This window comes from Tachypleus tridentatus, chromosome 9 (assembly GCF_004210375.1).
Source record: "Tachypleus tridentatus isolate NWPU-2018 chromosome 9, ASM421037v1, whole genome shotgun sequence".
Lineage (NCBI taxonomy): Eukaryota > Metazoa > Arthropoda > Merostomata > Xiphosura > Limulidae > Tachypleus > Tachypleus tridentatus.
Genome location: NC_134833.1, coordinates 76,899,689 through 76,971,777, shown reverse-complemented (window position 1 = coordinate 76,971,777; position 72,089 = coordinate 76,899,689). Strand labels below are relative to the sequence as shown.

Below are 72,089 nucleotides of genomic sequence, written 5' to 3'. Positions count from 1 at the left end.
TACTTCAGCTGAATAACAACACCAATCAAGGCATACTTCAGCTGAATAACAACACCAATCAAGGCATACTTCAGCTGAATAACAACACCAATCAAGGCATACTTCAGCTGAATAACAACACCAATCAAGGCATACTTCAGCTGAATAACAACACCAATCAAGGCATACTTCAGCTGAATAACAACACCAATCAAGGCAACACCAATCAAGGCATACTTCAGCTGAATAACAACACCAATCAAGGCATACTTCAGCTGAATAACAACACCAATCAAGGCATACTTCAGCTGAATAACAACACCAATCAAGGCATACTTCAGCTGAATAACAACACCAATCAAGGCATACTTCAGCTGAATAACAACACCAATCAAGGCATACTTCAGCTGAATAACAACACCAATCAAGGCATACTTCAGCTGAATAACAACACCAATCAAGGCATACTTCAGCTGAATAACAACACCAATCAAGGCATACTTCAGCTGAATAACAACACCAATCAAGGCATACTTCAGCTGAATAACAACACCAATCAAGGCATACTTCAGCTGAATAACAACACCAATCAAGGCATACTTCAGCTGAATAACAACACCAATCAAGGCATACTTCAGCTGAATAACAACACCAATCAAGGCATACTTCAGCTGAATAACAACACCAATCAAGGCATACTTCAGCTGAATAACAACACCAATCAAGGCATACTTCAGCTGAATAACAACACCAATCAAGGCATACTTCAGCTGAATAACAACACCAATCAAGGCATACTTCAGCTGAATAACAACACCAATCAAGGCATACTTCAGCTGAATAACAACACCAATCAAGGCATACTTCAGCTGAATAACAACACCAATCAAGGCATACTTCAGCTGAATAACAACAATCAAGGCATACTTCAGCTGAATAACAACACCAATCAAGGCATACTTCAAATAACAACACCAATCAAGGCATACTTCAGCTGAATAACAACACCAATCAAGGCATACTTCAGCTGAATAACAACACCAATCAAGGCATACTTCAGCTGAATAACAACACCAATCAAGGCATACTTCAGCTGAATAACAACACCAATCAAGGCATACTTCAGCTGAATAACAACACCAATCAAGGCATACTTCAGCTGAATAACAACACCAATCAAGGCATACTTCAGCTGAATAACAACACCAATCAAGGCATACTTCAGCTGAATAACAACACCAATCAAGGCATACTTCAGCTGAATAACAACACCAATCAAGGCATACTTCAGCTGAATAACAACACCAATCAAGGCATACTTCAGCTGAATAACAACACCAATCAAGGCATACTTCAGCTGAATAACAACACCAATCAAGGCATACTTCAGCTGAATAACAACACCAATCAAGGCATACTTCAGCTGAATAACAACACCAATCAAGGCATACTTCAGCTGAATAACAACACCAATCAAGGCATACTTCAGCTGAATAACAACACCAATCAAGGCATACTTCAGCTGAATAACAACACCAATCAAGGCATACTTCAGCTGAATAACAACACCAATCAAGGCATACTTCAGCTGAATAACAACACCAATCAAGGCATACTTCAGCTGAATAACAACACCAATCAAGGCATACTTCAGCTGAATAACAACACCAATCAAGGCATACTTCAGCTGAATAACAACACCAATCAAGGCATACTTCAGCTGAATAACAACACCAATCAAGGCATACTTCAGCTGAATAACAACACCAATCAAGGCATACTTCAGCTGAATAACAACACCAATCAAGGCATACTTCAGCTGAATAACAACACCAATCAAGGCATACTTCAGCTGAATAACAACACCAATCAAGGCATACTTCAGCTGAATAACAACACCAATCAAGGCATACTTCAGCTGAATAACAACACCAATCAAGGCATACTTCAGCTGAATAACAACACCAATCAAGGCATACTTCAGCTGAATAACAACACCAATCAAGGCATACTTCAGCTGAATAACAACACCAATCAAGGCATACTTCAGCTGAATAACAACACCAATCAAGGCATACTTCAGCTGAATAACAACACCAATCAAGGCATACTTCAGCTGAATAACAACACCAATCAAGGCATACTTCAGCTGAATAACAACACCAATCAAGGCATACTTCAGCTGAATAACAACACCAATCAAGGCATACTTCAGCTGAATAACAACACCAATCAAGGCATACTTCAGCTGAATAACAACACCAATCAAGGCATACTTCAGCTGAATAACAACACCAATCAAGGCATACTTCAGCTGAATAACAACACCAATCAAGGCATACTTCAGCTGAATAACAACACCAATCAAGGCATACTTCAGCTGAATAACAACACCAATCAAGGCATACTTCAGCTGAATAACAACACCAATCAAGGCATACTTCAGCTGAATAACAACACCAATCAAGGCATACTTCAGCTGAATAACAACACCAATCAAGGCATACTTCAGCTGAATAACAACACCAATCAAGGCATACTTCAGCTGAATAACAACACCAATCAAGGCATACTTCAGCTGAATAACAACACCAATCAAGGCATACTTCAGCTGAATAACAACACCAATCAAGGCATACTTCAGCTGAATAACAACACCAATCAAGGCATACTTCAGCTGAATAACAACACCAATCAAGGCATACTTCAGCTGAATAACAACACCAATCAAGGCATACTTCAGCTGAATAACAACACCAATCAAGGCATACTTCAGCTGAATAACAACACCAATCAAGGCATACTTCAGCTGAATAACAACACCAATCAAGGCATACTTCAGCTGAATAACAACACCAATCAAGGCATACTTCAGCTGAATAACAACACCAATCAAGGCATACTTCAGCTGAATAACAACACCAATCAAGGCATACTTCAGCTGAATAACAACACCAATCAAGGCATACTTCAGCTGAATAACAACACCAATCAAGGCATACTTCAGCTGAATAACAACACCAATCAAGGCATACTTCAGCTGAATAACAACACCAATCAAGGCATACTTCAGCTGAATAACAACACCAATCAAGGCATACTTCAGCTGAATAACAACACCAATCAAGGCATACTTCAGCTGAATAACAACACCAATCAAGGCATACTTCAGCTGAATAACAACACCAATCAAGGCATACTTCAGCTGAATAACAACACCAATCAAGGCATACTTCAGCTGAATAACAACACCAATCAAGGCATACTTCAGCTGAATAACAACACCAATCAAGGCATACTTCAGCTGAATAACAACACCAATCAAGGCATACTTCAGCTGAATAACAACACCAATCAAGGCATACTTCAGCTGAATAACAACACCAATCAAGGCATACTTCAGCTGAATAACAACACCAATCAAGGCATACTTCAGCTGAATAACAACACCAATCAAGGCATACTTCAGCTGAATAACAACACCAATCAAGGCATACTTCAGCTGAATAACAACACCAATCAAGGCATACTTCAGCTGAATAACAACACCAATCAAGGCATACTTCAGCTGAATAACAACACCAATCAAGGCATACTTCAGCTGAATAACAACACCAATCAAGGCATACTTCAGCTGAATAACAACACCAATCAAGGCATACTTCAGCTGAATAACAACACCAATCAAGGCATACTTCAGCTGAATAACAACACCAATCAAGGCATACTTCAGCTGAATAACAACACCAATCAAGGCATACTTCAGCTGAATAACAACACCAATCAAGGCATACTTCAGCTGAATAACAACACCAATCAAGGCATACTTCAGCTGAATAACAACACCAATCAAGGCATACTTCAGCTGAATAACAACACCAATCAAGGCATACTTCAGCTGAATAACAACACCAATCAAGGCATACTTCAGCTGAATAACAACACCAATCAAGGCATACTTCAGCTGAATAACAACACCAATCAAGGCATACTTCAGCTGAATAACAACACCAATCAAGGCATACTTCAGCTGAATAACAACACCAATCAAGGCATACTTCAGCTGAATAACAACACCAATCAAGGCATACTTCAGCTGAATAACAACACCAATCAAGGCATACTTCAGCTGAATAACAACACCAATCAAGGCATACTTCAGCTGAATAACAACACCAATCAAGGCATACTTCAGCTGAATAACAACACCAATCAAGGCATACTTCAGCTGAATAACAACACCAATCAAGGCATACTTCAGCTGAATAACAACACCAATCAAGGCATACTTCAGCTGAATAACAACACCAATCAAGGCATACTTCAGCTGAATAACAACACCAATCAAGGCATACTTCAGCTGAATAACAACACCAATCAAGGCATACTTCAGCTGAATAACAACACCAATCAAGGCATACTTCAGCTGAATAACAACACCAATCAAGGCATACTTCAGCTGAATAACAACACCAATCAAGGCATACTTCAGCTGAATAACAACACCAATCAAGGCATACTTCAGCTGAATAACAACACCAATCAAGGCATACTTCAGCTGAATAACAACACCAATCAAGGCATACTTCAGCTGAATAACAACACCAATCAAGGCATACTTCAGCTGAATAACAACACCAATCAAGGCATACTTCAGCTGAATAACAACACCAATCAAGGCATACTTCAGCTGAATAACAACACCAATCAAGGCATACTTCAGCTGAATAACAACACCAATCAAGGCATACTTCAGCTGAATAACAACACCAATCAAGGCATACTTCAGCTGAATAACAACACCAATCAAGGCATACTTCAGCTGAATAACAACACCAATCAAGGCATACTTCAGCTGAATAACAACACCAATCAAGGCATACTTCAGCTGAATAACAACACAATCAAGGCATACTTCAGCTGAATAACAACACCAATCAAGGCATACTTCAGCTGAATAACAACACCAATCAAGGCATACTTCAGCTGAATAACAACACCAATCAAGGCATACTTCAGCTGAATAACAACACCAATCAAGGCATACTTCAGCTGAATAACAACACCAATCAAGGCATACTTCAGCTGAATAACAACACCAATCAAGGCATACTTCAGCTGAATAACAACACCAATCAAGGCATAATAACAACACCAATCAGGCTGAAATAACAACACCAATCAAGGCATACTTCAGCTGAATAACAACACCAATCAAGGCATACTTCAGCTGAATAACAACACCAATCAAGGCATACTTCAGCTGAATAACAACACCAATCAAGGCATACTTCAGCTGAATAACAACACCAATCAAGGCATACTTCAGCTGAATAACAACACCAATCAAGGCATACTTCAGCTGAATAACAACACCAATCAAGGCATACTTCAGCTGAATAACAACACCAATCAAGGCATACTTCAGCTGAATAACAACACCAATCAAGGCATACTTCAGCTGAATAACAACACCAATCAAGGCATACTTCAGCTGAATAACAACACCAATCAAGGCATACTTCAGCTGAATAACAACACCAATCAAGGCATACTTCAGCTGAATAACAACACCAATCAAGGCATACTTCAGCTGAATAACAACACCAATCAAGGCATACTTCAGCTGAATAACAACACCAATCAAGGCATACTTCAGCTGATAACTTCAGCTGAATAACAACACCAATCAAGGCATACTTCAGCTGAATAACAACACCAATCAAGGCATACTTCAGCATACTTCAGCTGAATAACAACACCAATCAAGGCATACTTCAGCTGAATAACAACACCAATCAAGGCATACTTCAGCTGAATAACAACACCAATCAAGGCATACTTCAGCTGAATAACAACACCAATCAAGGCATACTTCAGCTGAATAACAACACCAATCAAGGCATACTTCAGCTGAATAACAACACCAATCAAGGCATACTTCAGCTGAATAACAACACCAATCAAGGCATACATCAGCTGAATAACAACACAATCAAGGCATACTTCAGCTGAATAACAACACCAATCAAGGCATACTTCAGCTGAATAACAACACCAATCAAGGCATACTTCAGCTGAATAACAACACCAATCAAGGCATACTTCAGCTGAATAACAACACCAATCAAGGCATACTTCAGCTGAATAACAACACCAATCAAGGCATACTTCAGCTGAATAACAACACCAATCAAGGCATACTTCAGCTGAATAACAACACCAATCAAGGCATACTTCAGCTGAATAACAACACCAATCAAGGCATACTTCAGCTGAATAACAACACCAATCAAGGCATACTTCAGCTGAATAACAACACCAATCAAGGCATACTTCAGCTGAATAACAACACCAATCAAGGCATACTTCAGCTGAATAACAACACCAATCAAGGCATACTTCAGCTGAATAACAACACCAATCAAGGCATACTTCAGCTGAATAACAACACCAATCAAGGCATACTTCAGCTGAATAACAACACCAATCAAGGCATACTTCAGCTGAATAACAACACCAATCAAGGCATACTTCAGCTGAATAACAACACCAATCAAGGCATACTTCAGCTGAATAACAACACCAATCAAGGCATACTTCAGCTGAATAACAACACCAATCAAGGCATACTTCAGCTGAATAACAACACCAATCAAGGCATACTTCAGCTGAATAACAACACCAATCAAGGCATACTTCAGCTGAATAACAACACCAATCAAGGCATACTTCAGCTGAATAACAACACCAATCAAGGCATACTTCAGCTGAATAACAACACCAATCAAGGCATACTTCAGCTGAATAACAACACCAATCAAGGCATACTTCAGCTGAATAACAACACCAATCAAGGCATACTTCAGCTGAATAACAACACCAATCAAGGCATACTTCAGCTGAATAACAACACCAATCAAGGCATACTTCAGCTGAATAACAACACCAATCAAGGCATACTTCAGCTGAATAACAACACCAATCAAGGCATACTTCAGCTGAATAACAACACCAATCAAGGCATACTTCAGCTGAATAACAACACCAATCAAGGCATACTTCAGCTGAATAACAACACCAATCAAGGCATACTTCAGCTGAATAACAACACCAATCAAGGCATACTTCAGCTGAATAACAACACCAATCAAGGCATACTTCAGCTGAATAACAACACCAATCAAGGCATACTTCAGCTGAATAACAACACCAATCAAGGCATACTTCAGCTGAATAACAACACCAATCAAGGCATACTTCAGCTGAATAACAACACCAATCAAGGCATACTTCAGCTGAATAACAACACCAATCAAGGCATACTTCAGCTGAATAACAACACCAATCAAGGCATACTTCAGCTGAATAACAACACCAATCAAGGCATACTTCAGCTGAATAACAACACCAATCAAGGCATACTTCAGCTGAATAACAACACCAATCAAGGCAACTTCAGCATACTTCAGCTGAATAACAACACCAATCAAGGCATCAAGGCATACTTCAGCTGAATAACAACACCAATCAAGGCATACTTCAGCTGAATAACAACACCAATCAAGGCATACTTCAGCTGAATAACAACACCAATCAAGGCATACTTCAGCTGAATAACAACACCAATCAAGGCATACTTCAGCTGAATAACAACACCAATCAAGGCATACTTCAGCTGAATAACAACACCAATCAAGGCATACTTCAGCTGAATAACAACACCAATCAAGGCATACTTCAGCTGAATAACAACACCAATCAAGGCATACTTCAGCTGAATAACAACACCAATCAAGGCATACTTCAGCTGAATAACAACACCAATCAAGGCATACTTCAGCTGAATAACAACACCAATCAAGGCATACTTCAGCTGAATAACAACACCAATCAAGGCATACTTCAGCTGAATAACAACACCAATCAAGGCATACTTCAGCTGAATAACAACACCAATCAAGGCATACTTCAGCTGAATAACAACACCAATCAAGGCATACTTCAGCTGAATAACAACACCAATCAAGGCATACTTCAGCTGAATAACAACACCAATCAAGGCATACTTCAGCTGAATAACAACACCAATCAAGGCATACTTCAGCTGAATAACAACACCAATCAAGGCATACTTCAGCTGAATAACAACACCAATCAAGGCATACTTCAGCTGAATAACAACACCAATCAAGGCATACTTCAGCTGAATAACAACACCAATCAAGGCATACTTCAGCTGAATAACAACACCAATCAAGGCATACTTCAGCTGAATAACAACACCAATCAAGGCATACTTCAGCTGAATAACAACACCAATCAAGGCATACTTCAGCTGAATAACAACACCAATCAAGGCATACTTCAGCTGAATAACAACACCAATCAAGGCATACTTCAGCTGAATAACAACACCAATCAAGGCATACTTCAGCTGAATAACAACACCAATCAAGGCATACTTCAGCTGAATAACAACACCAATCAAGGCATACTTCAGCTGAATAACAACACCAATCAAGGCATACTTCAGCTGAATAACAACACCAATCAAGGCATACTTCAGCTGAATAACAACACCAATCAAGGCATACTTCAGCTGAATAACAACACCAATCAAGGCATACTTCAGCTGAATAACAACACCAATCAAGGCATACTTCAGCTGAATAACAACACCAATCAAGGCATACTTCAGCTGAATAACAACACCAATCAAGGCATACTTCAGCTGAATAACAACACCAATCAAGGCATACTTCAGCTGAATAACAACACCAATCAAGGCATACTTCAGCTGAATAACAACACCAATCAAGGCATACTTCAGCTGAATAACAACACCAATCAAGGCATACTTCAGCTGAATAACAACACCAATCAAGGCATACTTCAGCTGAATAACAACACCAATCAAGGCATACTTCAGCTGAATAACAACACCAATCAAGGCATACTTCAGCTGAATAACAACACCAATCAAGGCATACTTCAGCTGAATAACAACACCAATCAAGGCATACTTCAGCTGAATAACAACACCAATCAAGGCATACTTCAGCTGAATAACAACACCAATCAAGGCATACTTCAGCTGAATAACAACACCAATCAAGGCATACTTCAGCTGAATAACAACACCAATCAAGGCATACTTCAGCTGAATAACAACACCAATCAAGGCATACTTCAGCTGAATAACAACACCAATCAAGGCATACTTCAGCTGAATAACAACACCAATCAAGGCATACTTCAGCTGAATAACAACACCAATCAAGGCATACTTCAGCTGAATAACAACACCAATCAAGGCATACTTCAGCTGAATAACAACACCAATCAAGGCATACTTCAGCTGAATAACAACACCAATCAAGGCATACTTCAGCTGAATAACAACACCAATCAAGGCATACTTCAGCTGAATAACAACACCAATCAAGGCATACTTCAGCTGAATAACAACACCAATCAAGGCATACTTCAGCTGAATAACAACACCAATCAAGGCATACTTCAGCTGAATAACAACACCAATCAAGGCATACTTCAGCTGAATAACAACACCAATCAAGGCATACTTCAGCTGAATAACAACACCAATCAAGGCATACTTCAGCTGAATAACAACACCAATCAAGGCATACTTCAGCTGAATAACAACACCAATCAAGGCATACTTCAGCTGAATAACAACACCAATCAAGGCATACTTCAGCTGAATAACAACACCAATCAAGGCATACTTCAGCTGAATAACAACACCAATCAAGGCATACTTCAGCTGAATAACAACACCAATCAAGGCATACTTCAGCTGAATAACAACACCAATCAAGGCATACTTCAGCTGAATAACAACACCAATCAAGGCATACTTCAGCTGAATAACAACACCAATCAAGGCATACTTCAGCTGAATAACAACACCAATCAAGGCATACTTCAGCTGAATAACAACACCAATCAAGGCATACTTCAGCTGAATAACAACACCAATCAAGGCATACTTCAGCTGAATAACAACACCAATCAAGGCATACTTCAGCTGAATAACAACACCAATCAAGGCATACTTCAGCTGAATAACAACACCAATCAAGGCATACTTCAGCTGAATAACAACACCAATCAAGGCATACTTCAGCTGAATAACAACACCAATCAAGGCATACTTCAGCTGAATAACAACACCAATCAAGGCATACTTCAGCTGAATAACAACACCAATCAAGGCATACTTCAGCTGAATAACAACACCAATCAAGGCATACTTCAGCTGAATAACAACACCAATCAAGGCATACTTCAGCTGAATAACAACACCAATCAAGGCATACTTCAGCTGAATAACAACACCAATCAAGGCATACTTCAGCTGAATAACAACACCAATCAAGGCATACTTCAGCTGAATAACAACACCAATCAAGGCATACTTCAGCTGAATAACAACACCAATCAAGGCATACTTCAGCTGAATAACAACACCAATCAAGGCATACTTCAGCTGAATAACAACACCAATCAAGGCATACTTCAGCTGAATAACAACACCAATCAAGGCATACTTCAGCTGAATAACAACACCAATCAAGGCATACTTCAGCTGAATAACAACACCAATCAAGGCATACTTCAGCTGAATAACAACACCAATCAAGGCATACTTCAGCTGAATAACAACACCAATCAAGGCATACTTCAGCTGAATAACAACACCAATCAAGGCATACTTCAGCTGAATAACAACACCAATCAAGGCATACTTCAGCTGAATAACAACACCAATCAAGGCATACTTCAGCTGAATAACAACACCAATCAAGGCATACTTCAGCTGAATAACAACACCAATCAAGGCATACTTCAGCTGAATAACAACACCAATCAAGGCATACTTCAGCTGAATAACAACACCAATCAAGGCATACTTCAGCTGAATAACAACACCAATCAAGGCATACTTCAGCTGAATAACAACACCAATCAAGGCATACTTCAGCTGAATAACAACACCAATCAAGGCATACTTCAGCTGAATAACAACACCAATCAAGGCATACTTCAGCTGAATAACAACACCAATCAAGGCATACTTCAGCTGAATAACAACACCAATCAAGGCATACTTCAGCTGAATAACAACACCAATCAAGGCATACTTCAGCTGAATAACAACACCAATCAAGGCATACTTCAGCTGAATAACAACACCAATCAAGGCATACTTCAGCTGAATAACAACACCAATCAAGGCATACTTCAGCTGAATAACAACACCAATCAAGGCATACTTCAGCTGAATAACAACACCAATCAAGGCATACTTCAGCTGAATAACAACACCAATCAAGGCATACTTCAGCTGAATAACAACACCAATCAAGGCATACTTCAGCTGAATAACAACACCAATCAAGGCATACTTCAGCTGAATAACAACACCAATCAAGGCATACTTCAGCTGAATAACAACACCAATCAAGGCATACTTCAGCTGAATAACAACACCAATCAAGGCATACTTCAGCTGAATAACAACACAATCAATCAAGGCATACTTCAGCTGAATAACAACACCAATCAAGGCATACTTCAGCTGAATAACAACACCAATCAAGGCATACTTCAGCTGAATAACAACACCAATCAAGGCATACTTCAGCTGAATAACAACACCAATCAAGGCATACTTCAGCTGAATAACAACACCAATCAAGGCATACTTCAGCTGAATAACAACACCAATCAAGGCATACTTCAGCTGAATAACAACACCAATCAAGGCATACTTCAGCTGAATAACAACACCAATCAAGGCATACTTCAGCTGAATAACAACACCAATCAAGGCATACTTCAGCTGAATAACAACACCAATCAAGGCATACTTCAGCTGAATAACAACACCAAACAAGGCATACTTCAGCTGAATAACAACACCAATCAAGGCATACTTCAGCTGAATAACAACACCAATCAAGGCATACTTCAGCTGAATAACAACACCAATCAAGGCATACTTCAGCTGAATAACAACACCAATCAAGGCATACTTCAGCTGAATAACAACACCAATCAAGGCATACTTCAGCTGAATAACAACACCAATCAAGGCATACTTCAGCTGAATAACAACACCAATCAAGGCATACTTCAGCTGAATAACAACACCAATCAAGGCATACTTCAGCTGAATAACAACACCAATCAAGGCATACTTCAGCTGAATAACAACACCAATCAAGGCATACTTCAGCTGAATAACAACACCAATCAAGGCATACTTCAGCTGAATAACAACACCAATCAAGGCATACTTCAGCTGAATAACAACACCAATCAAGGCATACTTCAGCTGAATAACAACACCAATCAAGGCATACTTCAGCTGAATAACAACACCAATCAAGGCATACTTCAGCTGAATAACAACACCAATCAAGGCATACTTCAGCTGAATAACAACACCAATCAAGGCATACTTCAGCTGAATAACAACACCAATCAAGGCATACTTCAGCTGAATAACAACACCAATCAAGGCATACTTCAGCTGAATAACAACACCAATCAAGGCATACTTCAGCTGAATAACAACACCAATCAAGGCATACTTCAGCTGAATAACAACACCAATCAAGGCATACTTCAGCTGAATAACAACACCAATCAAGGCATACTTCAGCTGAATAACAACACCAATCAAGGCATACTTCAGCTGAATAACAACACCAATCAAGGCATACTTCAGCTGAATAACAACACCAATCAAGGCATACTTCAGCTGAATAACAACACCAATCAAGGCATACTTCAGCTGAATAACAACACCAATCAAGGCATACTTCAGCTGAATAACAACACCAATCAAGGCATACTTCAGCTGAATAGTAGTTAGTTACAGTAATAACTATTTAAAAGCAATGTTAATTAAGCCAGGTGATCCTGATGCATAGTAATATATTACATAGTGTTTTGAAAAGGTTGTCTACTCAAACGTAATATTAACTGTAAAACGTACGAAATTTTAATGTTAGAAAAAAACATCCTGTATATATTTAGTAGAAATTTAGAATGTATGTATAGAAATGTTGCTCTTTATAAAGGTTACTGATAAGGCCTGATTTGTAGTGTTGCATATAAGTTTGGTATCTTTAGTTAGAAAAGGATATTCACAGTTTGGAAAGAAATGTAAGGGTTGTCTTACAATATTAGGTTAAAATCTTTTACCTTATTTTCTCTTGTGGAAAGAACGATTAGTGATAATCTTATTGAGGTGTACAAGATGACCAGAGTATTGAGAGGATAAAGGCATCTGATTTCTTTGTACTGTCAGAAGTACCAGAGATTTTATGTTTAATATTTGGAAAACAAAGCTAGATTCTAGTTAAGACAGTATTAGTTTTCTAAGAAAGTGGTTAACATATTGAATGGATTTCTTTGATATTAACGAGGCTGGCACCTTATGGAAGTTCAGGAGAATAATCCACTGATTTCTGAAAAGTAGATGGTGTGTTTGAATAACTACTTTGCACTTTTCTTTTTATCAGGAGTAAAGTTCACAAGGACAGCCTTGAAGGACCAAATTGTCCCTTGTCCGTATGTTATGTTATCGCAGAAACCTGTGAGATAAAGCATTTCAGTGCAATAAATTTCCTCAGTACAGATAACTTGGACCTGCACCACCACTAGAAACATTTCAAGATAGTTTTCTGTAACAGTTGTTACCAAGTCAGCCCATATAAATACTTATTTCTTTATTATAAGAAATTATAAGAGGTCGATCACATTAATAAGATTCAACTGACTTGTTTGCAGACTTGTTTTAGATACTTACTTGGCTTTGCAACTAGAAGCCTCCTATACATAATAATAGCTTATCAAGTTACTGAACAGCAATTGACCATCTCTTTGAAAAACAAATGTTGATACTGAGCTTTGAAATAAGATACCATTTGACGTTATGTATGGTATGCAACTAAACGTATATGTTCCATAGAGTTTCTAAAAATATGGGAAATCATTATCGTACTCTATGGTCAATACAGTTTTATTTTAGGGTGTCAGTTGAAGAAAATTGTTTTATTACAGAAGAAAGGAGTTAAAAATTAAGGTTTCGAGAACTTCATTTGGACTATGGAAATTGGATGTCATATTGTAATCGTTCACTTTTGGGTGAATCTAGTTATTGAAAAACTGAACGTATTCAGTTACAGCTCAAATGGGTCTACAATGGGTGAGCGAGTATTGAACCAAGGAAATGCTGAAACCATAAAATTATGAAGAGCTTTCAATATTTTGCCTGAAAATGTGGAAGTAAAATATGAACATGAGTAACAATTATAAAAGAAGGCAGCATCTATGTTTACCTGTTGAGAACAATAAGTTAAATATTTGTAATAAACCAGATGAACACGGCCAGTAAAAGTTAGCTTAACAAAGAAAGCGCTTACTAATTTAAGCTGGGAATACAACGTACTTTAAAACACCAGCTTGGGTTACCACATTAGATACAGTAAAACCACAGGTGATTTGTGACCCTCTATTTAAGAAAGTCACAGAAACAGTATTCATCTTAGTGAATAAAGACACCCGTGTCTTAGTAAATAGAAACATATGTGTAGTGCTCCACATCATGCTCAAACTATAATATTTTTCTAAGTTTGAACATGAAATATTTTTATTTGAAACGATAACAAGATTTCATTAGTAAAGTGATGCATTTTTAATTCTTAATGTTTTAGGTTTACGTATTGTTATTTCAGCAATTGTCATAATCTACAAGAAAGTGTTTACCTTGATTTCTTTTGTAATTAATTTTACTTTTAAGCTATGATTTATGCTTTGAACCAATGAATAAAAATAACAAAATATGTCTACCGCATCTTTTTCTTATCTGTGAATAATGTGATTTAAAATGTTCTATTTTTCATGAATTCCACTGCTGTCCAGAAATGTTTGGAAAATATTAATAATATTCTTATACATATTATCACCTGCATTATTTTTATCTTTATTCTTTAGTATGATAATAATTTACTATCTCCCTCTATCTAGTCTAGTCTATAAAGGTATTGATCACACACTGATTTCATGCTGTATTGTTACTTTTCTTTCACGTATAAATGTTTTTGTTACCCATAGTTATATTGCAAAACCAAAGTAGTAGCGTTTCTGCTAATTACAGCTATATTTCATTCCATGTCAACTTGTTTGATGGAAGAACCTCGTAGTCACAAACAAGTTAATCGTACTGCTAGAGAAACAAAGGGAAGCTTACATACGTAGAGGAACCTTTAGAATCAAGAAAGAAATAAGGGTAACAGGTTTAAGTTGTTAATGTATCCAGTGCATAATATTAAAATGGTTTTTACTGCCCTTTTTCTTCAACAACCCACAGGTCGATGCTTGACACCACTTAACTTGTAAAGGGTTTGTACAGCTAACTTGAGCTTTTACGAGTCTGAATGAACTGTGCAACGTGCGCAACCATTAACTAGCGTGTTAATGGTAGCTCTGTCTTAAGAGATTGGCATAAAGTTAAGCTTCATTCGGTGCCATCCTGGTCGATTATTGTCCATAGCAGAAAGGAGACTACGCTGTGCAGTTTGGTACTTCGTAGGAGACTGGCTATTAAAATATATTTAGTTTTCAGTGACATCGCTTCTGTACTGATGAATGTCAGTAATTTTACCTTTGCTTATAGCTAGACATTTGGCCAAATAAGGTTGGCAGTGTTCACAAAATGATCCTTATGAACTGATATAACAGCCTCATCTTTCTTTGCTCCAACATTCATACCTTCAATCGGTTAAAAGAAAATTAAAAGAAAAAAAACTTATATCCCTAAACAGTATAATATACCCTCACTCTGAGCAACTAGTTGGACATTGAAAGAATCATTAAACTCTCATAGTATTCCAGTTTGAGTAGCCTAATCTACCAAAAGAAACGCATATGGAGAAGGTAAAGCTGGTCTGTCATCAATGTCTTCTAAATTGAATCCAGACATCATAATATCATTAACAGAGCCAGCAATACCTGAAAAGATACTATTATCTATAATTTTACCCACATTAGATGAATATGACAATTCTTTGCAACGTCTCGAGAAAGCACCAGATGACACCTTAAAGAATATGTGGTGGTTGTATTGGAAAAACAAAAGTGGTCACATTTTCAACTCGATCACAATATGCGATGTTTCAAAAACACATTCCATGATCTTATCTTTAATCAATTCTCTGAGTTCCTTCAAAGCTGTAGATCATATGTTTGGAGAAAACTCCACTTGCTGGACCATAACTCAAAGAGATATCAAAAACAAAACCCAAGAATATGCGGATGGGCCTAACTTCCCGGTATATGAATAGTTAGTACCATTAATTCCAAGTTTAGATTGCATGCTTTAGCCCAGTTGGTCATATATTACGTGGAAAGAGATGAATAGGAAAGTTATGTACCTGAATACCGCATTGAAAATCTTTTTGTGTGTTTGTTTTCTTGTAACAATATCACAAGAGCACTTGCGTTATCCACTGAGGGGAATCGGATTCTTGATTTTAGCGTTCTAAGTCTGAAGACTTACTGCTGTCCTACCGGTAGGCGTAAAACTTTGTCAAAACAAGAAAGTTCAAGATGCTAGTGAGTTTTTTACCTGTGCTTTTAAGACGGAATAAAACTGGCATTGTTTTAAGAAGGTTATTTTACACTTCTAGACCAGTGAATTGCTAACTATCTCGGAATTCTGTTATAGTTGAGTTCTAATATCTTATAAATTATTTATTTGAAGTTATTTTGGTTATTATACTTTTACAATTGCTAAAACATTTGAATTTCTATTGTATTTTTAGCCTTTGGTTTAAATTTACTTAAGTTCCACAGCGACTACTTCAATGGCTTATCTGAATGTATGTAATTTAGTTTATTTTAAAGTCACTCGGGAAGAGCAGAAGATAAACATTGAATGTTTTCTAATATTCTTAATATTAAACTTAATAAATTTAGGAATATAGAAGTTTATAAGTTAAACTTCTGTAAATTTAGTTCCGAACTATCAAAATTCTGATATATAGTTCTTGACTTCAGTTTCATCTAAAAATTCACTATTGACAACTTAAGGTCAGCAACTTAGGAGCCTTCTAGTTGATGTCAGCCTGAGTTTTAAACCTAGAACTTTAGGTTAAGGTTAACTCACAATGAAAAATGAGCCAAGAGAAGAAAGGATCTGTATTTTAATATAACCTTTCAATATTACTGTTATTCTATATTAAAATATATATATCATATTCCAGGATTCATTATTCAAAGATTATTAAAATTATTAGTTTCACGTCACCTGAAATAGTTTAGGGAAAACTTTCTGCTTTTGACTTTAAACTACTGAATAAATTTATTGACAAGGATATGTGATACGTAGGATTTGTTTTTAGCTTAATTTAATAGTCCTGTACATTTACGCCGGAGTAATGGGTCTGACTGAAACCGAGAATTCTATTTCCAGAACCCTCTCATGTTACAAGTAGATGGCTGAGCTTTAACAAGCGTACCTTATGTTAGGTCATGATAACTGAATTATTACTGAAATAATTTCGCAAATATTTCAAACCAGTTTTCAACTCGATCACAGAGTTTTAAGAAATTCATTCTATGCCCCTATGGCCTTTCTCGGAGATATGTGAACATATTCCAGCCGTAGCCCAAAAGTTGGCGGTGGGTGGTGATGACTAGCTGCCTTTCTTCTATTCTATCACTGCTAAATTAGAGACGGCTAACGAAGATAGCCATCTTGAAACTTTGCACGAAATTCAAACAACGACAACCAAATTTTAGAATTAGAAATTCATGAACTTTCAGCTAAAACGCCGGGAAACTCAAGAATAATGTTGAAAAATAAACAAATTAGAAGATGAGTTGTATCTACTTTTAAACACACGAAAGATGTTTTTACTAGAACTACCTCAGTGAGGTTACAAAATAAAGACGTTTTCGCGGAGAAAGACAACATGGTTGTCTGCGTTCTTAAATCAGAACTTGTAAACCACGTGCATGATGCACGTTTCTATCGCTCTGATAATTAATTGAATATAAATAGCCGCAGCAGTGACGGAAGTGAAACGAACCAAGAACTCGCACGTGCAGTGCACATCTCATCCCTCTACCCTCGTGGTTCTCGCTCGCTGCTCCATTTGACGTCGCTTGAGATATGTTGAGTTGATTTGTACACATTTACGCCCGTACAGCTTCATTTCAATCATTTACAAAGAGGATCAAAATTACGAATAATTATTGGCTTCATGAAGAAGTCATTCTGAGAGATATCTCAGTTCGAACAAACATTTTTGTAGCTCCATATACACTAAATGCAGCTAAGAGACAAAACAGATACTTGACACTTTGCTTTTTTTCTTGCTGGATCTAAATAATAACAAGATTATTTCGTAAAATAGACTTCAACGTGTAAAGTCGATTCATATAAAATAATAAAAATAAATAAATAATCAGTATTAAAAATAAAGTTAATAAGGTTGTGTCATTAATTCTCACTCTAAAAATCTGATTTGTAAATGACTTAAATAAAAATAATAACAATTACAATTCACATTCCTGTTCATATCATTACAGCTGCTCGTGAAAACTGATGATATATATCGTCGCCTCCCGCTAGTACAGCGGTATGTCTTCGGATTTACAACGCTAAAATCAGGGGTTCGATTCCCCTCGGTGGACTGAGCGGATAGCCCGATGTGGCTTTGCTATAAGAAAAACACACAAAACACACACATATGTATCGTCTACACTTGTACTATGGCATGGTCAAGCGTGTTAAGGCGTGCGACTCGTAATCTGAGGGTAGCGGGTTCGCATCCCCTTCGCGCCAAACATGTTCGCCCTTTCAGCCGTGGGGGCGTTGTAATGTGACGGTCAATCCAACTATTCGTTGGTAAAAGAGTAGCCCAAAAGTTGGCGGTGGGTGGTGATGACTAGCTGCCTTCCCTCTAGTCTTACACTGCTAAATTAGGGACGACTAGCACAGATAGCCCTCGAGTAGCTTTGTGTGAAATTCAAAGACAAACAAACAAACTGTCGTATTCTAGCTAATCTGATAAGTCCTGAGCGTGGGCGAAAGGCCTCGTCGGAACAAAATATGACAGAAAGTGTGGTAGGGATATTACAACACATTTTACTAGCTTTAATTTGTGTGTTTTTTTTAGAATCTTCTCATAAATTTATGATATTTAAATTTTTAATAGTAACGATCACATCATTTTACTGGCGTAAAACTTATAGGGTAATTATCCTTGTGATCACAAAATGATTTACAAATGTGTCATATATAAAAGACTTTTTAGTGTGAGTCGTATTACTTAATTTATTTTATAAGGTAATATTTCAGAATCGTTTAATTTTTTTTTTTTTCATAATAAGAAAGCTAAAACAGACAATTATTGGAAATTTTATTTGTACGTAATTGATATCGGGGCTACAGAAACTTCTAGAACATCTCAGTGAAACATCTAAAAAAGCGATGACCAGACAAGAGAGCCGAAGTTAAAACCAAGTGAAAGAAAGTGCAGTCATAGAAAGATTAGAAAATGTGAATTTAACCGTTGTAGAAGTGAATAGCCTAACGATTGGTAGATTAAAGTGAGGTAAACATGTTTCTGACATTTTAGGAGAATATTTTTTTCTCGAAAAAGGACGTTTGTTCAAAAGCAACTGAACCTGCCTGTATGAACAATGACAAAAAGCAGACGATTATTTGGAAGTAGGTTGATATGCGAAAAGCAGACGAGTATTTCAAGTTGAGGATATAACTGTGGTAACTCACAAGGCAACGTAAGTGAATACACCCATACTGTTGTGACAAGAATAAGAATAAGAAGAAACGGGAATAAGTGAGTTATATACACAGAGAGTGTTTAAGATATAAATCGAGAAAAATAGTTCGGATTGTCAACTGGATCCTAAAGCATTTGATTTGTTCTAAGATAATTTTTGACAACAAGAAGAGAACTTTACAGTGCTTAAGATACAACTATGATATACATAGTGTAAATAATTTCTTTACATACTTTTAACTTGTTTTGAATATATTATTTGAAAAACAAGTTTATTGTTTGCTGTTAGTTTATTTATTTTTTAAGTTAACGCCTACAACTCGCCAACACCTACTGTAAAAGAATCATTACCTTAACGCAACACATACCTAGATATATTTTATTACTTCTCCAAAGGAAAGTTCCTGACAAAATATAAGATCTGTTTATTTCAAACAATTATTTCACAATAATTTGTAGATTTATTTACATAAAGTGTAGACAATAATTCGTTGTTGTCGTAGTTACAGTACAAAATTATAATTTTTCTTTGTGATACAGTATTTATTAGGACTACTCAATAAAGAAACATCAGGTGAGGTGTGTATGTAAGAAAGGGTGAATTGAAAAAACAAACACGATTTTACAATTTACTCTTTTTTCTCTTCAGTTTTCAATTGTTTTCTTACATCTTGATGTAAAGTAAAAAATTAAAACACAATTTATTAATTTATCAAGGTGAGTGGGTGTTTTTCTTATACCTAAACCACATCGGGCAGTCTGCTAAGCCCACCGAGTGGAATCGGGTTGGAAATCCGTAGACATACCGCTGTACTATCAAGGTAAGAGGTATTGCTTTTATTAATTTATGACCAATAAATCCAAATTTACATTTATAACACCATGATATTTTAAGGTCAATAATTAATTTAAAATAAATAGCTAAACATACGTAAGTGAAATTTACTATGATAATTTATTAAATATTTTGACTTTATTTTAAAGGTATCGTGTTTAATATAGTTTCATTTCAGCTTGTCAGTTTATGAAAGATTAAGATTGAGGAATAAATCTCAACTTGGAGTTAAAGAAATACTTGCTAAATGATTTCGTAGTTTGCCCTCCTTGATCTCTGATTAAAGGTAAATCAACCTGCTTTCCAAATTGTAAAACACGCATGCCTATTCTTTTCTGAGAACTAAGAATCAAAAGCTTATGGTTAAGAACTGACAAGAGACACATGGGACATGGATTTAGAGATCGTTTGCTTCCCTACTGGCTGGTTAATCCCAGATAAATCTCTCAGCCAATATGAAACCACCAATCCTTGGTCAAACAAACCTAGACCCTTTAATCTCTCACATCCCATGATGACAGATGACAGTAATAAACTACCAGCACATGTGCAAGGGGCAAGGCATCTTAACATCCTTTACAAACGTTTCTCACAGAAACAGATTTAACAACAACAATAAAAAAAACTGTTGCAAAGAAATGTAGAAACCTACGAAGCTTTAGAACATCTATATACCATACTACTCACTCGTACCACCACTAGTTTAACCTGAGAAGCAGAAAAGTGAATAAAATGACATTTTTACACAAAAGGGTAATAAAAAAAATGTATTTGTGTGAAATCAAATTTTCATTGGCGTGTGAAATATGATTAGAAAATGTCGTTTATAATCAGTTGGAAATATCTAAGTTTCAAATTTAACCATAAAATATCTTTAATATGAAATTAATCCTATTTATTTTTCTGAAAAAGACACAAGAAAAACTGTATAAACTCCTAAAATTATTAGATTAAAACCACTTCAATTTATTATTTTATTTATTTTTATAAAAATCACATATTATGAAACGACATGAGTGTAATTTGAAATAGGAATATTCGAGACACTCATCTGGTTGTTCATGCATTTAAAAAAATTAAATAATATGAAAGTGATAAAGCGCAAACATCAGTGTGAGTACAATAATTTAAAATAATACCATGATACTACCACAGTTTGATATGTATTAAAATTATCATGTATTTCTTACATGAAACAAAAAATAATACCTATTGTGCACAAAACAAAATTTCGTGTACCACTTCTGGGTTTTAATTTTGATATTATTAATATCTTTCTTTTAATTAACTTACTGGTTGTGTGTCTTTTCAGTGTTTCAATGAACACAGTACATACCCCAAAATGGAAAAACTAAAAGGAATATGGAACAAAAACAATTCTGTAACGTACGTGATTAATATCACAAATGTTAAGCCCATTGGTTAATAGTTACTACATTCAATACATCGATAACAATGAAACAAAAATTACAACAAAATTTACGTCTCGCGCTGGGACAGTGTCAAATCTTCGGAGATACGACACTAAAATCAGGTTTTCGATTCCCTTCGGTGAACAGAATAGGTATCCCGATGTAACTGTACTGTAAAATATACACACGTATACAAAATTCATTATTTTTTGTACAGTTATTTTAATTTTTTATCACTAAACTAATATTCGTATGTACAAAGAATTCAACTGTGCAAAGCCTTTAACGAAACATTTCAGAATAATAATAATCAATGCAATAATATTAATAACAATTTAAAATTCTTTTTATACAGTTTTCATATAAGGCCGGAAACTTGCGTCCATTTGGTTTGAAAGATAATACAAAAAAAAAGACAATTATGTATACTATACTGCGTTTATTTTTGAAGACAATGTATTTCGTATCTTAACATTCAGATCAAACTTTGTTTGACCTTACCATTCTTTTTCTTATTAATTGAGACTTGTTTTACAGCTTCACTTTTCCAGAAGAATACTATACAACGTATTTTTTCGTGTATTTACAGAGATATACTAAAGCGATTTTAAATATGCAAAGCCAATTTAAAATTGCAGTGAAATGAAATGTATCAGAGCAGCATTTTCACACTGTTTGGCGTTTCGTAGGTAGTATGATGGTTCCTGAAACTAGTCGCTTTAGGAAGGACATGTAACAGTCCTTTCGGAAACAAAATGTTCATACACTAGGATCATAAACACGTTTTCATATCAGGCTTTTTAACATTCTAAGACGGCGATAACCTTTGTACTTAACGACATTTGAAAAAACAAACAGAATTTGGATCGAATCAGGCACCAAGAATCATTTATAAAGAGATTGCAGCTAACCATGCCTAAGCCGTCGAAACGAGATTAACAGGATATGGATTCACCAAGACAGGGTTTCTAGTTATACTTCCCGTTTGACCGTCCTAACTGAAATGGCATGAAACGGCTATTCATGCTATCCAATTGAAGACAAACCGGCCAGGTCACTTACCACAGCGTCTATGAGTTTCTGTGTGATCAGACGATGGAAGCCGTCGTTCTTGTACACTAGATTGATTATAGAGAACAGTAGAAAGGATGATGTGCTTTGGACATGAAAGCTTTACATCAGAGACTTTTGCAATAAAAAATATGCTGAAGAAGTATTTTCAATATGCATGATCGTCAGATATCATGACCGAACGCGGTGACATGGACTGTAACTATATGATGAGGCTCCAAGATTAATTTTAATCTATGATCACGAGTGAGGACAAAGTGCACATATCTATGATCTTTTACAGGGTTTCACTCAACATAGTAATATGTATTTAATGTTAGGATCATCAATTATTCATTTTACCCTTATATTACTGATTGAACGACAGTTCATGGCAGAGGAGAGTAGATACCAGATACAGTATACAGGGATATTAAAAACAACAACAGAGATATGTGAATTTCGGAAATCCTAGAGGTTATACAGATGTAACGTGTTAGCTGTAAAATGTACGCAAGTGTTTTGATTCTTCACATAAACACCACCTTGTTCTCAAAATTGGCTGAGTTTGAGTTCGATTGACGTAGTCAATTCACAAACATATCTTGAGTACAAATACTTATGTAACGAATCAGATTCCATCGTATAGAACAGACTTGTACATTGGACTAAAAGCTTGTCACATTTTGAGTAAATATGCTTAGTAAATTCAGATTAATAGTCAATATTACTTTTCAATAGGGAGTCTGTCCAAGGGACCGCCTCGAAATACATTGGGTTAATATAACATTCTCAACGTTCTCTATATATATTCAATGAACACCTCGACTGATCAGTTTTATGGCATTTCTTTTTTCATCTCAGCTTGTATAAAGCAAAGTTTTACTTTTTTAAAGTCCATTTCTTGAAGTCTTATTATAATCAAAATTTAAAAGTGAATGAATAGAAATAAGTTTTTTTTCAAACAATTTATTTAAGAATTACAGCGTAATAGAAAAACCAAAATACGAACTCGGACTTGAGTACCTAAAGTGGATGATGGATAGATTCTCTTCGACACTAACAGCGTATATTGAATATAATTTTAACATAAAATCGTTGTTAAATTTGTTTCTAGCACTCTCCAAACAACGGTTGCTGTCTGTAGAAAAGCAAAGTATTTTGACTGAAACAATTGCATGATTTCTTTTAGCTACAGTTTGAATTTTCTTTTTTATTTCGACTCAAACGCTTTATGAAATTTGGTCCTTAGCCTCTCTTATATTTTGTTTAATTGAAGAGATTGGAAATCTTTTCGATTTCCTCTGTATTTTGTTTTTAAAACTTTTTTTTCAAAGCTTAGAGCTGATATATTCAAGTTGTTTCTTATTCACCTGAATTAGATAATTACTGTTTATAAACTCTATCTCTCCGATTAAGTGATTCTGCATTTCAGTTATTCTTTTCTAAACAGTTTTCTGTTGCTCTTATTTTCTAGATGGTCATTGTTTTTGATATTGATTTCATTGACATCGACCATCATTGTTTAGTTACTGGAATACTTGTTACACTTTCTTATTGTGCAGAAGAATCTTTGTTCTGTCTCAACCCTAATATTGCTTAGCACACAAGTAGGTTTGCTGCTGAGTTACTGTGTCTTTGTTGATTGAAAGTGAATGCTCAATTGTAGTAATGTTATGAGATAAAACTAGTGGGTTTCTAACAACATTCATGATATCTGGTACCTTGTACAATTTATTCACGTTTCTACCTCGAGTATAAAAACTTATTTTTTCTTCTTTACTAGTGTAACTCTTTTGTCATTTTTTACTTCTTTCTTCTACTACAAACTTTTTCTACTCACCAATGATATCACTGGTGAGTTACAAGATATTCCTTGTAACTGATCTTATTGTTTTCACAGAATTCCCAGTTAGTTAAGTATTTAAGTCGAACAAACCTATGTTCTGGATTTAATTTCAGAGCTAGGTTGATGTAAATACAAGATCATTTCAAATGGGCCTTTAGTATTGATTTATTCTTTAAAGCTTTTCAAATATTACTGTTGTGTATAAACGTCATTTTTCATATCATTTAAGTGTTTGTTCTACCACATACCAGCTTGAGGTTTTGGCTTTCTTATTCTTTCTTTTTTCGGTATTTAATAGCGAAGTAAACTGGTTAAGGAGACTAGCTTGAATGCAAGAAATAAACCTGAACAGTATATGGTAAAGTAGTGATCACAATATTATTGAATTTTATAAGTTTATGCCCAGTCAAATAGATAAATATTCGGTAAAAATAAAAAGTTAGAACTATGATATAGCTGTTTTTTTGTACTTCCTAAGTTTACATCATTATGTTAAAAAATTATCATTACCCACTTCTTGGCAGCAAACGTGCTAAGCAGAATAAGCAATAAATGTAGGTCTTCTTATATTGAATTAGTTCACATTTACTGGGACATTAGTTATTCTGTAATTGATAATGTGAAATTTTATATAAGCACGAGAATATATATTTTCAAAATGCAAAAACTGAAAAAGTGTGGTAAGAGATATTTTCGTCAAAATAACAGAAGGATTGGTTACAATACTGAATTTATATAACACCATGTCTGTCTCACCTCTGTCCTTAAATATATCTACTTGTCTTTCTGCCATCTGTTCTTAACTGTTTTATGTAGAAAAACGTACATTATTAGTATAATGGTTTTTAGTACCTACAAATGCTTATAAATGATTTATAATCAAGAAACAGTAGGCTATACACAGTAGTGGGAAGGCAAGCTGAGCTCTGACCTGCCTTCCTGCGTGCTGTTTTGTATGTGTATGTATAGAATTACAGCTCAGTGTGAAGAACCGGAAAGTTTTATGTTTTTCTTACACGTGAAGATTTACGGTAGGTGTGGTAGCAACTGTGGGAGATAGGCTTTTTCCTTTGCCATTCTTTGGCCACAGTAGCAGTCAAGCAGTAAGGGCAGTCTTTATAAACGTGACTATGAGATTCATTCTGACTGTATCAATGCAAGTGGAAGCGTTTGTAATTGAGAAATTGTCGGACTAATACATGTCTAAGAGATTTAATTTCTGAACAAAACGTGTGGCTAGCAGAGCCAGTATAGGGACAGCTGCAGACTTTCAATGTTGTTTTTTCTCTTATAGTCAATTCAAATTTCCATTGTAACCAACATTGCGTATCGTAAGGTCAAAATATTCCATTTTTATATTCATCTGTGTTTTGTTGGCTCACTTGAACTGAAGTAATTTTCAAGCTTCAGTTCTTTTATAAAGACATTTTATGAAGGTGTTTTACAGCACGGAATAAAGGACTGTCAAGCTCAACAGAACATACGTAACTTGGTTATTCATTCAAGCATTTCTGAAACTGAATAAATCATTCAAAAAGCTCGTAAAATATTTCCTTGAAAAAGTTAGCTAATCTGCTTCTATTCACCACTCTATGCTAGAAAACAACTGTCTGTTATTATCTCTATGCCCAGAGTTACCGATCTGTTCCAGTGTCAATGTGATCACAAGGTCATGATGTGCAACCTCTGTTTCGGATGAACATAAAGCTCTTCAGAATAGTGTGTTATGAGAGTGAATGTATTGGGTAAATCTGTATGCAACTAAATATGAAGACAAATATACTTCTTCTCTGGAGACCTAGAAGAGAGTGCCATTTAATCCTAGTTCAAATATACTCGTATAACGCTTTGGATGCTGGGACGGAATTTAGAATCTCTCAATTACCAATCAATCACACCTTCTCAACACGGATTCCAAAGGCATTTATCTGGCAGTATAATTAAAGCACATCAGATTATAATGGCCACAAGACCTTACATGTCTTAGCTTAGCAGTATCTGGATGACGGTTTCTCACTGGCGTCTTTTCCTATTGAAACTACCCATTTTATCTATGTCCTTAGTGCAACTAAAGGACATTCTTGACTAGAATAATTAGTTCACGAGTATCTATTAAATATATGGAAACAATAGGGGATCGACAAGTTAGTGGACAAAAGCGAACTAAAGACAAGAATCCAGGGTCGAGTTTTGAAAAGGATATTACAAAAGATAAATTTCAAAAAAATTCGCCCTTATAGAAACAAGAGGGGAGAGAAGTATAATTCTGAACATGGGATAGAAAATACATTGTTCAGAAATATAACACTGTTATGGGTAATAACAAATTGTCAGCTTTTCAGTGAGAAATGCAGAAATTAAATATGTACAGATTTAAAGTTCATATCTTATATAATTTATATACTAATGTAAAGTTACGGTATAAGGGACCACACATGAAACTAGCTAATATACTGCTACAAATCCTTTAACCAAAATGACAGTTTTCCCATCATATTGTTCGTTTGTTTTGATGTAATTAAGTGCAAAGCTACACAATGGGTTATTTGTGTTCTACTCACCACGAGTATCGAAAACCACTAGGGGGTAGGGTTTCCCATCAGAGACATAGGGTGACTCGTAGCTCCTCCTCAACCTATATATAAGCAATATATATCCTGAACTTCATTCGACCAGAGCTTTTCTTCTGTTAAACATGTTTGTAAGATAACGTCTATCAGTTTGTTTCCATTGTTGTGTGTTCTTTGGTTTTAGAAAAGCTTTTGCTTTTTATTTTCTTTATTTATGTGTATGTGGGTGTGAGCCAGACAATGTTGGTTTCAATGCTACAGGGGAAAGGGCTGTAAAGCCAATGATATCTTGCGTATGGAAAGTATTATTGTGTATACTCAATTAAGGTTGATATTCAATTCCACATTTCTTTGAAAGCTGGCTTCCATACTGATTTTCTGAACCACTGTACAAACACTCATTCCAGAGTGAGTTCCTTCTGTCTGTTTGTTCTGCTTAAAAGAAGATTTCGACCAGTTTCTGTTGGGTGATACTTTTGCACGTCTTTCTAATCTTCTAGCTCGGATCTCATCTCAAAAGCTGACGTCCGATGGTTGGTTAGAAGTAAGTTTACAGATTTATAATGCTAAAATCAGAGGTTCGATTCTCTGTGATGGACAAAACGCAGAAAACACGTTGTGTAGCTTTGCGCAAAACAAAAAAACAAGTGTAGAATTTACATTTTACGGTTCCTATTTGACATCATCCATTCATACTTCTCTCTGAGCTGAACGGTTAATACCATGAAACCTTCTTCAAGAGCATTTTCATATTTCTTCTGATCCTAAGTGTTTACCACACAGTGAACATTTTACATGCTTATGTTAATTACAAGAGTAGACATAAATCGTAATAGTGTGCCAATTCCAAGAATTTGCATAAATCATGATATTACTGTGGTCCCAGATCTCAGCTTGAGTATCTTTGGTAGCCGATATTTATCTTGTCTGAATCCTTTCACAATCATTGTCCATTTTTAGCACCATATTCTGAAGAATCCATTGAAATACGGTTTTTTTTCTCCGTTTCGCTTGCTTAATAAAAAAAACTACGATTTTGTGTTAGGAAAGTGCAGAGACAAGCTGTTGCTATGATACTGTAATTGCTGATATTTCAACAAACGTAACTCCATCACCTGTTAGCCTCATAAATTTGGATTATGTATATCTTTCCTTCCCATATCTTATGCTTACAGGTAACTTTCTTGTCTTAGTTTTCACTTTTTCAGTTTTAATTTCCAAGGTTATGGTAATATACACCACATTTAAAACATCATCACACTTCCGAAAACAAATGGACATTAAAGAATTCTGAACTGTATATTCCTATTAATATAGTACAATAGTTTTACCAGGGATTTTGTCTTTACTATTAATGAAGTGTAGATTGAAACTGACGGCATTTAATAGACAAGATAGTATAATTAACTCAGTTTGATCAGTATGTCTGATTGTAATGAGCTCAAACAGAACGGCTTTATTCATCTGTAAACTTCAAGAATAATCTAAACAAAGAAATCGTTGTACGATTCCTCTATCGGCTAGTAATCTCAGGGTCGCGGGTTCAAATCTCCTTCACACCAAAGATGCTCGCCCTTTCAGTTGTGGGGCGTTATGATGTGACGGTTAATCCCACTATTCGTTGGCAAAAGAGTAGTTCAAGAGTTAGCGGTGGGTGGTTATGACTAGCTAGCTGCCATCCATTTAGACTTACACTGCAAAATTTGGGACGGTTAGCGCAGATAGCCCTCATGTAGCTTTGCGCGAAATTCAAAAATTATTTTTTCTTTGTATAATTAAAAAGGAACAAAAATGTTTCATAATGCTTATGGAATGTTTAGGCCTTCTTAACTCACCATATAGTAACCTAAATTAATTTAGGTGTGTGAATAATATTATGGCATTGCACCTAATTTCATTGTTTGATATTATACACTGGACCAAGTGTTTGATGATTATATTATACGACAATAAGCCTAACTGTATTTCTTTGGTTTTCAAGTTGTGCCGATGTATCTTGAACAGACGAAATTCTGTTTACAGTGGTAGAGGATGCGGTTGATCAAAGACTGCGTTAGAACTCTATGTCATAGATTTTATTTGCGGTTTTACTCTTAGTGAAAAAGGAAAATCAATTTGTAATACACTAAAAATGTTATATTTTTTAACACTGTACAAGGGAAAAATTTCAAAATAAGTCTGCATAATTTATCTGTAATCTATATTTGGGTAACAAAATATTTTATGTTTCAAACATTATAGAAAGTTACATTTTCAAGTATTTTATGCAGGATTTTCTTAGTTTGTTTTTACGCACAAAGCTATACAATGGGCTGTCTATGCTGTGTCGAGCATCAGTATCGAAACAGAGTTTTGGCGGTGTGAGCCAGCGGTCCTATTGCTGAGCCACTTTGGGGGCTTTTACATAGAAAAACTTTTTATACTACTATCAACAATATACCGTTCAACTTCATAAGAATGTGCGATAAACATGTGACACCAACAATTACTTTGTAATAAAGAAATTCTTAAATTTCTGTCGATCACGCATAATTAACTTCCATCTGAAGTGCAGGCTGTAAAAGAATACAATTCTTTCCTATTTTATGACATAATACAAATCCTCGAAGTATCTCTCATGGCGAAAATCTTACTTCAAACTAATTTTACAAGAAGTTATCGAAATACTTTATCTGAAGTTTATATTTCGGAAAGGTAATTACTTAATGTTTTCTAACACATTTGAAAACTAGATGGATCTAGGGTTAATTTTTTTTTCTGTTCTGTAAGTTTAGTTTTATGGTAGGTACAGTATCCAAAATAAACTTGAATATTGAAGTTTTTTAGTGTTAAGTTGTATATTATAGTAAAGATATTTTGGATATAAACTATTTTGTTCTAACGCTCTCAGAAAAGTAAATATTTGGTGATTAGTTGTTTTAGTCTTTTTCGTCCAGCATAAAGCTAAAGCTGCACAATGGACTATATGCGCTGTACTCATTGCAGATATCAAACCCAAATTTATTATTTTTTTGCTGAGCAACTGGGAGGGTCAGCAAAAAAGTAATGAATAACCAAAGAGATTACAAGTAGGATTATTTCATATGATGTCATTATTTCCAAACATATTCATTGTTTAGTAATACACAATAAATCGATGAATTCGTTAAGGAAATCTGTCTAAATTTAAATATGCAATGAAAGAAAAAGGATTACCTTATGTTTTGAAATAAAAAAAAAACTTCTTTAAATGTTACTAGATAAAACTTACTAATTCATCAACCTTGTAGTTTGTAGTGAGATAATTACTTGCTATTTATTAACGTCATAATTTAAGATCAAAATTTCTTGAATCTTTTGTAGTGATTTTATCTTCACCTCCCAAATGTTTGGTGTTTCTGATGCCACGCAAACTTTTTTATAAGCACAACTTGCAGAACAGGTTATCTATTCTCTACCCACTGTGGTATCGAAATCCGAATTTTGGTATTATAAGGCATGAGATTTACTAGACTAGACATCAATGCTAATAGCAGAACATGTGTTTTATAGAACCAAATACGTAGCCATATTTCTTTCTTGTCTCTCACAATCTGCTGATCCATCCTTTACAGCCCTGGATGGTAAAGAAGTTCTTCATAACCAAAACTGCCAGTCCACCTTGGATGATGTAGCACTGATGTCTCCACACCAAGAACACTCTTTTTCGAGATTATTAGGGTTCCAACAAGATGAGAAACTAGTAGGTTATACTGGTAAGTTATCCACTGGCACGCAGTAAGTCACACTTTGAGAATGCTTGTCACAGTGTGAAATAGTACAGCCAAGAAGATTCCTTTGTTTAACCAGTGGTACCAAAGTTATGCTTATATTTGAAAAACATGAGAACCAAAATTAATAGAAACACAAAGAGTAGAGTAAAAAAAATAGTGTACCTCAGTATTTCTCTACACAATAAAATTCTGGTGGTGACACTTTTTAAAACAATATGCAAGATTATTAAAGATATCTGAATTTGCACCTGACTCTTAAGTAACTGAATACAAAATGGAAATTAAAATTGGACGCAACAAAAATTCTCTTCAACATTTATTTACAGTTAAACACTTGAGAATTTTTACAGAAACGCGACTTTTCTTTACTAAGACTAGTAGAAGTCTCAGATAAAGCTGACCTTCATTGAACAAAATACGAGAGTCAGTGGTGGCTGGTACTAAAACACACAAGTAACATATATATAAAACTGATGTTTCCTTTGTTTTCACCAGCCTTGTCAAATGACCATTATGTATTCTAATGGAAAAGACAAACCAATAATTACATTTCACAAACTTAATCTAACCAACCAACATCGAAACAGTTGTTACTCAAGCAACTTAATGACATGAATAGCGTTTCAACCATACTATGTCTGTCGTATCTCAACCGGTCTGGTAAGCCCTGATATTGGACGAAAGCCTTGGTCGGTATTGGATATAGCAGATATGTCATGGTTCATATATCATCATATTCTTCTTTACTTTCACTCATAAGCTATTACGATTATAACTAAAAATATCATCTTCCAAGCTGTTGTGGCTAAAACACTTTAAGATAATCTAAAATTAATGATTACTAGAAGAGAGAGACATTCTTAGGATGATGGTTTGAATCAATCAAGAATGGACTGACTCTACTTACAACTACAGTCGAGAAATATAAATACGTTTTGAACATTATAGTATTAAAACAATAGAAGGGCAGGTTTCATATCTAAAAATGTCACACAGTGACTGCAAGGTCCTTAAAATGCAGATCAACAGTTACCACTGCAGATCAATGGATCGTTGTGTATCGTTAGACATTACCATTACTCTTACGGAACCACAAGCTCAGCTTTCTATATCTTGGAATGTGTTTAATACTCCAGGCATTGCTTGAACACGTGGGATTGTCTGAAGAACGGGAATAGAGAGAAGTAGCATAAACAGTGTCTCCACCTACATACAGTTAAGAACCAAGAGAATAACGTGAGGAATGAAAGGGAACTGCTAATTTATATACAGCAGTGCTGAACTAATTCAGAGTCTGTATATACAAGTTATTAAGTTCAAGACCACCCCCGAGGACTATTACACAGAGTAAAACTTAACAACAAGTTTAAAGGGGGTTACAGAATACCGGAGTATAAGGAATTGGTCATGTTAGCTGAGGAACTGCTGAATATGAAAGATATAGTCTCAGTTTTTGACATAAGATTAACAACGTAAAAGCGAAGATAGCTAAGGTTTCTGAATCAAAAAACAATTCACAACGAGTTTGGAAATTGTCTTTACCATTTATTCACGATTTTCATCTTAATGACACTTATCAATTAAGTTTTCATTCTCATGTATATGATTAATTGCAAGAATAAATTATGTTAACTTTTCAGTTAACATGAATACTAGTCCACCTTTTTTGAGCGCCGATTTATTGGTTAACGTTAACTGTAAATAAAACTTTGACATGAATAACACGGTTATCAAAACTGCTTAACACTGTGTTTGAGAAGGCTTGAAATTCATCGACTTGTTGAATGCAGGAAATAAACAAATCATTTTTATCCACGTACATGTGTTGTGACAGCTGTACCGTATTCAGTTTGTCTTACTTAGTAGTTATGTTCTCTTACTATATTGCTATGAAGCAATGAATATATTGATTCAGGTGATGTGTTTGTCTCAGTTTTGGTTGCTCTTTGATTTACGTTCGAGTGATTACATTCTTTGAATCATACTGCATTTTAGAGTATAACAATACTTTATTACCTGTTGGGTTAATGCCACAAGTTTGTTTCTTTGTTTTTGAATATTGCGCAAAACTACACGAGGGCTATCTGCGTTAGCCGTCCCTAATTTAACAGTGTAAGACTAGCAGAAAGGCAGCTAGTCATCAACACCCACCGCCAACTCTTGGGCTACTCTTTTACCGACGAATAGTGGGATCGACCGAAATTATAACGCCCCCACCGCTGAAAAAGCATGTTTGGTTGACGGGGATTTGAACCCGCGACCCTTAGATTACAAGTCGAGTGCCTTAATCACCTGGTCATGCCGGGCCTGAAGTTGCAAGTAGATTTGGTAACTAATCGAATTTTTATTTCGACAAAGTAGCACGTGATATTCCCAATGATATTTATTGCGCACCATGAAAATACTTTCGTAAGTGTGAAAAATGTCAGTGTGTTCATATATACACACACACATATATGTATATACAATTATCCTAGAAAAATTCAGAGAGCTTTGGTCTAAATAATTTTCAGGTTTTTAGCTTTGAACCTTATGACGTAACAGTCACTCTGAGGCGTTTTTAGCCTATTAGCACGTGATTTTGGTGTAAAATATAAAATGTTAATTTGAAGAAATATATACTTTATTGCAATCCAGTGATTTTTCCTTTGGTAATTTTATTTATTTTTTTGGTACAAATACATATGGTTTAGTGAAGTCGTGTAGAAAATCTTACTGTATGGCTAATGTTGTCAGAACGCCATACTTTTTATGGAATTATCTTCCTAGTAAAACATGTAAGATATAATTGTTGCTTAATCAATTTTATCCATCGAACCAAAAACAATTTTTGAACGATAAAAAAGGGCTGTGCGCATGCCCAGGTAGTTTAAATCATGTTGAAAACAATTTATTACATTCACGATCCATAATATTTCATTTCATAACTGACTTTTCGATGACGAAATACTTGTTTTCATCACGCAAATTGCAAAATATCGTGCATGAAATGCTGATACTGTGTTACATTTAGCAAAAAAGTGCGTGTGGTTAAGTGTGCAAAGTTTAGCGTCTCACGCTCCTTCTTAATGGTTTTGGATCAAACAAGGCCAGTTACACCAAACGTGGCATCACAGTGAATTTTACAATATTACCTGTTTTTGCTTACAAATGGAAAGGAATTTTACAAAATAAACATGGTGGCAAGTCATATTTAGAGCCAGTCGATGAAACTGGCTTATAATCAAGTTCTGTATCAGTTGTCTTAACAGATATTACATAATGTTCTGTAACAACTAATCATTATTAGTTATTAGTTCAGTGGATATCTAGTCATTGTTAGCTGATAAACAAGTAGTCATATTTGACCAATCACTAAATCCTCGTGATATTTATGTCATGTTCACAGTCACTTGGCATAGAAGAAACTAGATGCAGTTAGTGTTTACACCATATTTAATATAACTCCCATAAACGATAATACACCACGTTCGTTGTCGATTCCATTGTGTAATGTATTTATATCAAAGCTACTAATGACATCAGTCGCTGATCCTAATTTTGAGCTAATGATCGAAGGGAAGGCACCCTGTCATCCACCATCCATACTAAGGGACTGACTCTCTCTCTCTTATAAGGCACCCATAACTTAAAGTGCGCCAGTGTCAATTGCAATAAGTGGAATTACGTCCTTAAGCTCACGCGCAATATATCATTTTTAACTGCTGTAGATAAAGATTATGTGATGCTTAGCTACCAGACGAAAAGACAATGTCATGTTGAGTCACTAGACGTAACGATTACACTTATTCACTACACGTAAAAAAATTATCAAATTTAGTTACCATACATAAAGATTACAACATGTTTAGTCACTAGACGTAAAGAATATGTCGTGTATTCACTAAACGAAAAGATTATGTCAGGTTTAGTCCCTGTAGATATAGACTGTGTTACGTTTAGCCACCAGACGTAAAGATAATATTATATTTATTCACTAGACGTCGAGATTATATTTATTTGATAGACCTAACAATTCGTCAGGTTTAGTTACTATATATAAATATTATGACATGCTTAAACATTATACATGAAGATTATGTTATGCTTAGTCACTAAACGTGAATGTTATCTAATGTTTAGTTGCTAGACGTTGAGATTATGTCATATTTAGTCACCAGATGTAAAGATTGTCATATTTAGTTCCTACATGTAAATATTATCTACTATTTAATAACTAGATATAAATATTGTGTCTATTCATTAGACAAAGACTGTATGATGTTTTATCAGTAGACGTAAATATTATGTTGCGTTTATTCACTAGATGTAAATAATAGTCCTTTTTAGTCACTAAACGTAAATATCATGTCATATTTATAGGTAGTACCCATGCAGTATTATACCATGTTCAGAGTGATTTGTTATAAAAATGTACCATATTGTTCAGACTTATTGCACATAAACATTAACTTGTGTTAAAAATGGCTTGTGGTAAGTAGCAATGCATCATGTTCAGAACCACTAAATACAAGTATTAATATTTATTGATCACTGAGCTCTGTGATATCACAGAATGTCCAGTGTGGTTAATCACGTGCACCTTGTTATATACATTCTACGTCCAGTATAGAAATATTCAGAAAAACATTTATAAGTAATATTCGTGCTGTAATTATAATTCACAACAAGGATAAGCATTAGTGTTTCTTAAGGAAAGTAAACACAAAGATATCTGCAAATTCAAAATAATTATAAAAGTCAAATATTTTATTTGCAGAAGCTACGTATTTATATCTTATACAATAGGCCTGTTTATTTCTTTTGGAGCTCCACCCCAATTATAAAAAACTAGCTAGAGTTACCTGTTAAGAAAGCAAAACTTGTCTACTTGGTGACATTAGGTGGTGTTTCCCTTCCTTCTCTTTTTTTATTCGCCCTCCGCAAGTGCAGCGGTAAGTCTACGGATTTATAACGCTAAAATCAGGGGTTCGATTTCCCTCGGTGGGCTCAGCAGATAGCCCGATGTGGCTTTGCTATAAGAAAACACACTTTCTCTTGTTATTAAATTCGTAGTTACCTCACTATTTGCTAACTGCATAGTCTGCTTTATAGAAGGTAATACTTAACTCAATTAACTTTTTAAATACTTGTATCTCTCGTCTCCAGTTACCATACAAAATATTACGGTAACCGAGCCAGCCAACTCTGGATGATGCAAGCTAAAATTGTATTAAAAAAAAAGAAAATGCACCCTATTTCAAGGGATTTTTTGTTCCTCTTCTCAGAAAAAAATTATAAAACAGCATAGCTCATGTATACCGTCAAAAAATTTTCAGTTGTTATACCATAAATTACGATAATCGAACCAAACAATTCTGGGTGACGGACAGACACACAACGGATTATTTTTATAGTAAGATATATTATCGGTTTTGAAGATAATTTTGTAATCTAACCTACAGACGTAGGTATATCATCACATGTTTACACTACATATACATAAATAGAAGCCGTGGGACGTGCTGATAACACCTGTTTCTTTTGCGTTGAGTGAAAGAAAAACTAAGAGTTTCCTGGAAACCTATCGCACTACTCCACCACATGCTCCCGTGCGCGACTATAATCCTATATGCAAAACGAAAATGTTTATAATTTATAGATCGTATTGAACCATTTTCGGTGGGGATATGACTTAAGAAGATTAATGGAGAACGAACCTCAAACGGGATATATACATGTATGATACAAAGATTATTTGAGAAGGGACAGCTTGAAACGTAAAGATTTATTATAAGATATAACTGCCTCTTATAACAAATAGACCAATCACACAGGAGCGCTGTTACAACTTTCTAGTTACTATTTTTTTTTGTCTAATAAACTTGTTTGTGTAGTTGTTATCACTTGCTGCGTTCAGTGATTAAGTTCAGTTCTATTTAACTTCTAACTTGGTAAGTCATTTTAGCAGAAGAAAAGTTCTGTAAGTTTTAAACCCATCCACTCATATACAGAATCAAAATGGATCAGATAAGCATAGCGCTCAATCGATATATGTTGTTTTTTTCTACGAACAGCTAGCTACACGATGTGCTAATGGCGCTCTGTCCACCAGGGAAGATTGAAACGAGCATTTTAGCGCTGATCCATTGGGTTTCGATCATCGTAAGTCACTCTACCAGTGTGGGAAAAATGTTTCAACCGGGTATGCCTTGTTGTTTAGATTCCCGACAAAAAAAAAAAATTCTTTTTTGTTTCCGATTTGCTGGAAACCCGTCGAAAGTCAAATATTTTTTTAGGGTAAATCTGAGTCACTTTGTGCTTCCGATAAATAAATAAATACAACCAGAGAAATATATCTGGGAAGAAGAAATGCTGGTCATGGAAACCATTTCTTCTCAACATTACAACAGATTATTCAATTTGAAATAGAGCACATCTCGAGTAACGGTATTGGGTCTGCCAACCACGGAGTTGACTGAAAAGCATCACTTTTAAATAAAAATATAAAATATAACGCTGAGAAATATTAGAACTACTTCTTAAACTTTCCCATATTAAACAATAGAAATACACACCTACTTATACCTTCCTTTCATCTGTAGAAGTAGTAAATAGGCGTGGTGTTAATATTTACCACATTTGTACTATAACTCAATAAAATAACATATTGCATTATTATCTTTTTGTGTTAACGTTTGGCGCAAATTCCACGAAAATAATCAACATTTCTCTAAGAGTTTTATACAATTACACATTAAATATTTTATATTTCATGATATCGCGTTTCACTTATGTTACACTCCTTTGTTTACATGAGCAATTATTAATTAACTGCGAGGCCCGACATGGCCAGGTGGGTTAAGGCACTCGACTCGTAATCTGAGGGTCGCGGATTCGAATCCCCGTCGCACCAAACATGCTCGCCCTTTCAGCCGTGGGGGCGTTATAATGTTGCGGTAATTCCCACTATTCGTCGGTAAAAGAGTAGCCCAAGAGTTGGCGGGGCTGGTGATGACTAGCTGCCTTCCCTCTAGTCTTACCTTGCTAAATTAGGGACGGCTAGCGCAGATAGCTTTCGTGTAGCTTTGCGCGAAATTAAAAAAAGCAAAAAATTAACTGCATAGCATCTAGCAGAAGTTTATTAACATACTTTTAAGAATGGAGAGATTCTCTAAAGCATAAGTTTAAACAAAATACAGATTTTAGGCAATTGTTTATATTTAAAATTAAAAGAATAATTTATGATATACAAATCAACAGTTCAAAATTAAGTGCTAACTGAGAATTCAGTGTGTTTTCAAAATGAACTAAACTGCAGTTTTTACCAGTTTGATACAGAAACAGAGAAATGTATGCATTAGGTCGACTATGAGAGATTATAACCACCTTTCTTAACTATAGTACTGAAGTAGGTATATAGTCCTAGGTTAGTCGTAATAGGTAAGCTACATAAGGAATCTGTTTAACCACAAAAGCCTTACCAATAATTTGTAACTTGGCATTATCTGTACAGTCATAGAAATCAGTTCATAATCGATAATGTAGTATAACTTAAGAGGAATCTTAGATTTATACACCAAATTGCATCTTCTACAATATTTATTTAAATTAGGCGTGTAAGTAACAGTGAAATAGTTGTTGTTATGTAGGGTTATTCAGAGTTTACATAGAGTTTCATAAAATCAGAAAACATGAGTGAAACAGGCAAAAAACACGAAATTCCTGAAAAAAAACTTTATTTGAGAAAAATGATGACCAGATCAGATGAAATAGGCACATGTTCACGACGTTATCTACATATTTACATAATATGATTACTGCACATGCACTTTTGAACAGTTAATAACATTTGTTCACTGTTCATTTCGTAAATACCTTCCTCATCAGAGCCACTTGTGCATAATATAAGCAGAAAGCAATGAAGTTTGAAACAGTTGGAACCAAAAAGACGCAAGAATGTATTAAAATTGTTCGTTAATGTCTTCTTTTTTTTACAGTTCAACCCATAGTAATTTTGATATATTATTTTCATGTTTTGATAAACCACTGCACATAGCACGTATAAACAACACATCTTTAGCATTGATAAGATGTAATAACTGATAAAAAAAAAATCTTGCCAAAGAAGTTTATAATATATATTCTTTTCTCTGTATTTACATAGCGTTAGATGCTAATAAGTAAATATCAGATTAACACCAAAAGGATCACTATCTTAATGTTACGGTTTCGATGCCCAAAATATCTCTTATATTGTTGTCCAGTTGTACTACATCAATGGTTGTATCCCCATCCGTGGCTACGCCTTCTAAAAGGCTGTCCAATCGTGTGCCTGTCAAAAGCTGACTGCAGGTGGCGCTTGTCTCAATTTCATGTTTAGGAACAGGAAATATTTCGATGTAGCTGTGAACAAACTTAAATTTCTCCTTGGTGAAGTTAATTTGGTTTAACACGTCAGCAAGACGGAGGCAGTTACATATACTGAAAAAAAAAAAGAAAAACATATATCAATCTTGTTTACAGCCTGCGTTTTTTATGTTTTATAATTTGTTCAGAACACAAGAAAACATCAAAACGATGCTTTTTCTTTTACATAAAACTATGAAGTGTTCAAATATATATTATTTATTTACATCTAACCAATTTATAGTAAATTTGTTTTAAAGAACTGATCCATTCCCGATCTCTCTCTCTCTTTTTTTGTAAAACCGTTGGAATGTTTGTCTAAGGATTAAGCAAAAACAACAACGAAAGACTCCTTGGTCCGTTTTGTTTTCATGGGTTCTTTATAACAATATCAAGAAACTTGCAGGGAGAAAGAAACGTCTTTTTAAAAAACTAATATATTTTTTTTACTTTTTCTGACTCATATAAATTTAAAGTGCCTTAAAACATCACATCAAACAAAACTACTGAAATATGCCTTTGTATAAGGGTATTCTCATTACACTTTATGAAAAGTGAGAATCGATATGTATTTTGATCTCATCTGATTAATGAAGCTGGTATCTTTATTAACATTTCTTCTCAATGGAAGCCCTCAAATTCGCGTATTTGCATCTTTGTAGTAGAGTTGAAATCTTTAATGGACTGCAACTGTCTGTTGAATGAAAAGTATAGAAGTCGAACTTACTGAGACCTTCTTTAGGATCTAATACCTGAAAAAGGCCTTAGTACAGAAGTCGAAACGTTGACTCTTTTCATTGAAGAAGCAGTAGTCCATTAAATTTTCCAAACTTACTATGAACACTCTCCCAAAATTTCACTAAAACAATGGCACTTCAGTAGGTAAAATTATCAAATATTTGATGGGGGAAAGGGAAGCATAAACAGCAAAGTTTCTGTGTTGCATTTATAGGATTATAATTAAGAAAAATAATATGCCAGAAACTGCCCATTGGTGTCAACAAATATTGAACATAAACGTATTTTGATAAAATCCACAAGTTTTTGTACACAGCAAATCACGCTAAAGTTATAAGCCTGTTACACATCTTTTGATTTTCGTACGTTTATCAAATATATTAATTAGAAGTTAAATGCTCACGAGCACATGCATAAGTAGTCAGTGCTCGTTCTCCCTCATTCACGAGCTGAGAAATTTTTAGCAACTCGTTTTAGCTTATCTTCTTTACCCCAAAACAGAAACAATTTATTCCAGTGGGCCTACACAGCACAGCTAATTAAAACAAACCGTGTAGCTGGGACCGTCTCAGGCAAAAGCAGTTGTGGCGTACTTACGCCTTGCTGTTGTTGCCAGGCAATTGCAGGCGGAAAGTCGGGAGGTGAGGGGTGTCGCTCACCTCGAACAGGAAGTCATCGCTCTCCATGCTCTCGTTCTCGGAGTCGAGAGGAAGTCCTTCCCAGATGTCGTAGCCTGTCTCTTGAGCATCTGAAAGATAAAAGATCGATTAATTATTCATGAAAATCGTACTCATTACTTGTAACAGACTTATATTAGACAACTGGACATACAAAGCTGTAATGGAGACTTATTTCTACCGCTCAAAATTCAGGTTTGATGTGGAAACAAATATGCGGCACAGGGAGAAAGACATTGTGTACAATTTATGTCAATTTTAATGTATAAAGGAAGTAGGACAACATACAGCATCTGTCTACTTTCGCCAATGCACCCCAGTGGCTCAGCGGTATGTCTGCGGACTTACAACGCTAAAATCCGGGTTTTGATACCCGTGGTGGGCAGAGCAAGATTGTCCATTGTGTAGCTTTGTGCTTAATTAAAAACAACAACAACTTTCGATAATATTATAATACGCCTATGCAGACATCAAGTTTGAAAAACAGATAAATAAAACTAGGATATTAAGTATATTTTGAAAAGGGTGAGTGGTCTTCTGTAAAAGAGGTCTATATCTTCACTGTTGTGGGCTTCAGCGCCCATATGGGCTCTTAATTTATAAGCAATGTGTAACAATACAATCATTAGTTGCTTCAAGTTAGTTCTTCACACACATGCATGTACAAAAGTATTTGAAAATTGCTTTACTATATAGTAATTTATTTTTTTAGTTTGATTAAAAATGATACTTTGAGAAGCACTTCTTTTATCAAGCATGTCCTAAAGCTAGCTATTATAGAGATTCTTCTGTTTTATGATGACGACCTAAATACTACAAACAACGGTGAAATACAGCTCTAAAAATTATAAATGACCTATCTTTCTTGATTAACAACTAATGAGAAACAAATGTAATTATTTTAAAGTTACGTAAATAAGCAACAAAGTAAATACGTATGCGACTACTTGAAAGACGTTTCACCTAGACAACACGAAGATCCATGGAATTTCCAAGGTAGAACTAAATTATTGTCGGTCTCTCCAGTTGCGTCAGCCAAGAAACCTATATAAAAAACAATGACGATCGTAGCTGGTATTAAACATGTCAACAGAGACTGCAGGGGAACATTGTTGCAGCAATAAAAAGACAGGGAAAATGGCATAAGTAATGAAGAGAAACAGGAAAAATAGCATCTATAAGAGAAGCAAAAAAAAAATGGCGTCAGTAAGGAAGAAATCAAGTAAAATTTGTGTAAATAATAAAGAAAAGAGGGGAAAATGGCGTCAGTAAGGAAGAAAAGCAAGTAAAATTTGTGTAAATAATAAAGAGAAGAGAGGAAAATGGCGTCAGTAAGGAAGAAAGCAAGTAAAATTTGTGTAAATAATAAAGAGAAGAGAGGAAAATGGCGTCAGTAAGGAAGAAAAGCAAGTAAAATTTGTGTAAATAATAAAGAGAAGAGAGGAAAATGGCGTCAGTAAGGAAGAAAGCAAGTAAAAACTGTGTAAACAATAAATAAAAGAAAAAACTGCGCATATAACAAAAAAGCAAGAAAAATGCGTAAATAACAAAAATTCAGAAAAAATTATATCACTTATAAAGTGGAGAAGAAAAAATAGCACTAGTAATAAAGAAGGAAAGCAAGAAACATTAATCCAATAATAAAGAAAAGTACAAAAAGCTGTAACAGTAATAAAACAAAACTAAAAAAAACGAACAGTTTGTTCCCCCAAAAGAAAAAAAAAACGCAAAAATGTATATTTATTATAAACTACTTTTCTCGAATTTTACGTTATTCGATATAACACATCTAGTAGGACTGATATATTATTATACACTCATATTTACTTTCATTTATAGATTTTTATTAATAATTTTATTACTCGAGTCATTACTACCGGCCACTGTTTATATAGGCACTATACTAATAGAGTTTCAGCGTGAAAAAAACTCTCAACAAACTTCAAATCTGCACTTTATGGTTAAGAATAAGCATCTTCTAATCAGATATAATAAAACTGGAAGTTTTGTTAATATCTAAGCCACATTTACCATAGTTAGGATGGATCACTTGAACGGAGGTTGGAAAATTAACGCACTTTATATCTTCCATCTGATATGTTAGACAAGAAGTAAGCATACATGTGATGTGTTTACAATTTCAACGCGTAGGCAGCTGCGTACTCACCCCGTAGAAACTCCGCCATGATGGACGACTTCGCCAGTTTCAGAGGCGTGAGACCAGAGTACGTGGCAATGGTAGGATCAGCGCCATGGGACAACAACAAACGCACAATCTCAATATACTCATTTTCGACGGCGTCGTGAAGCGGTCTAGAAGAGAAAGACTAATAGTTGTTTCAAATACTTCCGAGGTTTCAGGTACCATATATTCCAAGTAAACTCTTTCTGACCTTACCTAACTAGTATTACAAATCGTCAAAATTTAATTGGAGGGATCGCCAGTTTCAATCCTCTTAATACTTCAAATCCTATATATCCTCAGTCCACAGATCTCTTAGTAAAACAGAACCAATAATAACACCCAAAATCTTCAGTGAATTAATATTATATTGGTATAGTAAAACTGATGCCGATGAATGCTGGTAAAACAGAACAAATGATACCAGACAATATATAGATGTTCTATGAATATAATATTATATGTGTGAGTGCGGAAGGACTTTCAATTAGCCTGCGTATTGTGAGTGTTATAAAACGTTATTTGCAGACAAAGTTTCTGATTATATTTATGTCTAGACAACACTTAGAACAAAGGTTGTAACTACTCACACAGTTTAACAAGCTAATTTGCAAGTTCTTGTATTTTCACTCTTCTGTTGATAAATATAAGGCAAATTGTAATTGGATGAATTGATTGGAAACAAACCCACAAAAAACTAACTTTTTATCATCTCTCTTTGTTTAACGATTTTACCTCTTACATTTTATAGAAGTAAATAATTTAATAACAAGTTTGTTTTTGAAATGTTGTTTGAAGATTCGCCTAGCAAAATTGTTTCTTTTATATGTGCGTATGTGTGTGCGCGCGCGTGTATATATATGTAATCTAATAGGCAACACTTTTTTTCTTACGGTTAAAGTGAAGCTTCAAAATTAGGGATAATAATTTAGCCTTTTGTGGTAAGGGCGTATTCTTACAAGATTTTCCAACTCTCCTATCACATAATAAGTTTGAAGTCTGACGTCACACCAGCTGCAAAACACTGAAAAAATATGTTCTGCCAAAAGATAGACCACGACGTACCTGATTCCACCCGCCGCACTTGCACTGACGTCAGCACCATACTGCACGAGTGCACTTGCAATTTCGAGGTTTCCGCGCGAACAGGATTCGTGTAAAGGAGTATATCCAGCGTTGTCACGCGCGTTGACATCGCAGTAATTAGTCTCCAAGCAGTACAAAACCACTTCCTGCAAAGAAAAATCAAAATCTGCATGAGCTAAACCTGCAATTAAAGCAGCCTTATCGAACCAACGATGTGGTAACACATTTTCCACAGGAAATATGGTCCCAGATCTTGGAAAAGATGATTGCAAACTTAATCCCTGAACTAATTTTATGCAAGTGTTGAAACATTTAATAAAAACAATCGTAAAATTCAAATCTAAAACAAGTATTTTTAGATAGACAAAAAAACAGTTTTAGCAATAGCTGGTTTGTACAGTGTTTCTTAACATAGTTCGAATCAAAAGTATAAAAATTGTACAAGAACAGAATATATTAAGAATAAAATCAATAACGTGGGCTTTTAGAAATATATCACTGAATGATTGAAGAGTTGTAATGTTTTGCTCCTTTCTCAGAAGTTGGCGAGCAATATAATCTGTATAGAACACCATATTACACACCACTAAGCTGGCCCAACGTAATTTGAACAAGCGTTTACAAATAGAACTCTCATTTATATTTATTTGTTTTGGATTTAGCGCAAAGCTAAACGAGGGCTATCTGCGCTAGCCGTCCTTAATTTAGCAGTGTAAGAATAAAGAGAAAGCAGCTAGTCATCACCACCCACCGCCAACTCTTGGGCTACTCTTTTACCAACGAAGAGCGGGATTCACTGTCACATTATAATGCTCCCACGACTGAAAGGGTGAGTATGTTTGGTGTGACGGGGATTCGAACCCGCGATTCTTGGATTACGAGTCGAGTGCGTTAACCACCTGGCCATGCCGAGCCTATTTATATTGAACAAACAGTACTACTTTTCACATGATTAAACAAATGGTAAAATATACACGAGAGTCAAAAACCCCTATTTTCCCAATTGTTGTAGAGTGGGTGTGGAGTGTTGCAAATCTGGTCACATGGATTGTTTAGACATATGATGTCATGACATAAGGTTCAAATCAAGGTCAATCAAATGTTATCTCTGAAATTATCAGTTTGTAGTGGCACAAAGTTTGTACCATTTGTATGTCCTCGATATGATCTATATGTTACGCGAACAGGTGTTAGGTAACAAATAGCTCTCAATATTCCTAAACACCCTACGTCAGCAGAATCACACTATTTCATAACACATCAAACAGGAAAGAGTTAGAAATTTTGGCTTGCCCTGTACATAGTAGAACAAACAGAAATTTTAGACGTTTGGTAGATATAACATACATCGTATAAAGCGTCCTGCTTAGTTAAACAGATAGAGCACTAAGGTACCAGTATTTTCAGAAGACAACATTTAATCCTTCTGGTGCAGATACGAAGTTGAAAAAACACCGCAAAACCTTTTATGGTTACATCGCGTGTAGAAAACCTTCCGAGGAAACCGACAAGGAGAGAACACTCACCGCATAACCCAGTCTTGCCGCTCGATGAAGAATGGTTTCTCCTAAAGCCTTGTTCACCATGATACGCTTCATTTCTGGTGGAGCTCCATTGGAAAAGTCAAACGGCACCTGGTGCTGAAACAAAATATACAGTACAATGAAGTTGGAGGTTTCCAGAGAGTTTAAAAAAACTGAACGTTCAAGAGGGAAAAGTATTTCAACAATAAAAGAAACGTATCGTGCGCGTAAAATATTTCTAATTTATTGTTTGTTTGTTTTTGAATTTCGCGCAAAGCTATACGAGGTCTGTCTGCGCTAGCCATCCCTAATTTTGCAGTGTAAGACTAGAGGGAAGGCAGCTAGTCATCACCATCCACCGCCAACTCTAGGGCTACTCTTTTACTGATAAATAGTGGGATTGACTGAATTATAATAACGCCCCCACGGCTGAAAGGGCGAGCATGTTTGGTGCGACAGGGATCTCATTTATTACTCACTAAATCCTATTTGTTAATTAGTGCATTATTTGTATGGTTTTATAAAAATAAAGGATACGTTAATTCACCAAACGGTTTAAAACATTAACATAAAACTCTAATGAGCCACAAGTACTCCTTTTTAAATGTTTAGAAAAGCCTGAGATGTTTGCTTAGTTAAGTATATTTTTAACTAACAGAAGTAACTAAAACATTTATTACTTTTATTAATGTTTTAGTTAATGCTCCAAATAGTCTCGATATCTTGTTAACCTTTTATTACGGCGACAATGGATTATGATGTTGTTTGACGTCAGTCTGAATTTGAAACAGAAAATTAAAATGTCGGTGGATGGATTTCAGTCCAAGAATTAATTAAAAATATTTTAAAATTTATAATTTAAGACACTTCGAGTAAAATTGAACTGTTTTATGTAATTAATAGGGAAAGAACCAAGCTTGGTCTAATGATTAGAATGTTGGATTCTGTGTGGATAGGAAGGCCCAAGGCTTAAGACGCAATCTTCACTGAACACATTCCGTATTTTTAGCTGTGGGAGATATAGCTGTATTACAAATTTAGCTTTAGTTAACGAGCGTACAAGGGAATAGGCGAGAGTTAATTCTGACTAGTTGCCCTTCCTGTTGTTTGCAGCATAAAATTATGGCTAATTATGTTAAAATAATGTGGGTCTCTTACGTAATAGTTCAGCCCGTGTATCGCATAATACGTCGTTTTACCAACGTGTCACGTGTGTGTGTTTTCCTATATCAAATTCAAATCAGGCTATCTGCTGAGTCCCCACCGATGGGAATCGAATCCATGATTTTAGCTATGTAAACCGTAGACTTACCGCTGTACTAGCGGGGGACCCGACATGTCGCATAGATGTTATTTATCCCATGTGTTGTATAAGGCACTGTTTAAGTTGACAGTACCAACAATATCTTAAAATTAAATGTTTTTTTTTTTTAAATATAGCTACAGAAATATTTTGTGGCTTGGTAAATAATTTACAAATATTGAAACTTTAATCTCTACACATAAATCATACATATACACACTTATCTTCTTATAACTGAGACGTTGAATAGGTTTATCTACATTCCTCTTGATGTATTCTACAGAATTCGGGTCTGAAAATACATTGGTTTTATGAAAAAGTAAATTTTGTGATTCATTTTACATTAAAAAACGAACGAACTGGCCTTTCTGTGAAGCGCATAACGTGCGGTTCGACTGACAAATTGTCGCCAGGTTTCTCAATGTAACAAGATTATGCAATCAGCGGCTATGTAGGTCTTCCTTGAACTTCATTCACCTGAATTAGAAATACGACAACTCCACTACATGTGGTCCCAGTTAATCTCTCTTGTCATACCGTGCGCAAATGTCATGTGTCAACTTACGCCTCAAAGAGTTGACAGAGATCTCTCTCTCTCTCTCTTAAGAGCACCACGACTAACTGCTTCTAGTACTTTTCAAAAAATGTGAGTATTCATTCAACACCTGCTGCAACAAAACCAGACAAGTTACATCTATACCGTATCGAATATTCTATTTAAACTTTACAGGTGTACAACATGCAAGTCATGGCAATAACTTCAGATGAAATTGTTGTATAACAACAAACCAGACAAGTTACATCTATACCGTATCGAATATTCTATTTAAACTTTACAAGTGTACAACATGCAAGTCATGGCAATAACATCAGATGAAATTGTTGTATAATGATAATAATAAAGGTAAATGCAAGTACATGAGAAAACACTAGACTCAACAGACTCAACATTGCAAGTTCAAGATGGCAAATTTCAAATCAGCTTCCTTACCACATTATATTCTTTCCTACAAGTACCGTAAACCCATAAAAGTGTAACTAAGCTTACTTTCGTATCGTAAATCCTTTCTGCTATTTTCACTCCTAAACTGAAGTATTTTTGGTTTTGAAAAATAGTATTTTTAAGAGAAAATAAATTAGTAAACACATACCTTTTCTCCGATATCTTTAATTGTGTTTTCTAACGGTTTCACATCTTCCTGTTCTTTCAGAAGTTCTTTATCCAGAAGCTTTTGAAGGTTTGCTGTCTTTGACTTCTTCTTTCGATGTGGTTTTGCTATCATGTCTAAGCCTGACTTCAGTCGGCGTCGTCTGACTGTTTGACAACTGTACAGTAGTCGTCTGTACTTCCATATTAGGCTTAACTGAGAAACAACTTGATTCGAACAGTGAGAGTTTCCGTCTAGTTCTGTTTTTGACACTTCATTGTCACTTTCTGGGTCTGATTCTGGGTCCGATTTCCTCTGTTCTTCATATAGTCTGGCCAGCAAGCGTTTTCTGAGTTTTTTCTTCGCTTTGGCACAGACTCGCTTAGCCTCTCTGCGGAAGCCCTCTTCAAACTCAGCACTCTTCAATTTATTTATCAGAAACTCTTCTTTACAATCTGTAGAAACGACATTAGTATAAATTAAGCCAGTAAATATACTACGCTTCGTTTCTTTAGCATGTAAAATTTTTTACGTCATAATACAGAAAATAAAATTTAAAAATTATGCATTTATAGTAAATGTATATATGTGTAGATGAGGCTGGTGTAAAAAAAAAAGCCTTTTACTTGTACTTCATTATACTTTTCAGTCTGAAATCTCATGCCTAACTATATTAGATGTTTGTACAACATAGAAAATATATTACTTACTTGTTTGGTAAAGTTTAACTTTTCCACGATTATAAAAGTATCTGTTATTACTATTTGTTATTTAAAACAGCGCCAGTATTCTACTAGTCACATCTTTAAATGCAGCTCTACTTCTTTAACCACATACTTTTTCTTTCTGTGTTTCCTAACACAGATAAATCAGATATTAACATTATCTATATAATACAAATTTTAGAAACGTGTTTTATACCTGAATGATTTCGGTGTTTTTTCTTTATATGTTCTGGTTTCAATTCTTTATTATAATCTTCTAAATCTTTGGCTTGTCGTTTCTTTAAAACGTCTTTATCTACAGATAAAAAACGATATATACATGTATACATGTATAAATATATATGTTCAGTGACATTTAACTCAAGTAACTAATTTCTTTCGGGCTGGTTTGACAGTTTTTATATGGTTAGGAAGAACGTGCGAAATAGTGGGTATAAATCAAGTATTATATTTATAAATGTACAAAGTAACTACTGAAACAAACCATCATAAAAAAAAATGACAGTTTGGTTGGAAATATGTGTGTGTATATGTTTGTGTAAACATGCAAAGTTCGTTTCACCATTTATCTTAGTATACTATACCAAATGTAGCTATTGAGGACCAAAAAGTAAGCGACAGCGCTAACATTATGAATAAAGGAAGGTCAGATTTAACAGTTACTTTATGTATTTGTTAATTTGGGACTGTATGTATGTATGATTACACTAAAGAAAGTGAAGATAGTTCTTCTCCCTATTTAATTAAATAAATCAAACTGTAAACATGATATTCTTAAGTTCATTCATTCTAAAAACAAACGTATTTATGTTATATATATATATTTATAATTTATATATATATACATACACAGAGAGAGGAGCGAGAGTATATTTAGAAATTATGATGAGCATTAGCTTTGTTACACATATTTTATCAAACTCTATACACTGTTATTACTTATAAAATTTTATTTGACCAATGTCCATGCAGTTGTATATTTCTAAGAAAAACTACTGACTTACCTTGGGAAGTACTAGGAGCAGTTTCGCTAGATTGTGTAGATGTAATCTGGAAACAGAAAACAATATACATACTTTGTATTAAACGTGAGATACGGTAATATACAATATTACTTTATTATGATTCAGACATTGCCAATATTTTGTTATCTAGAATTACGTTATTAAGTGTGCAACATTTAAGTTTAAATTTATTTAAAACACATATTTTAAGAGGGATACACGTTTCTTTACGGGTGCAAGTCACACTTGTACTCAGTTAATTTTTGACTTATAGGAGGGATAACTGTATAGAGATATAACAAAACAGCAAGTCACATTCTCCTAGTGATAAAATAACAAATATCGAAATCTCTGAACAATGAAATCATACGCAACAAACATGGCTTTAACGCAAACTACAAACAAACAGAGGTCCAATTTCACATTAGTATAGTAGAGAGATATTTGTATAAGAATCAGGATAATGGACACGAATGTATCACACGCACGCACACACACAGAATTCTCTTTCCCGCATTTACAGTGGTCGAGTCCCAAAATCTCATCGATTACCGTTTAAGAGTTACATACACCCTAATGGGTATATATAGTTGGCCACGAACAAAATTGTTAAACCATATGTTGAAAGTAAACAGTCTACCTTCTAGGAGTAAGACTCGGGGTAATTATAGTTTTGTATGCATAAGCATTTATAATAGAATTTTGAACATAGTCATCGTCCTAAAGGGACACAATAACCACACCATCAGTCCCGAAGCTTTAGTTTCCATTCTAGGTAAGTTTTTCACAGTACATAATTACTCATATTAAAGTGTTTTAATCTTAACGTTGGTTGCTCTTATATGACTTTTGTAATAGCAATTCGATCAGATGAATGCACCAATCACTGTCCGTGTAATTTATATGCTAGTATTATACTTCAAACAGCAAGACACGTAACTGCACAGTAAAGTAAACCGGATGATAAGTGTAAGTAATAAACAATAGAAAATACAATGATCTAATATTAATATTACAGAGCTGTTTGGTATATCTTGATGAAGATGGAATATAACTATTTCGAAACGTGGGCCCGGCATGGCCAAGCATGTTAAGGCGTGCGACTCGTAATCTGTGGGTCGCGGGTTCGCATCCCCGTCGCGCCAAAGATGCTCGCCCTTTCAGCCGTGGGGGCGTTATATAGTGACGGTCAATCCCACTCTTAGTTGGTAAAAGAGTAGCCCAAGAGTTGGCGGTGGGTGGTGATAACTAGCTGCCTTCTCTCTAGTCTTACACTGCTAAATTAGGGACAGTTAGCACAGATAGCCCTCCAGTAGCTTTGTGCGAAATTCAAAACAATTTCGAAACGTTCGATAATTAAATATCCATACACTCATGTGTAAAATATTGTTGTTGCTGCCTGTCGTTCTGTTGTTCATTATTTTTTAGTTTTGTGTAAAAAAAATAAATAAACAGAGCTTGGAAACGATAATGTTTTTCGTTTGAACTGATGGATTCGTACAGTGTACAGAACATATTCACGCCAACTTAGAGAGTTCACACTGATGAATTAGTGCATGCTTGTAACATATACGAGTCTGGTGCGTGACAGGATTACTTGTGTGTAAAACAGACCCCACGAGAAAAAACGAGCGTTCTACACCTACCAGGCTATGTTACTCTCGTTCCCAATTAGCGTTCCAAACCCAACATGGTTATTATCTTCTTTCATCGCTTCCCACGGTAGGATAAAACTGAAGTTCCCGAACTTTAATAATGGCACAATGCGCACTGTAGCCTAAACGCTACTACATTTTCTGCATTAATTACTGATAAATATATATTTAAAAACAAAAATCTGGTCCATTGATTTTCCAAAATAACGAAGATGAAGCTGAGTAATTTTGTATATGAAACAATATCAGAAAAATCCTGTTTGTTTAGCATGATAAATATTTCAAAATATGTTCTTCACATCACTTGAATACATTACATACCATCTACGATTCAAATCTGGATTTGATATTCTTTGAAAGATTATGCTACACTATATAGTAGTAGCGCTTAGATTTATGAAAACAAAACAAAACACAACGAAATATAAAACACATCTGCGATAATATTATATTTTTCCTGAACGTTGAGAGCATCACGTTTTTCCTTCTTTAGTCGATGCTCCAAAAGCTCCTTGCCGCGAACGAGAACGATTCCAGTCATCGAACAATAGTTACAGATTACGGAAGCAGCTCGCGGTAAGCGTAAGCTCACATCTCTAACCGAACTAACACACGTGCAAGTCGCACGCTATCGATTTCCAATCTCCAATCAAGATTTCTTCCTTTAGCATCACAGAAAAATGAATATTGGGAAACAGGGGTTTGGCTAGGGTAGATACGTCGAGAACTGTTGGACTTCTTTGTAAGTTAGCACGAAACACCTCAGCCATACAAGTAACTGCTCAGTATAGTTCCAAAATGCACTGGATGTAAATCGTTTTATTTATGGTATGTTCATGCAGCTCTTTTGTTTTATAAATATCTTTAACGATTTTGAATGAAACAGCAGCAGTAGTGTGTCACTAGTTATTAAAGTTTTTTGTCAGTAAAAACACACTGGCAATTAATAATAACCATAAACGGAAAGGAGTTAATAAATAGTAAAAATATATATCTCTCCAAACACTCACCTGGAGTGGTCTTTAATAAATAGTAAAAATATATATCTCTCCAAACACTCACCTGGAGTGGTCTTTAATAAATAGTAAAAATATATATCTCTCCAAACACTCACCTGGAGTGGTCTTTAATAAATAGTAAAAATATATATCTCTCCAAACACTCACCTGGAGTGGTCTTTAATAAATAGTAAAATATATATCTCTCCAAACACTCACCTGGAGTGGTCTTTAATAAATAGTAAAAATATATATCTCTCCAAACACTCACCTGGAGTGGTCTTTAATAAATAGTAAAAATATATATCTCTCCAAACACTCACCTGGAGTGGTCTTTAATAAATAGTAAAAATATATATCTCTCCAAACACTCACCTGGAGTGGTCTTTAATAAATATTAAAAATTAATATCTCTCCAAACACTCACCTGGAGTGGTCTTTAATAAATAGTAAAAATATATATCTCTCCAAACACTCACCTGGAGTGGTCTTTCTTCTTTCTTATGTTTTGATGCATCGATGAACGAATCTGAGGAGTTGGTCCTTTTCTTTTTCTGGACATCTGAGCTAGGTAAACACTCCATCACAGACCTTTTGCGACTGTTGTTTAGTCCACCAATGTCTAGCAGCGAAGTGCCTTCTAAATCATCGAAAGTGTATTCTGACTTTTCCTGGATGAAGGAATATGGATCATAAGATTCTGATGGTTTCGAGGGCAATATATCGGGCTTTTTGTGTTCCTTTGTAGGCGATAAAAAAGATGAACCTATACCTTGGCTTTTGGTATCAACCTGTTTTGGTTGGTGGTAATGACTAGGGTCAGAATGTTGATGCGAAGATGGTATTGCTAGCGAGCATCCAGGTTCTTTGGCACTTTCTGAGTCCAAGACAGAAGGTTTAGATCCTTGAGTCAGATTGATGATACTGTATGGAAGTAACGAAGCTACGTTTTGATTGATATGGTGGTTCATTGATGATTTGCATTCATCCTCTCTTACTGTGTCATGCTTTTTTGAAGAAGGTTCATATGAATGATGGTAAACAGGCGCTGTTATAGGCATTGGTGCACTAGTAATGAACGACGATGAACTTGTAGTTGTTTCGTGAGGAGTCCAAAGAGACGGATAGGAAGGGGATGTTATGTTCGGTTGACTGGATTCATTGAGACTTCCCGATCCCGCAAGGATTGGTGGTTCAGAAAACTTCATTTCATGTAACTGAGAAAACTCAGAACGATTGTGACAACTGGTAACTGCTTCCAGTTGTGGCATCTTCACATTGGTTTCTGTGTGATCTAACCCTTTACTACTGTGTTTAGCAGAATAAGTTGAAGCATCTCGAACACTGTGTTGTTTCGAAAATTCTTTCTGGTGATTTTCTCTGTTTTTAGTTCTATGTTCTGATGACTGGGAATTCGGTTTACAGAAATTCTGTTTTGTGCACTTACTTGTGGGTTTATCTTCAATAATAATTACTTCATTACTATTAGATTCTTTTTTCATTGTTTCAATGTTGTAGTTGGTTGTCGGGAGACGGCGATGCTTTATGATACCATCTCGACGTTCTGTTGGTGTTAAACAGCCTGGAAAGTCTTTGGCAACACGTGGGCTTTCTTTTTGACCCAAGCCTGTACTATCTTTCTTTTTGTGACCTGGAGAAGCGGCTGGAGCTACAGCTTTATTGATCGGGGCTGCAGATAAACTCGAACCCCACAAATTTGGATTTGAAGAAAACAATGAACCAAAAAGGTCGTCTCTCCTTACTGGCTCCCCCAGGTTGCTGTAATAGGGGTTCATTGTCAACCGAATGTCACGCTGACCAAGATAAGAAAGAGATGGAGCGAAATATCCACAGGCGCCATTACACATTTTCCCGCTGGCATGTTCTTTACTTAAGCAGGCCATGGGACTACGGCTACAGAGAGGCGTTTGCTGTGATGGGTAGCACGAGCAGGAATTGGATGGCTGCCCCAAGCTACCGAGCGAGGAGGAACAGCACGCACCTACACACTTGTTTTGCTGCACGTGATGCTCCCTTAGCCGCTGGAGGTGCTCTGCATAACTTGTTGCCTCAAGTGGGGTGCCACTTAATACACTTTTCTCGGCACCTGGTCGGAGAGCCACAAAAGCTCCTTTTTCCTCGGTCCGTTCAGGGAATAGTGAGAGGCTAGGGAGTCCTAAAGAGTTTGGAATAGTTTGTCCATAAAGGCTCCGAGGTCCCAAACTAAGATTCCTATCAGACAAACTACTGTTGGATGGTCGAAGGGGTAACGATAACGATGCTGGTTCTAAGAATGGAGAAAGATGTGTCGGAGGTCGAGTTCCTGCACATATGGCGCCATGTTGATCTAAACATTGTTCTCGTTGTTGGAAGATACTACCTATCATGTGATGAGATCCAAAAGATGGCACAGAAGACGAAACCGGAGTTCGATCTACACAAAATGGCGACGACATATTAGCACCCATTAAGCCACCTACACTAGCATCTGGTCTGTAACCCACACGGAAAAGGGTTGGATCCAACAAAGTTCCTGGAGAACCTCCTACACCTGTCATATGTCTATGTAACCCTGCCGGAAGTCCTTGAGAGGCACTCAGTCCGGCAAATTTTTGCTGCTCTAGAAAGTACATTTCTTCAGTTTCTACTGCACCTTCCGGGGTCTGACCTACAGATTTGTTGGACAGATCTAATGGAATTTCACTTTGCCGTCTTGCTGGCAATCGTGGCACTTCAAAGGGTCTTCCGGTACTAGCTAAACTTGCTTCAAATGGCTGGATAGAGGAGTAGAAGTTAGGATAGTACATAACTTGTTGAACCTGGAAAACCTGGAAAAGGAAAATGCATTGGGTTAATTTTTAAAGGGAAAATTAAGAAAAAATGTGCAATATTAATAAATACAAAACTTTAAGTATACACATGTACAACAATGCGAATTTGAAATGATATTGAACAGTTAAACCTTGAACACTAAAATGATTTAATTCGTGCTTTCAACAATTATAATTATTTTTCCTCCAGTGAAATTAAGACTTTTATAGCATGAAGAAAGAAATCATCGTTCAACTTATATTGTTTTACCATAACTCACATTACAGCATTATTCACAGCAAATTAAATTTGGAAGAAAAAGACAAGATTTACACTAGTTAATACAACATGTAGTAAAAAATGCGTGACGGGTTTTAGAGAGTTATGGTGTATTATTAAATAGACAATTAAACATACTTTATTGAAAAGACTGATGGCTGGTGATAATTTGATGCAGTATTCAACGAAATTAATCAATAGAATTTTAAGAAGTTATGACGTAAAGTGCGAAATATTCATCACATTGAAAGAGAAAATGTTTTAATAAACTTTGGTGAATTCAAGCACTATATAATTCTATAGTTAAATCGGCATAAAATAAAACATTCAGATGTTGCAAAAAAAAGCAAGTTTATAAATATAAGTTTTTAAATTTTGTCTGAATTGTTTTGGGGTATCTGCACATGACAAGCACTCAAAAAAGACAGTTTCCTACCACTAAACTGCGCCACTGTGGCAACGTTCTCAATATGTAATATTAAGCGCGGGTATACAAAAACGGTATTCATGTTGTCTGACTGGCGTTCTGGCTCTTTTCTCATGAAGTGTCTGTCGCGCATTAATGTGATTTCAAAGAGACTTAAAGGTTTATAATAACATAAGCAGTGGTTTCCAACTGTAGTAAATCAATACCACTTTACAAGGTAATATGTTTAAACATATCACTGAATGTGTGCCAGAAAGTGAAATCGTCTGGAGAAACGCCACGTCAATAGGCATGTCCAACTCTGAGAGCTCTTAGCTAGTATAACCTTAAGGATTTTTAAAAATTTCTCTCAGAGTTTTGGTGTGTGTTGACACAACATATTACCATAATCGTATGGCCGACTAGTTATGCAATGATGAAACAAAGCTGAAAAAGGGGTGAAAGAGGGAGATGGGGGTTGCTAACCACTTTTGACTGAAAGGAAACTACCGACGTATCCGGTCGCCTACCGTTAATTCTCACGACAGATGCGCCTGTATGAACAACGACAGTTCAGTGGCTATAAAGCGGCACTAAAGACGACTTTGGTTTTCCTGCTCTCACGATTCCTCATCATCATCTGCGCTAGCAGAGAACAATTGGAAGTTGACTGTTGAGTAATCCATCGCTTCACCTTGTAACACGGAAAACTGGCATCTGTAATTCTGCCAACTTTCTTCTCTATGTAACGAAATAGGTTTTTGATTGTAACTGTGAATAGAAGGGAAGAAGTACGTAAGGGAACACTTTTATACGTAGGCATTCATCACTTACTTTTCTGGGCAAATACATGTGTGTGTTTTTTCTTATAACAAAGCCACATCGGGCCATCTGCTGAGCCCATCGAGGGGAATCGAACCCCTGATTTTGGCATTGTAAATCCGTAGACTTACTGCTGTACTGGCGGGGGGCTCTGGGCAAATACCTTCTGTAAAATGAAAAATATGAAGACATAACAGGTCAAATAATATTTCGTTCCACAAATGTATTATGCGCCAGTTGATTTGTTTGTTATTAAGCACAAAGCTTCACAATGGGACATCTGAACTATGCTCACCAAAAATATCGAAACCCAGTTTTCACGTTATATGTTTTTAGACTTGTCACTGGAGGGCTGTAAGTATTGAAACGGACGGGTTGTAAAAAAAATCTCTGTGGTATGAAGTGAGTCCATCAGAAAAACCTTCACACAATAAAATATGTGTCTTTAGAATAACTCGTTATGAGATTTGAAATTCTAATTCCAAATTCGGGGATATTCTTTTACATTTCTTTATAAATGTGGGGCGCTTCTGATGAAAATCTTTAGTTCAGAATGTCCATCTTCCAGTGTACAACAAGAGGAAAGTTTACAAATTTCACAACAATAGCATTCTTCAGGTAAACGAGATCACAGGAGCTATCATGGCGCAACTTATATTTAAGGCAAAACTTAATGACACGACCAAAAGAGACCAGCTGTAAAGTGTAGTGATGAGTGCACGTCATACGTGTGAGGATGCATCATCTTGCTGAAACACACCAGATTACCACTTACATATATATACACACATGCCAAGATATTCCCATAACGTTTCTGAGTTATAAGCCAAACTTGAGGACCATCCTTTTTCTTCTGGAGATTCGCCATTTTAATTTTTGAGTAATATCTACCTTTTTTATCTTCTCTAAGTTAACATTATTGATAACAAACAGTCACCTAATACATACACAAAATGCATAACAATAATTAATTACTGTAGTCGCTTATAAATTAAAGAGAATGAAATTGTTACAGTATTGCTAATGATAACAGAGAACTAATTCACAATAAATTATTCAAATAACAATAGTAATAGATAAGTTACCAGACGTCTAAATGACAAGGGGCGTCTGTCGCATAGAGTAAAATAGTCTTAATTTTGCCATATGTTAAACTTATTCACTATTAATTAAGAAACAGGCTTAAAATATTACGTTAAAATAATGTAAACTACAGCTTTTTTTTCACATTCATCGTAATCTGTCCACTTTGAACTCAAAATCAGAGGATAATAAAAACAGTATTTAAGCTACGAAAAAAAAAATCAATTTTACATGGTTTTTTATCACAAGCTTTACGCCTATTTGTTTTTAATGCTTCGCCAGCTTTCGGCGTTAAAACCGCAACGTATCCATTATTACTGATCTATCTGATTTGTTTCTTCTCACGTCTTACGAAACGATATTCAGTGTATGTTATCATTGCTGGCGATTTATTGTGCAGACGGACAATGAGTTGATTGGAAGAGATGACCGAAAAATAACTATCACAGGTACAATAACATTTTTGTTAATGGCGGTGAAAACAAGTTAAAATGTACAGTACTGTTGACGATGATAGTGAACTCGATAAGACACACGTTTTGATTGGTTACAAAGAGCTGTTGGTGATGACGGACAATCAACTCAGAGAAGTTTGATGATTACGTCATATGTGCAACTAACTTGTCACTGCGATGTTGTTGGTGTTTGATGGTAAACTATTTGTGAAGTGTTATGATCGACGGATGTGCTAGACAACATGGATATTTTACCAAAACACCAAAAGACTATTTAAAAAAATATCCACTTTCAAGTTTAATATAAGAATAATATAACAGCATACTGGAATACATATCTTACACTGAATATATAAAGACCTGGATTATAGGAAAATTAAAATTAGTAATTGTGACAACAGTGAGGATATTTTTATAGCCAATATAGTACAACGGCAAGCCACCTGGTACATTACTGAAAAAATAATGAATGGTTAAAGTAACCTCAGAACTGTGCTAACTGTACTAGTTATGTATACACCATGTGTGACCAACCTTGAGGGAGAACCCTATCGTGCTAACGAAGTGACATCGGGTCAAAATTGAAGTGGTTCTGTTATCTAATATCGTTCCTAGGCTTCATGATCTGATGGATGTGCCCCGGCAAGAATCCCTAAAAGGTCCAAATTTCAACTAATGTGTCTCTCACATCATGAAGTTTGTGAGATGAAGCCCTCTTCACGGCCAGCCGAACATTTTCGCGTTAATTGCATTACTCTTGGTAAAGCGCTCCGGCTTAGCAATCCCACACCCCGAGGCTGTACGACGCGACCCGGGCGTCTCCACTCAGTGTGAAGCGGGCGGGTGAGATCAGATAGTTCTCGTGGTTGTTCAGATAGATGGGCCTACCGATTAAAAGCACCGAGAACTTGTTTGGAATACGAAAGAACACTGGAGGTAGAAAGTAGAGACTGGCTTTCAAAGAGGTCTGGCCTTCATTCACTTCTCTTGTCGTATTAGATAAAACGTACTTTCCTACGGCGTATGAACAGAAAGATTGATTGAGTTTCCCTGCACCTTATTATTAAATCCCACTATAGTAGATGGAAAACTGAAAGACAAATTATAGTTACGACGGGTCCCGGCTGGATGAATTATTCGTTCTAAGGTCACAAGGATCAGTAGTTGGCATATATATTGAACACTGAGGTGTCTTTAGAGGGTTCTATGTTGAATGCAGGTTCATTCTTCAACCATGTAGGAAAAATAATATGTTGTCTGGCTAAGCAAGAACGTCGAAGGAACGGGTTTAATCAGAAGTCTCAAGTTGCCGAACATGTTTCTATATATGCTTCTGTCTTAAAAGTACAGAATGTTAGATAAGAATTCTCTTCCAGAATTTAAATTACACAATCAAATTGATGTTATGTCTCATCTTAGCTTCCGCACAGATTACAAAGCGATCACAATTATTTATGATTGTATATGCACTAACACTGAGATCACATTACAACACATTCGGTGCGACTACATTGAGTGTGTTAATAATTAAAATACAGGCGTGCACGAATATATAAAGCGTGCAATGCGTGGGACTGGATATGGGTACACGCATCGTTAAGTATCACATGCGGCACCGGAAGAAAGACTTTTTCTCTTCGATGAGGCACCTTATTATAAGACTGGTCCCTCCAGAGGATGCTGATTCGAACAACGACCGTAAAGTCGTTTACCTACATCACGCATGATGGCGGTTGGAAGGCGTCTGGCTTCACCAATGGTATGACGTCATGGTTCTAGATCTTTAGTCTTGAAATTGAACGAACATTACAGAAACTATAGGGTCTTCTATCAGGGGCGTTTCTAGGTGCTTAAAAAATTCAGGATTCGGGCTCGTAGCCGTGGGAATTTTCGGCGTTTCAGTTTGATATCGATCATGGTTTTCTATTTTGATTTTTCAAGACGCCAATAGGAAATTCGGAACGCGGGCAACTGTGCCAGCGCCCTTAGCGACGCCTGTATTTACCACTTACTTTATTATTTCTAAAATTTGCGAGAAAGCGAATTGATTTTTTTAAAATACAGCTTTAAATTACTTTTTCTTCTCCAGAACAGCAAATTTGATTGTGATGTCTTTCATTTGAATGTTATAAAAACTTCTAAACACTGTGTTTATGTTTAATGCATCAAATAGAATTGGTTTAAATGTTTTTGGAAACTGCTCTAACCAGTGTCGTACAAAACCTGCATCTTATGATACATGACTATATGTTTACAGAAATATCGGACGCTACACGTGTCTTTTGCTATTCTTCGCGATGTTATTAATAGAAAAATATGGTGCATAACATGTATCTTTTGATAATCGAAAACGCGTACAATGAAAAACAGGACATAGAATGTACCTATCGGTACTTGTAGCGACGTTATGCACAGGTATGCAAGCTATAATAGGTTAATCGTTAGTCGGTGTAATGATGTTACATAAAAATACAAATACATCTCCTAAAAAGGCCTTATGTAACATTATTATAAAGTCAAAACGTTTGTGTGTGTTTTCATATAGCAAAGCTACATCGGGCTGTCTGCTGAGTCCACCGAGCAGAATCGAACCCCTAATTTTAGCGTTGTAAATCCGTAGACTTACCGCTGTATTAGCGAGGAACAAGTCAAAACATCGAATAGAGTAATTGAAAGTACCATATCTTTAAAAAAGTTACATAAAATATGAAATACAATTCCTATAACCAGAACACTATACCTATACATACACTCACAAAAAATATGATTACTCATATAAATACAGCAGTTTTAATAATGCCACGTGCAAAGAAACAAATATTATAAAATTAAAATGAATATTATAGTGCGCTTACAAATGTTATGTCAGCAAAGCATCCAATCCGTATAGTACCGCCTGCTAAAAATTATTTAAAAATGAAACGTCTTTGACTATTTATTACATAAAAACGCAGTGCAAAGGTGACACAAGGTAACATACGTTGAAGGAGTCTTGAACCGTGTGTTTTCAAGTTTCCCCAAAACTCTTTAGGCTAGTTTACTATTGAATGTCTATTATCCTCTACACAAAAACAACAGTAAAACAACCACTCTTTGTGAGGTGCTTTTAAACAAAGTTCTCTTACAGACAAAACATGTTTAGAAGAAACCTGCTTCTCCAAGAAACAGAAGGTACTCAAACGTATTGATTCATTTAGCAGTGTTTACTATCTTTATAATTCACAGTGATCCGTCCTTAATAACGTGAAATAGGTTAATAACGTTATCAGCATGTGATAAAAGAAATACAACTGCATGTATTATATACACACATCTATATTTGACTAATTTCCAAGAACTAAATATATCCAAAAAATATCATTTTCGAAAAGTAAAAATAATCAATATGTTACACATAGCTCACATACATAGCATAAATGAAAACCGCCTATAAAGTGATATATACCACGTACACTTGTCACATATTCTAAACAAACTCCACGAGTTGAGTTTGAAACTGTCGTTAATCTCATTTTTACAGCATGTTTCAATATGCTATTTAAAAGGCTGATACTTAACTTTCCAACCATACCGAGCACTTTGTTTAGTTTTTTTAATTTCGTGCAAAGCTACACGAGGGCTATCTGTACTAGCCGTCCCTAATTTACCAGTGTAAGATTAAGGGAAAGGCAACTAGTCATGACCACCCACAGCCAAGTTTTGGGCTACTTTTTTATCAACAAATAGTGGAATTGACCGTAGCATCACATCGCCCCCACGGCTGAAAGGGCGAGCATGTTTGCTGTGACGGGGATTCCAAACCGCGACCGTCGGATTACGAGACGAGTGCCTTAACCACCTAGCTATGCCGGGCCTCCGAGTAAGTTTCCTTATATTTTGAACAGCAAACATATATATATATATATATATATTTGTATAATTGATTGTACGAATTAACTCTTAAAGATCAAATGTGAAAAACAGAGAAATAAAGAATATTTCCATACAGGTTTTTCTGTCGTTGTTTAAACTGAATTTAATGAGTTTATAAAATTAAGTTTGTTCATCATGCGCTTTTATCATGATTCAATAAATAGGAAAGCCCTAGTGCCTGAAGCAGTAAGTAATTCGACACAACATTAAGTGACGATGATTTAAAATAAAATATAAAACACACAGTTTTAGAAGAAGGATCACCGAATCCTGATGATTAAAGGTTGGTTCTAGAAGAGTAATCCCAAGAACTTTTAACTGTATTTCATCTTTAACTGTACTCACTATAATAAAGTGAAGCACGACACTCCGTCTGTATACGTGGTAAGTTACTTTAGATGTAATTTCCGATCTTACGTTGGAAGGTATTCTTCTATTCTCGTGTACAACCATCCACCTAGTGGTGGATTTAACGTCCTGTTGTCCACAGCAAGGTTAGTATTGAATTTCGCGCAAAGCTACACGAGGGCTATCTGCGCTAGCCGTCTCTAATTTAGCAGTGTAAGATTAGAGGGAAGGCAGCTACTCTTTTACCAACGATTTAGGATTGACCGTCATATTATAACGCCCCCACGGCTGAAAGAGCGAGCATGTTTGGTGTGACTGGGATTCAAACTCGCGACTCTCAGATTACAAGCCGAGTACCTTAACCATCTGGCCATGTCGGACCCAGGAGCAAGGAACTAGATTAAAACTTATATATCAAAATAGATCGATTACTCCCTTGGGGATGACATTTGAAACTTTCAATAAATGCTTTACTCAACAAATAGGTTTCAAGATACATCTAAGTGGAAGTTGTGGATATATTATCTACAATATAATAGCTAACTTTATAATTACAAAGAATAATACTGCTCTCTACTAGATAAAACTGCGGCTATTATTTTTTGTCATGTACAGCTTTAGTAATAGTATGAATATTTTATTTAAATATTTCCAGACTGTATAAAATTCATTTAATTTCAAAACCTTTTGACTTTTGTTTTGTCTCATAACACAGTAAAACTATTTCAGATCCGTTAAATAGAAAAATAACCAAGTTAGTTTCAAAAGCAATAGGTACATAATTGTTCAATCTAGAAAATTAATTTACGATAAATTCTCACTTAGGTTTATTTGATTATTATTTACTGAAGTATTTAAAAGCAACAATTTTCAATCACGTCCTTGTTTCACGATGAATTTAATATCTTGATAGCCAGAGAGATCGGAACAGCATCCCCGCTTTTACGTATTCGACTTATATAGCAACTGTAGATTATATTATTATAGTAATGGGGGAAGCTGCCCCAGACCCTTCTAGATTAAGTTGCTTTAGCCAGCTCCTTACAGTCTCATTTTCTCAATATAAAATCTGAATACCTAGCCAAGTACCCCTACTTTGCAACTACTTCCTACATCCATTATTTTAATGTCATTCATGTAGACACTAATTTGATGTTCCTGTAACCAAAACAAATGTGTCAGAAGATACGGGTCTTTTCTCATTCGAATTAACTTTTCATTTTACAACTGTAGACTCTCAGCTTAAAACTATCTACAATATCATATGTTGTATAAACTATCTACAGTATTATAGGAACAGTAAAATCAATGTCCAAACACTACCTGAAAGATGTCAAAAACATGAATTCAGGAAATAAATTCATAATAACTTCTTATGACTCATTGGCGACTAATCTATATGAATGTATCTAAATGACGACATGTGATGTGTTAAATAAGAAACTTTTCACATAGATCAGTTCATGCACACTTTAAGCCCACGTTACACAGTCTTTCTTTCCTCCTTTTCAAATAATATTGAGAGTAAATACAAAGGTTCCTAATTATCTCCCTATAGTCTTCATTAAATTTAATGGCAACTATCTGGTTTGACGCCAACATTCCTTTTGACAAAATCTCACTACATAGAAATAACGACATAAATAAGCCTCCAACGTTTACAAGTAAACAAAAAACACTAGACGGCCTTATAGAAGGAAAACAAAGAGAACTCACCTACGTGAAGATTACTTTCCTAGTGTTCAACAACTCATTCCAAAGTCCAGCAGAATACATCGTTACATAAATTAGCTTTCCTTAAAATCAGATATGGTTTCCTTTTAAAGTTCACTGTATTTTTGCTCTGCTGGATTCGTCGAATATTTGATAAACTCGTCGTCTTTGAATTTGACTTTGTCGGTTGGACGTTGGGTTTCCAGAAAACGCCAAGTAGTTATGACGTGAACTGAATGAAAACAAATAGCTCGAGTCTTCTGGATCGATCACAGACTATATGAATGTACTATATCGAATAACATAATCTAAAATGTGAAATTTCCAAAATGTTAAACATAAACAACTTTGCAACTGTACAAAAAAAAAAAAAAAAAAAAAAAGTCAACTCAGTTCTGGCTGAAGCTACGAATTCAAACACGAACGCTCTATCAGGCACTCGATACGGAACGTCAGAAAGGAAGCGCAGATCGGAATCGACAAAAACGAAGACGAAACATGAAACACACGGTTATCCACACTACTCACTCTCCACGACTAGACTGAACTATGCGTTGGCAGTCGGCTGTCTTTGTTCCGGCCCGCTGCCGCCACTAGGCCATTACCGTCATTACAGCCCTACACGGGTGCGCGATACTAAGACGCGTCTATTTTCATGAGAGGGGTGTGATAAATTAGCCTTCTTGAGATGGGCGCGGGCCCTGTTAGGGTAACTATGCAATCGTATTCACAGTTCTCACGTAAAGCGGTTTTCTTTGTGACAAGCTAAAACACTTCGTATACTGGTACGTTTCAAGCAGCTCATTTGTTGACAAGTGGGCTCGTGATGTCTCGCTTTTAGCGACCGACTATTTTAGCAGACTGGTCACAAATACAGAAAAGGTAATTTAAAGTTAAACCCCCTCTCTGACGTGCACAACCACAGCAACAAAAAATTACATCCGTCCCTTGAAGTTACAAGTTGTTGCCTGTCTATAAAGTCTATGTGTCACTGCATATAATGTCAGAGTACAGGGGGCCTACTTTTCTTTATTAAAGATTGTCAGCGGCTAAACATCAACAACAACAAAAAAGTAAAAAGAGAAAGTTACTGAATATAACTTTTAATCTAAATACCGTATAATATCATCTCTAATAATTATGGCTTTACTGGCTAATCGAATCTAATGTTCTTAACAAAATAGTCAAAGCTACTTTTAAGAAGTCACATTGATAAACATTTGATTGTAGGCAACACATACTAAGTCCTATTATATTAAGGCTAGATGATCAAACATCATATAAAAACTTATATTTCTGACATGTAGGAAGAATCAAAGAAAACAAAATTAACTCATAATTTCAGCTTAATAAAGTACTTGTATACTCACTACATATAAATAACTTACGGTATTAATTGAAATGGATTAAATTGAAAACTCAAAGAATTAAACATAATTTACAATTCTGATGAATACTGAGATTTGTATGAAAAGCTAGAAAGATTAAAAAGCGCATATGATTTCATTTTTGTAAAATCTATAACAAGCCAAACAAGTTACTTGAATTATGTGTACTATGGTACTTACACTTGGTTTTAAAAAGGTACGTGAACTCGCATGTTATATAACTCTGTTAACAACGAAATACTTAATTATTAATTTAAAAGAACAATTTTTAGAAGAGCTCACATGTTACCACAGGATAAATGTTCTTATATAAAAATCAGGTGAAATTTTAGCTTGTGCCTATGGTATATGTAAATACAAACGTTAAATATTAAACTTTCGGTATACGGGCTGTACATTTGCAAACATGCGGTTTCTCTTACCGAACATTTTCTATTTTCTATTGCTAGTGTGTCAGATTTGGTACTTTATCTGCATGACTGGCAATAAATAGTCAAGTTCCCATATTTACTACTGATGTAGAATGAAGGTTGCGTGTGGGATTATTATTAACGACTTTAGAATGTTCTGCTCGTGCGTTTTGACTTAAACAATATCTGCCTTTGATTGAAATAGTCAGTCAGATAAAACTCTTTCATAGAACTGCTAACGGTCTTTTTTTTCTTTTTTTTTAGTTTAAGTTACGTGTTAATGTTCGTCACTACGTGGAGCACTACTATCGGACTAACACGTATTAAAGTAGGTCAACAATGAAAGCCAACGTTTCGATGTTTCCGAGTTAGCGACGCGAACAAGAGCAGTGCTGGGATTCAGCAAAAGGAACAAGCACGCGCAGTAACCTAGAAGCTTCGTGCATTGACGGGAATCAAGCCGACTTGTTAACTTTTTTCACCATAGTAATTGATTTGATGTCATTTGTTTCTCGAGTTTGACGTTGTCCTAGTTTCTGTTCTTTTCCACAACTTATTATTCCGCCTATTATTTTTTCTTCTCTTTATCTGAAATCAATACGCGTAAATCACAAACAATTCCTAATATATTAAAAACTGGTAATATCACTAAACAGAAGTATTTGTTAATCAAGGCATTATTAAAGTAATCGCTTGTTTGTTTGTTTATTTGTTTTGAATTTCGCACAAAGCTACTCGAGGGCTATATGTGCTAGCCGTCCTTAATTTAGCAGTGTAAGACTAGAGGGAAGGCAGCTAGTCATCACCACCCACCGCCAACTCTTGGGCTACTCCTTTACCAACGAATAGTGGGATTGACCGAACATTATAACGCCCCCACGGCTGGGAGGGCGAGCATGTTTGGCGCGACCGGGATGCGAACCCGCGACCCTCAGATTACGAGTCGCACGCCTTAACACGCTTGGCCATGCCGGGCCAAAAGTAATCGCTTTCTCAAATTTCTCCGTTTTCAAAGGCAAAGTTTGCAGCGTATTGTCATGAAACCAATGATAACTTTTTGTATTCCACAAATATAGAATTGTACATTTTTACATTTCAATTATTTGTGGCGATATATGTTTCGTATTTGAATTTCATTATGTTAAATTAAAAAAAAAAACACAAAGTATTACATCATTACACACTGATATTCAAAACTTTCAACAAATAAGTGTACTAAACAAAATTCAAATTTTACTTAGAAAAGTCTTCTTGTGAAAAGGATGCACAACATATATACTAAAGTTTTCGTTCGCCTTGCACAGTTTAGTCTTCCTCACGCCATTATTCACAACCTGCAGTAAGTGTTTTATGCATTTCGTGATGGCGTGCCCTCTTTCTTTCTTGTTTAGATCGTGCCACGCCAAGTTCGTAACATGTTCGGTAGTGAGGCGTTCCCGATCAGCGCGAACTGTCGCAATTCCCACCCACAGATGTTTTCACGTGTTTTCTTTTAGCACAATTAGTACATCATTTTAATATCGTGTAAAAATATTATATATTACGTTGTGTCAGCGTTCTTATATATATTATTCCTTGTATCTTTGCAAACTAATAATAATTTTGGGGATCAACTTAAATTCCAAATACGCATTTATTGTGTACCTTCAGGCCTCAACTATTTTCTTTTGCTTGATGTGCGTTTTTGTATTTTTTTTAGATAGTAGTAGATAGACTACACTCGCTCTCAAAACAATGTCGCAAAGACATGAGTTGAAAAATATTTAAAAGTTGCCCATTTTGTTTTCACAGTCTTACATAAAACCTTAATAGAGTCGTTTTTGGTGTTTGTTTGTTTTTTGTGCGAAAATTGTGTAACTATAAAAATGTGTGACGTTAAAACTTTGTGCTGCTAGTAAAATCACGAGTAAAAATAAAATAAATAAGTTAAAGTTGGAAACTTATTTATATAAATTTTTAACTGTGGCATTTCTGTCACATACTTCTTTTGTTTAGTTTTATTTTAAACTCCATGTATTTGGTGTGTAGTCCTTCCACTTTTGTGACTCATCTTGTATTTTGACTTTGCTAAATAAGTTATAGTTTCAACACGGAATAAACAATAACTATTTGCTTGTTCTCCTATATATTACCTGTCAGAAAGATGTGAAGCGAAAAGATAAGTGGTTGAAATATAAAAACAGAAGTATCAAAATAGCAAGAGGAAAATAAGTCTCATCCCGATAAGTGATTCTTGTAGATGAACGGCCATGTCGTTCTTACAAGATCGCACGTTCACTGTTGTTTACTGGTTAGTGTTACTCAACCTGACGGCCCAGCATGGCCAAGCGTGTTAAGGCGTGCGACTCGTAATATGAGGGTCGCGGGTTCGCATGCACATCGCGCCAAACATGCTCGCTCTTTCAGCCGTGGGGGCGTTATAATGTTACGGTCAGTCCCACTATTCGTTGCTTAAAGAGTAGCCCAAGAGTTGGCGGTGGGTGGTGATGACTAGCTGCCTTCCCTCTAGTCTTACACTGCTAAATTAGGGACGGCTAGCACAGATAGCCCTCGAGTAGCTTTGCGCGAAATTCAAAACAAACAAACAAAAACTTACTCAACCAGAATGATAGACAGGTTTATACTTATATAGGTTTAATGAAATAGTGTCATGGATGTGATTAACTGTGTACAGAAAATTATACATTTATTCGGAACTAAGTAGCAGGAACTCAGTGAAACAAAATCGACTGCAGTTTTATGTATTGCAGTGGTTATGGTAACAGTTTTATGTATTGCAGTGGTTATGGTAACAGACTAGGCTTAGTCTGAGTAACAAATATCGTTGTTTTTCGTTTCTAGATATTACTGACGAACCTTTCTTCTGCCCACGCAATTAAGTATATACATATTTCTATAGTAATTTACGCTTGAATTATCGTGAGCGTAGATTAGACTAGTAATTAATCTAATCCCCTCTCCACCCTACACAGACACACATATAAGAAGGAAAAGCAACACTTTCATTTGCTGTTATGTTAACAGGAAGTTGTACGCTGCATGTTGTTTCGAAGCGTGCGAAAGGACACCCAAGTAGCTTCGCTGTAACAGCGTTGCCAGAATACTGAAACCAGCCAGCCAAGTGCTGAGACGAAGAATGAGCAATGCGTTTCACTATAGTATCCAGAGTACTAGAGTGTTTTGTTGGAATATTGCTTTTAGACACTCACGATACGTAGTTTATCCATAATCACATATCTATTAACTAGAATACAGTCGTACACTAAACCTTATATCGTATTTCTTTTCCATCTATCCTGAATGTAACTTGTTGCATATTAGTAACATTTGTATATATATATTTATTTATTTTATGTGTTTAATATGTTTATTTACGCTATTACGAATTATTGGCACATATGTATGAACAATAAACCAAATATAAGTACACTTATACAATTGAAAGTGCTAATTTTTAACGGTGGCAAAAGACTTAAAGCCATTTTTAAGAAATAAAACTTCAAAATGTATTCCAAACTTCATACATTTAGTATTAAAATAAATCCTAAACCCAGTAGATGTAAAAGGAGTACTGTATTGTAACTCAGTCACGGTTTTAAACCAGCATGCTACGCTGTTACAGAAAGTAAATCTGACGTAGCGAAACTATATTATCCATATATAACTTTGTTATTCTGACCTTTTTAACATTTAACCAAACTTATTACCTTCCTGTATAGATACACGCTATCCTGGTTTGCTCAATTTATAGTCTTGATTCCTAATAAAAACAAACAAGAAAAAACGGTGAAAATTTTCTCATTTCATCAAACATCAATCGTTAGTATAAGCCTCTTGCTAAAGAATATTAGGAAGATCGAAAACATAGGCCTAACTGTATATGTCATCCGCAGAAATGATCGTGTTCTGTCAGGTACATTTATATAACAACGCTAACAAAAAATACCCGAAGCCTATTTTGTCATTAAAATGTTATGTTTTATTTATTCGTGAAAGAAAGCGTTGGCAGCATTTCGTTTTGTAATACATAAACAGCATCATATGATACCCGTACGTCCATTCTGACGCACTGTAAGCGCTTTCCAGTGAATTGAACATAACAATTTGTTACTAGCCGATTCTAGATAGAATTGTACATTTCTACGAATTAGTTTGTTTGTAGTTACACTCAGAGCTACACAGTAGGCCATCCGTGCCGTGCCCACAAAAAGTGTCGAAACCTAATGTTTTAGCGTTATAAGTCTGAGACTCATCGTTGAGCCACATTAGGGCATTTTACGAATGACGTACGGTATTAGTTAAACTATCATCTCAACAAATCATGCTACAACTGTCCGCGAGCAAAATAAATAACAAATTGTAAGTTTGTTCTTAAACTTTCAAATATAGATCTTTAAAAAAAGTATGAAAATAAGGCTGGAGAGTCTGTAAACATGTTTTTTTGCTCAAACTACAAACCACTATTACGATGTTGTTAGCTAGAATTACTGGTGGATAGACACGCGACAGCTTCTAAAGGTAAAGTGTAATTTATGTAGGTATAACATAAAAAGTAAACAAACAAAAGTGTTAAGAATTGTGAATTTTAAAATGAAGTAAAGATTCTGTTATTAATGAAACGAAAATTAAAACCACAAACACAAATCTAATCCCTACTTTGGCAGCTGTTTAGGCTTATCTGTAGGACAAAGTTTGTTTCTGAATTTCGCGCAAAGCTATACGAGGGCTACCTGCGCTAGATGTCTCTCATTTAGCAGTGTAAGACTAGAGGGAAGGCAGTTATTCATCACCACCCACCGCCAACTCTTGGGCTACTCTTTTACCAACGTATAGTGGGATTAACCATCACATTATAACGACCTCACGGGAGTCCATGTTTGGTGTGACGGAGATTCGAACTCATGACCCGCGGATTACGAGTCGAGTGCCTTAAACACCTGACTATGCCGAGTCAACTGTAGGATAAAGTAAGGATTGTATTTTATAAATTTGTGATTGTGGTTTTAATTTTTGTAAAAATTATAGCTATACTGAAAGTTTAAAGATGCTGTGTCCATTAATGGAAGTAGGCATGGTTGGTTATTCGTATAATTGCTATACAAAATACCCCAAAGATAATAAATGCTGCCATCAAAAGTATACAAATAAGTGAAGTGTATAGATTTTAAACCAATTTCAATTTTTACTTTGGCTGGCGTTGTTATCAATATAGCTAAAGGAAGCAGTCTAAATTCCTTAACCAAAGTAGAAATTGAAAATCGTTTTAAACTCTGTCTTATAGTAAGTAATTCGACAAATAAATAAAGGATCTCTACATAACGTTAAAATTTTAATTTTTTCTCCTATTTATAATAACAATAAGAATAAGAAATTGAGCAGATTTTCTATTCCTTGTAAGGATAACATGCGCACTTTTTTTGCATTTTTATATGTGTACAACCTCGACAATAAATAGTAAAAGTTTTAGAGTGTTGTTTGAACTGAACCTTCATTGTTCAAGGCACTTTTTGGCCGAATGTTTGTTACGTATAATAGCTAAAAAACAACAACAACATAGATATTAAAACAAATATATGAGAGTACATATTTTACACGTTCTATTAGCCCCCAGTGGCACAGTGATATGTTTGAGGACTTCTGCTGCTAAAACCCAGGTTTCGATACCCGTGATGAGTAGAGCACAGATATCTCTTTTTGTAGCTTTGTGTTTAATAACAAACACACAAACGTTTTAT

At 35.5% G+C, this 72,089-nt stretch overlaps 2 protein-coding genes across 7 annotated transcripts in view; one reads left to right on the top strand and one right to left on the bottom strand.

Annotated features, from left to right (window-relative positions):
* Positions 1-39,001: 39,001 nt before the first annotated feature.
* On the bottom strand, positions 39,002-65,100 carry LOC143225541 (uncharacterized). 4 transcript variants are annotated; one of them, XM_076455174.1, is made up of 11 exons: positions 64,560-65,100; positions 53,207-55,555; positions 50,075-50,120; positions 49,267-49,365; positions 48,349-48,800; positions 45,898-46,011; positions 44,351-44,517; positions 43,271-43,416; positions 42,067-42,147; positions 41,024-41,174; positions 39,002-39,763 (listed from the first exon to the last, which is right to left on the bottom strand). In XM_076455174.1, the coding sequence occupies exons 2-11, from the start codon at positions 55,532-55,534 to the stop codon at positions 39,493-39,495; spliced, it is 3,855 nt and encodes a 1,284-aa protein (XP_076311289.1). In that variant the 5' UTR covers positions 55,535-55,555; positions 64,560-65,100; the 3' UTR covers positions 39,002-39,492. The 4 variants fall into 4 exon arrangements, with proteins under 4 accessions (XP_076311289.1, XP_076311290.1, XP_076311291.1 ...); XM_076455175.1 differs by having other exon boundaries at positions 64,564-64,700; XM_076455178.1 differs by having other exon boundaries at positions 39,627-39,763; positions 41,086-41,174.
* A 5,432-nt stretch (positions 65,101-70,532) lies between these two features.
* LOC143225540 (uncharacterized) overlaps positions 70,533-72,089 on the top strand; it is an 11,795-nt gene continuing 10,238 nt past the window's right edge. For 2 of the 3 annotated variants that reach the window (XM_076455172.1, XM_076455173.1), the window contains exon 1: positions 70,533-70,872. The gene's annotated coding sequence lies outside the window, so the exon portion shown is untranslated. The remainder of the gene's footprint in view (positions 70,873-72,089) is intronic. The other variant, XM_076455170.1, reaches the window with a different exon arrangement.

What these genes read in the sequence shown, in the direction of transcription:
- LOC143225541 (XM_076455174.1), bottom strand. Translation starts at nt 55,534, where the DNA reads ATGTACTATCCTAACTTCTACTCCTCTATCCAGCCATTTGAAGCAAGT. An exon ending in TTAAAGATATCGGAGAAAAG is followed by an intron (nt 46,012 to 48,348) that starts GTATGTGTTTAC and finishes ATTTTGTTTCAG; the next exon opens with CACCAGGTGCCGTTTGACTT. An exon ending in CGGCAAGACTGGGTTATGCG is followed by an intron (nt 44,518 to 45,897) that starts GTGAGTGTTCTC and finishes TTTTCTTTGCAG; the next exon opens with GAAGTGGTTTTGTACTGCTT.